Below are 72,089 nucleotides of genomic sequence, written 5' to 3' on the forward strand. Positions count from 1 at the left end.
ATGCGCTCATGGTCTCTTGGTCTTGGTCATCATCATTTTATTAACTACAAAATTAAAAATAAAAATATTACAATGTTTACAATACCATGGTATGTCTACCTCACGGAAAATTATTCAATATTCAATAGATTCATGTCAAAGTCACTAACTTTTTAAATAACTTAATTGAACAAAATAATTGTTGAATTGTACAAATTAATGGATAAGCCATTAGATTTGAGTCATTGAATTTTACAAAGGATGGAGTTGCAACCATTTAAAAGTAAAAAATCAGTGGGTGACTAGTCAAGGAGGAAGGCATCTGTAAAAACACTAATAAGTAAGTCAAACAACCATAAGACTCCTTACATGATTTGGATAATTGGATGGTTGATCTTGACAATAAAATTTATTCGAAGGATAAACTTATCAAATTATCAAAATTAATTGAAAATTATCAAGAAATACTAACAATGCAAATTGAGAACATGATTGATGCAACTTGTGATACAAATGCCCTAATGCAAATGATTGATGTTACTTGTGATTCAAATGATTTAATGAAATGGATTATATAGATACAGCAAGAGATCTTATTGATAATTTCTTGATAGGTTATGAGATGAAATTATTCATTAACAATAAATTCATGAAGGCAACTTTTGTTGAAGAAAAGTCACAAAGCACAAAATGATACCAAAGTGATATAAATGAATGTGAACTTTTTTTTTTAAGTTACAAAAGAAAACATTCATGAATGTATAGAAGAAGATCAACATGTACATAATGGTTTTTTGCAAAATCATTGTCAAATCTTAGGATGAATTGCATTTCAACAAAGATCAACATGGATTGGGATATGAAAAAGGCATCAATGTTCATATTCCTAACTATTCCAATCAAGTTCAGTTTGAGAATTTCTAATGTCAAAAAATCGACATGATATGACTCAAATGTTCAAAAAGTTGATGCAGAAGTTAATAATGTTGATGAGACATTTGATGATAAACATATGGAGAAAATTTGTGTCAACATTGTCATCAAGTTGGCTATATGAATATAGAGTGTTTTGTTCTCCATCATTATTTTTATCATGGGAAAACAATACATATTTTAAAAAAATGTCAAAAGAAAAGGAAAATTAAACAATAAATAGTTCATTGCAGTTGGATCAAATATCTGTAATAACTTTTAGAATTCAAGATTTGGCATATGTCTTACCATTGAGTTCAGAGACATTAAAGACATAGTTGCAGGGGAAAATCACAAAAGAAATTGGCTTTCAACCAATTGTTAAAAATAATTGTTTTGGACATGATTGGGAACCAATTTTAAAAAATTGAAAATTGGATCCATGACTTCAAAATAGTGCTCCCTTGCACTTTAAAAGGGGAGTACATTGATCAAGTCAAAAGGCCTAGTGATCAACCAAAACCATAGGATGTTTGATATTAAATAAAAATGTTTAGTGGTCAACGAAAACTAATAGATACAATGTTGAAAGAGCTATTGAAATCTCAAGCTTGGATCCCTTTGAAATACTTCTCACCTTTAACTAAAAGGGGGAAATAAAGTTTCAACAACTACCATAGAGTTGCAAAGATTCCATAGCTTCTGATAAATTGATGATTGAGATGTTGATTGACATCATTTGTGTGTCATTTTTTTAAGGAAATATTGTGGATAGTTTCACATGAATGGTCATTAGACATTATTATTACTTGGCAATTGATTGGGTTGTCGAATGATTTCAAGGGTTAGACCTACAGTTGATTCATCTCTCAAAATTCACTCTAATCACTCTCATTAGATATTAGAGTTCACATCAATGAAGAACTTATATATATATTAAAACCCACATGTTCAAGCAGTGGGATTTTCTAAATTATATGATTTCCTAGCATCAAGATTTCATGATTTTTCTCCTTAGATATTAGAGTTCACATCAATGAAGAACTTATTTATTTATTTATTTATATATATATATATATATATATATATATATATATATTAAAACCCACATGTTCAAGCAGTGGGATTTTCTAAATTATATGATTTCCTAGCATCAAGATTTCATGATTTTTCAAGCAAATTTCGTTGAAAGGAGACAACTACAACTAATTAACTCAACGTTGTTTCAGGCAACAATTTTGCTATTCTATTACCAGTTGAAAGGAGAGAGGTGCAACTAATTAACTATATGTTCGTTCTGCTGGCAGACGACAGCCCTATCAAATATCTGTCCCGCGTATAGCTAATTGAAATGCGACCCACATTTCCAAATCAAAACATGGACACGACATACAACAATTTTTTTTTTTTCAAAAGAAAAAATCAGAATGTAATTATATTAAGATGATATAATTGATCGAATTACAGTTGTCTCCGTGGAGACATGTTACTGATTGTATGCTATTTCCCTCATAACAGAGAATATCCCGGACAGAGAAAAACATAAATTTGGCTTGCAGTTGCAACATCAATCTAATGAGATATATATATGCCGAATTGAAAACCATATTTGGAAATCACATATGAGCCGAAAGTATAGCAAAATGTAAAAGGAGCCAGCCTGATAAGAAGGAGGAGCTACGCCGAAGAGGGCATAAATCCCGAAATGGAAACCAAGATTGAATGCAGAGGCGTGTTGGAGTTCTGGAATATGCGATGATTTCGCCAAATCCAGATGTGCCAGCATGTTAAGATGAAGAGTGCGCCACAGGAGGGCCGCTGAGAGCTCCACCAAAGGAAGGCGTCCAGAACAGAAGGAAAGGACCGTTGCGTAAAACCATGAGAGAGAGAGAGCTCATACCAAATTGAAGAAGAGACTGCACACTCAAAGAACATGTGGAAGTTTGATTCAAGATGAGCTGTGCAGAGAGAACACCTGCTCGGACCATACCAACCTTTTCTTTGGAGAACCTCCCAGGTGAGGTTCCTGTTGGAGAAAAGGAGCCAAGAGAAGAGGATCGCTTTTAGGGGGCAGGGAGTTTTCCAAAGCTTGATAGGGAAAATAGGGAGAAGAGGCGGGAGGGTAGAAGAAATGAGAGAGTAGATATTTTTGACAGTGAGAGGAAGGGAAGGTTTCAGAAAGGACCAGACCAGCTCATCATTGGTACCCGATTGTGAGATTCCTATGTGTGAGATGCTGTTTATAGCAGATTGCCAGAGGGGATGGAGGGGAGGGGGTAAGGCGAGTTGGTGATGATTTTTCCAGATAGGCTGGTTGGAGTGCCATGAATCTATAAGCTTGCTCCAGGTGAAAAGGCCAATAGAGTGAAAGAAAGCAAGGAGAGCTGGGGGAATAAAAGACTCAAGGCTGTGTTGAGTGGGGTCAAAACATATGAGGACATTCTCACCTGTAGCAATGGACCATCTAAGATTCTGCAGAAAAAAAGATTGTATCTTCCTGAAGTTCAACCAGATAGTGGAGCCATTTTTGATACCAATAGAGGAGCGCCTGTGCCAATATGAGATATTCCGCCCCTTGAGATATTTTTGTCTGATGAAGGAGCTCCAAGGATTGCTGCCATATATGCCTCGGTGAAGGGATTTGCAAAGAAGCGCCTTTCCAAAGGACCTTAAGTGCAGGAGGCCCCAACCGCCTGTTTTCCTTGGCCTGGTGATGGAGTCCATTTTAACCAGGTGGAGCTTGGAATGTAATGAGCGACCGCCCCACAAATAATTTGCAGCAAGAGACTTCATTTTGTTTGTGACTGTTGCAGGCAGAATGAAGAGATGACTCCAAAAGACAGCAAGTTGTGAGAGCACAGATTGTACCAATATGAATCTGCCAGCAAGAGAGAGGAAGCGATGTTCCCATCTTGAAATTTTGTTGTAGAAGCGGTCAATAATCCAGATCCAGTCACAGATACGGTACCCTTTGGGTTTTAACCGGAATCCTAGATAAGTAAAACCATCCTTAAGCAGCGCTAGGTTGATGCCGAAACAGTCAGCAATCCATTGAGCAATATGAAGGTTGGTGTCATTATGATATAGGACGGTCTTGGTTTTATTGATGGCCAGGCCCGTGGCCAAGTGAAACTTCTGAAGAATATCAAAGAGGCATGCCCACGTGGATTTGCAGAGAATGGCAAAGATCAGGATATCATCGACGAATAAATTATGCGAGAGAGTGATATCCTTGCACATCTTGACAGGCTTGCATCTTCCGTCGGAAACCGCTGAGTTTATGCGGATGCTAAGACAGTTCATAACCAGTATGAAAAGAAGGGGGGAGAGGGGGCATCCCTGGCGGAGCCCCCTCTCAGCTTTGAAGAATGGTGAGGGCTCTCCACATACAACATATACATAGAAATACAGAGGCATGGCATCTCTATAATGCATTCAAGAGAAAAAACAAAAACAGAAAGGGGAAAAGTATCAAGTCCCTGCTTAATGTAAAAAGACATTTTTAAAGAGTAAAAACAGAGTGTCCCTCGTAGGAAATACAGCTTCCCTACTAGACATATTTCACGGATTTCATTGGCATGCGTTAAAAAACATTATACTGCAGCTTTCCATATATGATTTCCTAGCATCAAGATTTCATGATTTTTTAAGCAAATTTCGTTGAAAGGAGACAACTACAACTAATTAACTCAACGTTGTTTCAGGCAACAATTTTGCTATTCTATTACCAGTTGAAAGAAGAAACGAGACAGCTGCAACTAATTAACTGTATGTTCGTTCTGCTGGCAGGCGACAGCCTATCAAATATCTGTCCCGACGTATTTCATATAGTTAATTGAAATGCGACACACATTTCCAAATCAAAACATGGATCCGACATACAACATATAAATAGAAATACAAAGGCATGGCATCTCTATAATGCCTTCAAGAGAAAAAACAAAAACAGAAAGGGGAAAAGTATTAAGTCCCTGTTTAATGTAAAAAGACATTTTTAAAGAGTAAAAACAGAGTGTCCCTTATAGGAAATACAGCTTCCCTACTAGACATATTTCACGGATTTCATTCGCATGTGTTAAAAAACATTATACTGCAGCTTTCCATGAAGACAGAGGGGGTGTTTCTGAGTTCAGCCATGTGGTGTTCATGTCACCATATCGATCTCCAAATACACCAGCTGAGGACACCAAATCTTCTACTTCCTTCATCTCCAAGGGTGTGAGCTCAACAGAAAGAGCACCTATGTTTTCTTCTAAGTTCTTCACTTTAGTTGTCCCAGGTATGGGTGCAACATCATTTCCCTGATGTTGCACCCAAGCAAGTGCCAGTTGCGAGGGGGAGCACCCTTTCTTTGAAGATATTTCACGTATTCCCTCGAATATAACCTTATTCTTTTCAAGATTCTCTTTACTAAACCTTGGCATAAACTGCACCAAATCAAAAACAAAAAAAGTAGGTTAAAAATATGCCATAAAATCAAAGATATGTATTCAAGTTGATCCACACCTAGTCATCAGGAAATAGAAGAAAGAAAATGAAGATATGGAAAGGCTAAGCGAGCATGTATGATGCATTTTCAAACAATATCTCTAGTTTGATTCATTCTTACTTCGAATGATTTTAGCTAAAATGTACGAAGTAAGAATAAATGGATCCAAAATACCTTTCTGAAATCACCATCTTCTAAATTGTCAATTAACTTTGCTCCAGCAGACAGGAAACCCCGCCCTAGAGGGCTATATGGCACAATTCCAATACCAAGCTCCCTGCAATGAAATGTTTAATTTTCAGTTTGTAACTTATAATAGTAGGTAAATGGCCACATGGAAAATCTGAACTCCAAAACATCCTGTACCTGCAAGTTGGAATAATCTCTTCCTCTACATCTCTACTCCACAAGGACCACTCTAATTGAACTGCTGTTATAGGATGAACAGCATGAGCTCTTCGAATTGTTGATGCAGAAGCCTCAGAAAGTCCAATGTATTTTATTTTCCCTTCTTCAACTAATTTTTTCAGTTCTCCAATCTGCAATAGATAGATAAAACATGTCAGCAAACAATAGTTAAGCATATAAATTTGGAAATTAAAAAGGCAAAACCAAGAAACACATAAATGAAGAGTTGATATGCAAGGGACCATTAAAGTGACAAACTTGCTCCTGTTGAAATGAATACACATCCAGATCTGATCATGGTTTATGTTTTGATTTTAATAGTTTGTGTATGGACAAGCAGAAAAGAGTTGCCAACACCTTCCATAAAATAAGTTCAACTTTGTCTAGGTCCTAAAAGATTAGGGCTGATGTGCAGATTGAGTATACCACTTAAAAATGAACTTCCGAGACAATAACAGTTTTCTGCATCAATTAAATATATTTCCAATTGTAAATGAAAACTGATAGTTTTCTCAGTTTTGAGCTCAGCATTTTACTAGAAGGAAATGCGGGAACGCCTTATACTTGCCATAAGCTAAGCGAACAAGTTTAACAAGGCATAAGACCTAAGCATTCAACTACTGAAATGGAAGGAGAAAAGGAAGCTCAGTGATCTGTAAACGTTTCAAAATCATAACCACAAAAGAAGCATCAACCTGTATAATGCATTTCTGCTCCAACCACTGCCCATCCCAAATCAAAAATGTGAGATGCCATCTATTACTTTTATCATAATTTTGTCAAACCACATCAAAAGAGTAGGCCAACAGATCAGAGGATAACATTGTATTTGTCTTGTAATCAAGAAACTTAATAAGTCAGCTCACTTTACTCCCCGACAATAAGACCACACAGTATGTAGTATGTCCGGTTGTAAGATTAATAATCTCAATATGTTACAAATGCATGATATCAGTAGTTATCCATAACAATAGGTCATGCTGCAGACTCATGTTGCTGGGAAAAGGGATATATATAGAGAGAGATGTGGGGCCATTTCTCACTGTTCATTGATTCTGTGAATAATTTGACCCTTTGGTCCCACTGCAGAATGATTCTCAACCAAGATTCCAAGAAAAAATATGAAAGAATTTTTTTCCTGACGACCTCCTAATTCTAATTCTGTATGGATCAAACTAGAAAGTTAAAGCAGAATGTCCAATAGATGAAGCCAAAAAGTCTTAATGAATGTATACACTTCTAGGAGTTGAAACTAGCATACTATATAAAGGCTATAGCTTGTCAACCAATTCCATTCATTCTACCAAACTGGGTATATGCTCTAAAATAAACTTACCGTATCAAACTAAAACGTTGATATTTGTGTCCTCCACAAAGTTAATATCAGGGATCACTGTATCAGTAAATGGAACATCAGTCAGGAGTTGATCTCATAAGAGAAATAAGAGCAAAAAAATATTTTGGAAGTTGCTTTGAGAAACATGCAATGAAGTCAAAGGCTGCACCTAATGACCTAGACATTCTTCAGATCCAATGGTAGGTCTAAAGGGTATCTATTTGGCAAAATCACCCAAGACTTGCACCCATCTCATCCCTTTTTCACCATCACATTCAGGTGAGGCAAACCGTAGGGAGAATGGAACCCTGGTGGATGGCATAATTTTCTGTCGACCTCGCTACTGAACCAAGGCCCCAATGGTGAATTAGTGAGAAACTAGAGTATATAGGAGATTATTGTAGTTTTCATACAAATAAATGAGAGTTATTGGGAGATATTTTCCTATTTCATAGAGTGCAACTCTTCATCACGCTTATCTATAGTACAAGTTAGGTTCTAATATAGTTTTAAAGGATGGTAAAAAATAGTAATTTTATGTTGAGTTTTGTAACTTGGCAGGTACTTTTAGTCTTGTGTCTTGATTAGAAGGACCTTGATTTGCCTCTTGAGGAGCTTGCATGCGACATGCAGAGGGTGCAAGTGAGTTGCACACATGCGAATGCGTTACATATGACATGCATGAAATGAGCATGTAAAGCAAGCTAAATTTATGACTTGTACTTTAGTTGTAGTAGAGAAAGCGAAAGATAGGATAGTTAACCAAAGTAATGTCACTTATCTTCAATTAACTTGACAAGCTAATTTTGGTTGTCAATCTTAGCTTAGGAAAGTTATAAATTGAGCCTAAAGTGAAGAGCTAAGACACAACAACAGCACAAGATTGAGAAAGGCTTCTTAGTGAGCGTGTGCTGGGTCTGAGAGAGTGCAGAAAGGTTGGTGATCAGTTTTGTATTTTCTCAGTTGGGCCATTATCCCAAGACGAGAGCCGAAATAAGTTTCGTGATTAATTTATTAATGAAGAACTGTTGATTGAGCAAAAATCTGTTTATGTGTATGTGATTAAGATTGAGTAATTTTGCTTCTGCAAAATATTTTTGTGTTAGGAACTTAGCTATGTATTCATTCAGTTGATAATTGCTAGGAACCGAATATTGGGTGCTGGGTTCGGGAAATTCTAACACGGTATCAGAGCACCAACTTTGAATCGATCTTGGAATTATAGGTGTTGTTGACCACATATTGTCAATAGTCCAGGGAAGTAGAATGCAAGGATACAAAAAAAAAAATTGAAGTTCAAAGTTATCAGCGAGCGCATTGTATCATTGTAAACCCAATTTTTGCAAGTTATATTATAAATGATGATAGTATGACCGTTTAATTATGTAACAACACCTAGGTAAGCCTTTGATTTTGGCGATGGATTTCATCCTAGGAAGATTTTTAACCTCACCAAATTATGTGTGTTTCTAAACACAAATAATCAGCAGAGTTTTTCTTCCAACTTAAACCCCAAAGCTAGGGTGGAATTCATTGACAAGGTCTTAGGTAAGTCCTAGTATTATATCGAGTCTTTGTAAAAGTGTGTTTGGGAATAATTTAAGCACATTTAGCTAAATTATTTTATTACAAACCACTTGGTCTATACTAGATCATATTGAGTCGTAGATTTGGGTAAAGTCGTGAGAGTCTATATGTGAAGGTGTATTCCCCCTTTGAGGGTTGAATTAATTGTAATTTGTAATATCTTGATGTAAAAAATATTTTTGTGCATGGTCCCTCAAGGCTCATACTTAGACACCATGGCTAAAATATTCGAGGGTGGAAAAAATATTAGTCCCCTCTAGTGTCAATTAATTAATTTTTCTAGCTAATTAAATTAAAATCCTAGGGCAGAAAATTAATTAATTTTGAGTCAAAAATAATTATAGAGAAATTTATTTCTCTCCAAGTGGAAAATTCGTAGGTCAAGGGAAAGTCAATTTTTGGAGGTCCCCCACCAAGGGAAAAATGGATATTTTAAGAAAATTTGAACCCTTGGACCTTGGTGGTTAAGTCAAAGTCAATTTTTTGAGGAAATTAATCCAAAATATTAATTTTTGGGTTAATTAAAAGTGGATTTTAAGAAAAATTCGAATTTTCCTCAAAATTAAAAATTCGATGGTGGAGATTAAAAGATGATCAAGTTATTTTCAATGTTCGAGATTATTTTGATGAGGATCAAGCCAATTAGTCGTTATTTTCCACTTGGAGGGATTTTTCTATTGGATATCTTTGGACGAGGTGATTTTTTTTGTACTGGGCTACATCTCTGTTGGGAACATTTTTTTCATAATAGAAAGACTTTGGGGTTCAATTCATGGTGTTCTTCTTCCGCTGATCTGTGGTATGTGTTAGCTATGTGTGATCCTATATTGTGTTGAATAGTTTTAATAAATTATTATTTCATTTATTAGTGATAAGAACATTCTATTGGTACACGCTATCTTAAGGGATCTGATTCACCATATGATCTAACAATTTTATTTTGAGAAAATTATAGAGATTTACAGGTACGCTAGCCTTTGGGCCCCAATTTCACAGACTGTGGGGAAGAGTCGACTATGTTTGGGCTCTAAGATTTTATTTTGGTAAATTATTTTGTAGGAGGGTTTTGGCCTGGTTATCTTATGAAATTATTCATCCATAAATTTTATCTCAAAATTTCTAGAAAAAAAATTATTTGATCTTGGGCTATCAAAGAATTAATTTGCTAATGAGAGCTAATAATATGTTTTGTAAATATTGTAGATATTTGTAAATAATTTTTTAAAACACTTGTATTTTAAAAATTTAAATTTTGTAGCACTTGGGGTTGGGGGTTTGGAAAATTTTCTCTTCATTTGTGCAGGTGAAATCTTTCGAGGATCACAAAAGAAATTGGCATTCGAGACCTCAGAAACCCTATACGTCTAGGGTTTGAGGCTGAATTTCCTGAAGGATGTTAGCCATTTTTGGCTCATTTCTAGAGGGTTGTATTTGTCTGAAGGCTAGATCTGGCCTAATTGGACAGCTGCAGCCCTAAAGAGGCTAGATTAGCATAGCCGCTTCCCTCTTTTGCCCTATTATGCTTAGCCGCAGAGATTTTTAGGAGGTTATCATTGCTATAATTGTTTTACTTTGATCCAACTTTGTTTTTGCAGGCCTAAACGAAATTTCTCTAAGGGTTTTTGGCAACATTTTCTAGTGAAAAGGAAGAGGTTTGAAGCATTTAGGCCAAACGTTGCTATAGGGCCTTGAGGGTTTGGTTCTCTTCCCTAATCATCCATTGCTAATTGATTTCTCCTTTCTTGCAGCTAAAACAACTCACTGTATGACTGTCATAATCCTAGATCAGATCTGAAGTTGATCATATAGTGGTATAATTACATCATAATCATTCTAAAGAGATCCTAAATAACACCAAGACTTATCATAAATGTTTGGTTGTCACCTTACGTAATTTTGATGACTGATTGAGTCTATTGAAAGACTAACATTATCATTGCAGAAGTCCGAAACAAGCTTGCAGCAGTCTGATCTTTCCTTGCAGTGATTGTGCAGTGGCATCTTTACATGGTTTCTAGCGCATATGCTTGGATGTTATGATTGGCTGTATTCCTAGCATCTTGGTGATGCCTTTTGTGCCTTGATTTTCTAACTTGCTTGTGATTCTGGGAGGTCTGATATACTGCTTCTAGGATCTGATATAAGTTCACTCTACAGTGGTGTTCTTAAAATCATAATTCGCAATAATCTCTCCCTTTGCCTTGAGGATAGCCTAGCTTTATCATTTGCATTATTGGGCTTGCATTGCTCGGCTTTCCTTTCAATTTTTGAAGGACTGTTATGTTAAATTAGAAGTCTGATATATGCATCATTAAATCTGATCATTGATATAGCAGTGGTAAAAATTGGCTTCTAGAGTCTCTAAAATTCATAAAGAAATAAATCTAATTCACAGGGACTCTTGTTTGAAGGATTGCAGTGAATTTTGGAGGATTGTTTAGGTCTGATATATCACCTACAGCAGTGATATAAACACCTAACAGGGACATAATAAGCAATCTACAGTCATACCTTCTCATTGGCATATATCTTGCATTGTTGGGTTACTTCACTAATAGGGATTGTATGACATCTCTTGTGATTTGTGGAAGGACTGCCCCCATAGCTTGTTGTAGGGAGACAACTAGAACGGAGAGGGCGGGGATTAGAGTGACAACCCATTAATTTTAGGCAACAATGGTATGTTCTATGCTTTAGAGCAATTTTACTTCAATTTCTGTATTAACCCAGTATCAATATTCAGACTAGTAATCACATCAACATGATAGCAAAATGCAAATAGAACATAAACATAAATAGCAGAAGACAAGCCAAGACAAGACGACACAAGATGTGACACCAGCCAGGGACAAACCCCAATGTGGGAAACCCTTGATCAAATCTTCTTTTAGTCTTCAATAGTTCAGCAAAGAGAGATAGTACAATTTACAAATTTGATCATTTATAACAGCAGCAAAAGTTCCCTAACCAGAAAAGTCAACGTTTGTCAACAGAGCAGATTTGACCCTCAGCAAATCGGTCAACTTTAGTCAACTTCGGCCTCCAAACAGCAAGATAAAACAACCCTCAAAACGGTCAAATTCAGCCCAGTCAAAGTCTGGTCAAACAACCCACCTATGGTCAGCCCTAGCTACAGTCAACGTTGATTCAAACTACCTGGAAATTTGGTCTCCTGAAATTTTGGCCTCCTGAAATTTCGCTCTCTTGAAATTTCGAACATGTGGAGACAGAGATGCCTAGAAATCCATACCCAATCAATGAGGACAGAGAGAGAGGTGTGAAGATGAGTGTGTCCAAATGAGGCTAAGTCACCTTCTATTTATATGCAACGTTGAGGATGAATAGATTTGAATTTTGGGCTTTTGAGCCTACATAAGTTTGTTGCCTGACCTTGACAATTTGACCATAATCAAAATAAATTCATAACTTCATTTGTACAAGTCAAAATTGGATGATCTTTAGATCAATCCTACACCTCTCGGAGAGAGAAATCCAAGAAAAATATCAGCTATCATAAATAAGATGGCCCATGTGGAGTTTGGCCCTAGTTTCCAATTTTAACACTCCCTCTCAACTAGGGAGAACTCCATCTACTAATCCATCTGCCAATTTGTACTATCTCTGCCATCAATGCATTGCTCTGCTCCGTTGAACTATGAAGAAGAAGAAGTGATCGAGAATGTATCATACCATTCTATACTGACCCAAAGTCAGTCCCAATCAAAGGAGAGTGTCTCATACCACTCTTACTGACCCGAAGTTAGTTCCAATCAAAAGAGAGTGTCTCATACCACTCTTACTGACCCAAAGTCAGTTCCAATTGATCCTAGATCAATATCGGTCATCCTAGCATAGGGAGTACGGTAGTACACAATGCATCCATCGGTAGTACTATGGTCCCTATCCTCATTTCCCTACTCATTGGCCAGATGAGAGGTACTTTCCATGAGTCCCAAAATGCATGGGTAGGATGTCTTAGCAGGAGAAGGATGAACCACTCATCCTGCCTACATGTCGCCAAAGGGTATCGCAGGGGAAGGCTGAACCACTCACCCTGTACATAGCAAACCACTAGGGGAAGGTTGAACCACTCACCCTATGGTTGCTCATCGCTCCAAGAAGTACCCCAAGACCCCCGGAGCTACCAGAGCTCAATTCCTATCTCATACAAGACCCTCATAAGAGCATCTTGCCTCGACTCCAAGTCATTCTCAAAAGGCCAAGAACTTGACCTTCCCTAGGGGCTTTGTCAGAATATCGGCAACCTGCTCATCAGTCCCAATGTGATGGAGCCTTATTGCTCCTCGTTGTACCATATCCCTGATAAAGTGGTACCTAATATCTATATGCTTGGGGTGATCATAAAACACATGATTCTCTGATAATCGAATCTCACTCTAGTTGTCGCAGAGGATCACGGTGGTATCCAACATGTCCAAACAACTCACTGAAGAGCTTCCTCAATTAGACAGCTTCACAAGAGGTCATACTAGTAGCTATGTATTCGGCCTCAGCGGTGCTCAAGGCAACCATTTTCTGCTTCCTACTCATCCAGGATATCGAAGCAAAACCCAAAGAAAAACAACATCCATAAGTGCTCTCGCGATCCACCACACTGCCAGCCCAATCAGCATCAAAATAACCATGAAGCCTCACATCTCCGGCAGTGTATCTCAGTCCATGAATGATTGTGCCTGAAGATATCTCAGAAGATTCTTGGCACCAATCCAATGTATATGATGAGGCTCAACCATATATTGGCTCAACCTCTATCGTGTATGTTGAGACTGTCTGTGGAGGGTAAGAATGCATGCCCCGAAGAACAACTAAGTTTCCATCCGACCCTGTAAACTCCATCTCCAACTTCCTCCAATCAGTAGTGACTCGACCAAGAGAATAGAGCCACTAGACACCCATCACCACATTGGTGTCTGGTACATCCACCACAAAGAAATGGTCGTGACTGAATAGTTCCCCATGGTCACTGTCAAAGCGGGAACATATCGCGTACACTGCATGGTCTTGTCCCCAGCACAAGGACTGAGATTCCCTCAAACTTCTTGGTCATGATCCCTCTCCTTTGGACCATCTATGCATCGATGAAGACGTGGGTGGCCCCACTGTCCACCAAAACTTAGACATGTTGTCCCTGCACGGTGCCCCTGATCCTCAACGCCAAAAACTTGGGTACCCCACGTAAGGACGCAAGGACCCCTCCTGCTGGAGCGAAAGGAGCTCCCCCTGGTGGTGATGGTCCACTCTCCACACGTGCCCGTTGTCATCTCCGCCTGCCTCCAACTCTACATAGTCCTCCTGGTCACTGTTAGAGAAGACCTCAATGTAATGGCCCTTGTGTGTTGTGCATCTATGGCCTGGTGCCCAAGGTTCCTGACAGGTGAAGCATAGCTTCCTCCTCTGAAGGTCTCTCCAAGTCTCCTCATCCAACTGTTGGAACCCCTGTCTAGGTGGTATCTATGCTCTGGCCTTGGGTAGAGCACCCTGCAAGTCCTGAGCTCTCCCAACTGCGTCCTGCAAGGTGGTGGGCCTATTGGACCTCACCAATCCCCTCAGTGGCTCTGCTAGCTCCTCTATGAACATGAAAACCCTCCTGGCCTCTGATAGATCGGGCACCATCACTGACAATCTCAGAAACTCGGAGATGTAGACCTCAGCACTCCCTGTCTGCTTGAGCCGTGTCAACTCCCCAAAGTGCTCCTCCGGGTCTCTCCTCTCAAAATGCTCCAACACCCTCCTAGTGAAATCCTTATGGGTTGTAACTCCTGCATGCCCCATCGTGGTTAGCCCATGGAACCACCAGTCATGGGCTTCCCCCTCTAAATGCAATGTGGCAATTTTAATTGCCTCCACCTCTGTCATCTGATTGAGTTGGAAGTAGACATCTAACTTCTCAACCCATGCCCTAGCTGAGCTCTTGGATGAGCCATCAAAAGTTGGGAGGAACAATCTCCCCATGGTGCGCTGCAAATCAGTGCCATGTGCATAGCCTCCTCCACCCTGTCCCTTGCTCCTATTGTTACCCTTCAGCTGGCAGAAGTCCTTAAAGGTAATAGCCTCTCTAAATTCAGGCCCATAGGACTGATAACCCACAAAATAGTCCCCCATGGGCATCTCCTCCTACCCTTGCGTCCCTCTAGCACTGGATGCTAAAAACATGGGGATAGTGGATCTAGGTGGTGTACTAGGAACAAGTGGTACGTTGGGAGCATTAGTTGCGTGGTGCTGCGAAGTCCCAGAGCATTCACCCAATTGAAATTCCCCCTGAATTCCTTTGCCCTTGTTGTTGCTGCAAATCTACTGCCTCATCTCATCAATACCCTTAGACAAATCATGAATGGCCTTGAGAAGGTGTTGGGCAAACTCCTCTTTACTTCTTCTGTCTCCCTCATTATCCCCCGTGTTTGGCCTCCCAACCTCTGGTTCAACTGTCACTGGATCAGGGGTAATTTGCAACTACCTTTCTCTACTCTTGTACCTCTGCCTCTGGTAAGTCAGGTTTTGTTGATCTTTTGGTGTCATAGACTGGTAGCTACTTCCACAAGCTGAGCCAAGACTATGAGCTCTGATACCACTGTAATATTCCTAAGGGAAATTTACAATGATAAACAAAGAAAACATAGCAAAAAAACACACACAAATTTTACACCACATTAAACACCTATACAATGCCAAAATTTGCGCTGAGCTGAGCCATTTTATTAAGATAAATGATGGGGGTACAATATAAGATCAAAATGCATGCACCTAGGCTTGCCCAAGGCAAGCAAACAATTCCTAGGTGATGAAATCCGCTGCTCGAACACAAGTGTGGTTGTCCCCAACAAAACTCTGCATTGGCCCTCAAAAAACTGCACTGCTAGCTGCAAGAAATGGTTGTTAGGACCTCCTCAGGTGCTCAGAAAATTCTGGGAAATTAACCCCGACCTCTCCACCAATAACCCACAAAAACCCAACAAAGGTTTTGCCAAATGTTGACCTTGGAATTTCGGCTCAACTTCTCCTAGCTCCACTAGCTGCTGGGTATTTCGCCCCACCTGTAAATGTCACTGTCGTAGGCCCCCAAAATGGTTGAGATGTTCAGCAAAGCACCTTCCGAAACTCCCCCACAAGTTTCAACCCCAAATTCCTCTTCCTTCCAATGCCCCATGTGCAGCCCAAAGAGGTACTGCGCAGGCCCACACAATCCCTGTTGATGAGTGCTTGGCCCAATCAAATCCTCCCTGAAAGAGGCCCTGAAACTCCCCTAAATCTTCAGCAAGTATTGTCCTTTGATTGTCCCGATGACCCAGCAAATCAATTGTCCAACAACAGCTCCTCCTATGACTGTGTGTTTCCTCTTCTTGCGTCCCACTGCTGAACCAAATCCACACATACGCTAAAATGGTTCTCAGATCAGATTTAAGGTTGATGAAGACTCCCCCCTAGCACTGGCACTTGAGGTCCACCGAACCAAGGGTGAGATTCTCACCTAAAGGATCTTATGCTCAACAGCACATGCAAACTTGGCATCCATCTCAAGCGTGCTAGTCAAGGTGAATATTCAAATGATCAAGATGCCCAAAAATGAGTGCCTCCTCCTATTTTGTCATTGTGCCTCCAATTTGCCCATGTGGGGCCCACCCATCAGTTTCCTCCACCTTTCCCCTCCAAGAGTGCGTATTTCCAAGAGGGTAGTGTATTCCCTCCTTGGTGTGGTCCCCACCATCCACTAACCATTCAATTTTCCCCTTTCTCCTATGTTGGGCCCTTGCCTTAGCTCCAAAACTTCAAGTGGGGTCCTACAACCCACTTTTCCTCAGTGAAAGTCCAAAACATGACAAAATTGGCAAAAATGGATATTTACCCTTAGGAATATTGCTAAGTGGGAATATGACAGGAAGTACGGCAGTACACGATGCATCCATATGTAGTGCAGTGGTCCCTATCCCCTTTTCCCAACTCGTTGGCTAGATAAGAGGTACTTTCCATGAATCCCAGACTACATGGGTAGGATGTATGTTGGGGCATCTGCAGGAGAAGGTGAACCACTCATCCTATGCATATATCATCAATCGTAGGGGAAGGTCAACCACTCACCCTACACACATGTCATCAATCGTAGGGGAAGGTCAACCACTCACCCTATACACAGTGCACCTATAGGGAAAGGTCAACCAATCACCCTATGGTTGCTCATAGCTCCAAGAAGTACCCCACAATGTTGCGAAAATCGTAATCGGGATAATATCGGCGAGGGGAAAAAATCAGAAAATACAAAAATAATAACCGTTGCAGCTCCAGGTATATATTTCTTGGGCCAATACCATTCAATGTTGATGAATCCACCTTTTTACAATATCCCTCAACCACACATAACTGTATTCTCAATGCAAAGGTTTGTATCCAACTTTCAGTGCCCTAATGCTACAACGCTTGTTGGGTGTATTATCTGGGTGTTTCACTAATAGACAAGAGCCAACACTGTTGGGTATTCTCATTCGTTCCATGATTAACAGGAATCAAACAAGCTCCACACAGGTTCAATTTGACACATTAAAACTGATTTCTGGGCGTACAAACAATCAACACAAAGATTGAATTGCAGACAATGCAAAGAATACAAAAATGGCAGTCTAGCATTGATACATTCATTCCACAAGTTCTGGTTGTCACATCATGCCATTGATTTTCAAAAGACACACTAGACTCTTCAAACCAAGTAATGGATTTCAGATTTGTTTGTAATAGTCCACAATTCCTTCCGCGATTTTTTCCCATCGAATTTTTTCAACGATTTTTTCGGCATTTTTTTGGGAAAAAAACTTTCGTAAAAATCACACGATATTATCGGTTAAGTGAAAAAACCGCAATTTTTTTATTTTATCGTACTACCCCAAGCCCCAGGAGCTCCCAAAGCGCAGTTTCCAACTCAAGAAAGACCCTCATGAGAGGGTCCTTCCACGACTCGAAATCTCTCTTGGAAGGCTAAGAATTTGACCTACCCCAAGGGCTTCGTGAGAATGTCGGCAATCTGCTCATCAATCCTGATGTGTTGGAGCCTTATTACTCCCCGTTGTACCATATCCTGGATAAAGAGGTATCTAATATCAATGTGCTTGGAGTGGTCGTGGAACATGGGATTCTCTGAAAGGTGAATCCCACTCTGGTTATCGCAATAGATCACAATGGTATCTAGCACGTGCCCAAATAGTTCACTGAAGAGCTTCCTCAACCATAAAGCTTCACAACAAGCCATACTTGTTGATGTATTCAGCCTCGACGGTGCTTAGAGCAACTCATTTTTGCTTCCTTCTCATCCAAGAAATCGAAGCAGACCCCAATGAGAGGCAACATTCAAACGTGCTCTTTCGATCCACCACACTGCCTGCCTAGTCAACATCAAAATATCCATGAAGCCTCAAATTCCCGACAGTGAATCTCAGCACATAGTTGATTGTGCCACAAAGATATCTCAAGAGATTCTTAGCAGCAATCCAATGTATGTGATGAGGCTCAACCATAAACTGACTCAAAGTATTCACAACGTTGCATATGTCTGGTCAGGAGTTTACCAAGAACATTAGAGCCCCCACAAGTTGTTGATACTCGAAAGGGTTTGCCAATTCGGTTCCAACAACACTTCCACATAGCTTCCTGAAGTTGAGTTCCATCAAAGTAGACACAGACTTGCAATACACCATCCCACATCTCTCGAGCAGCTTCACAATGTATTTTCCTTGAGAAAGGAAAATCTCACCTAGATTTTGCCAAACCTCCAGGCCTAGGAAGTAATGCATCAGTCCTAGGTCCTTCATCTCGAACTTGGAAGTCAACTCCCTCTTGCATTGATAAATGAGAGGGTCAACATCTATCAAAAAGAGGTCATCAACATAAAGGACCAAAATGACAGACATGTCCTTTTCAACCTTGAAGTATAGGTTTGGATCAGCATAACTCCTCGTAAATCCCAACTTCATAAGATAATTGTCAATCCTCTCATACCGGGCCCTAGGGGCGTGCTTCAACCCATAAATGGCTTTCTTCAACTTGCATACAAGTGTCCTTCGATCTTGTACTTCGAACCCCTGAGGTTTTTCCAAGTAGACTTCCTCCTTCAGCGAGCCATGCAAGAAAGCAGTCTTGATGTCCATTTGATGTAGGCTCCGTCCTTTATTGGCAGCGAGAGAAATAATAGATCTAATAGTGGTGTATCGGGCAATCGGTGAAAATATCTCGTCATAGTCCACTCCTTCCTTTTGAGAGAAGCCTCGAGCAATGAATCTAGCCTTATATTTTTCAACACTCCCGTCAGCTCCATGTTTAATTTTGTAAAGCCATTTAGATGTGACCACAGACTTGTCCTTAGGTCTAGGCACCGCGTCCTAGACATCATTCTTCATGATCAATTCATATTCTTCATTCAACGCATCTTTCCATACTTGGTGCTTTACGGCTTCTTCGAACGAGCATGGTTCAGCTTGAACAATAGTACTCATAGCAACCTAGTACCCTTTATACCTGTTCAACTTCTTACTTTCGCGAAATGTCCCTCTTAGAACGGTATGTCTTTCAGTGTCTTCGAGAGTATCTTTGAGCCATAGTGGTCGTTTCCTTAGGGTAGAGGGATCACCAAGAGGTGGATCAATAGGATCCATTGGGCCTTCAACATCGGGCATAGGCTCATACGTCAGAGGTTCATCTTTTTTTTGGCAGCGTCATCATCATCCTTCCTTGGGATAGGGATATCTCTGGCTTTCCCAAGGGCAGTGTCTTCATCAAAGGTAACATCACGGCTTACTTCCACATCTCTTTGACTAGGCACATAGATTCTATATGCCTTTGAATTTTCACTATAGCCAACGAATATGCCTTTCTTCCCAAAACTTATTCCTTTTCTCTTTAGGCACATGAAAATACACAGGCCAACCAAATATTCTAAATTGAGAAACATCAGGTTTCTTACCAATGAAGACCTCCTCAGGTGTCTTAAAATCCAAAACTTGATGCGGGCTCCTATTTTGAACATACATGGCAGTGTAGGCAACTCCTCCCCATACGAATGTCGGTAGAACTTGATCATGGAGCATGGCACAGGTGGCTTCCATGATTGTTCGATTCTTCCTTTCAGTAACTCCATTTTGCTCAGGAGTGTATGGAACAATTGTCTCCCTCTTAATGCTAGCCTCTCTGCAAAAGTCATTAAATTCATTTGATTTATATTTGGTTCCATTGTCGGTCCTCAATATCTTGATCTTCTTCCTTGATTGATTTCCCACCAATGCTTTGAAAGAACATAACCATTTGAACACTTCATCCTTATTCTTCAAGAAATAAATCCATGTTTTGTGTGAAAAGTCATCCAAAAAGATTGCATAATATAAGTATCCTCCCAGTGACGTTACAGGTAACATACCAAATAGGTCAGAATGGACCAATTGAAGAAAATCGGTTGTGTTGCTCTCACTAGAAGAGAATGGTCCCTTTATATGTTTCCTAGTTGCACAACCCTGACAAACACCTTCATGGTTCATGTTAAACTCGGGCATACATGTGACCATCTTCCTTACCCCAGGTAAGGCTAGGTAATGTAAGTGGGCAAATCTCCAGTGCCATAGCTCAGATTGAAGAGAAGTATTGCTTGCCAAAGCTCCCAAAGGACTTCCTCCAACTTGATAGAGACCATCAACCTTAAATCCAAGAGTAAATGCATCTTTATGGTTTCTTTGCCAAATACATACCTTTCCATTAATGAATGCTACCTTGAAGCCTTTATCTTCCATCATAGAAATAGACACCAGGTTCTTCTTCAAATTGGGCACATACAATACTTCTTGAAGATGAATTGTTTGACCTTGATTCAAGAGAAGAGTGATAGTACCTATCCCTTTCACAAGGTAGGTGGAATTATCTCCAAGTATGATCTTCAAATTAGTCTTCTTTTCAACCAAATTTGAGAGGGCCTCCTTGTATCGAGTGAAGTGCCTTGAGGCTCCACTATCAATCAACCAATGATCCAAAGTAACTGGAGGAGAGGCAGTAGATAGAGCGGAAATAAGATAGAACTCATCTTGATTTTCTACAACATTACTTTCATCATACCTGGTATTTCTCATCCTTTTGGGAGGTCAACCATTTCCATTTCGAGCAGCGGCAGCATTTCTCTTTCCTTTGTTGTTGAACCTATTGTTCCTTTGATTTCCATTGCATTTGAAATTATTGTTGTTGTTGTTGTCATCATCCCTTGGAGTATTCCTTTTGTGAGGGCGCTCTCTAGCATAATGGTTGAACCTGTTGTAATTGTAGCACCTTCCTTTTCTTCCTTCTTTGAATCCCTTCTTGGATCTTTGACCCTGTCTTCTCGGACCAACATTATTCTTCCTCTTTGCATGTGCGGAGAAAGCAATAGGTTCATTTCCATTGGAGGGCTTATGTCTCTCCATCATTCTTGTCTCCTCTTGAGTGCATCTAGTCAATAACTCATCAAAACCAGGTATCCTGTCATTGTTGAGAATAGTGGTGACAAATACATCCCAAGGTCTTGAAAGACCTCCAACTGCAATGAGAGTGACTCTATGTCAACAATAACTTCTCTAATAGATAGTAGGTCATTCTTGATTTGAGTTATTCTCATGAAGTAGGATTGGATAGACTCCCCTTTATCCATCTTGAAGTCCTTCAACTTGTTTTTGAGAAAGAGGATTTGATTTGCATTGTTCACTTTGAACATCCCAACCAGCTTATCATACATCTCCTTAGGTGTTTCTAAATCAGAAATATAGGCAACCAAATGCTTTTGAATGGAGTCAATGATAATTTTCTTAGCTTTGACCTCACCTTTCTTATACTTCATCTTAGGAGCAGTCAGTGCATTTGAAGGAGGCTCCACCACTTTTCCCTGCACATAGTCCATTGCATCATGCTCTTCCAAAATCAAGTCAAAAGTCATTTTCCATGCATGATAGTCAGATTTGTCATTGAGCTTGTCCTCGGTCTTGAAGTAGGATGTAGAAGCCACAGAGACTTGTTCAATAGTCTTGTCCAACAGATCTCTTTTAGTGATTGCTTTTCTCTCTCTTGCTTGGGCTTTGTCTTCACCTGGGCTCTGATACCACGTTAATTTTAGTTAACAATGGTATGTTCTATGCTTAGCACAATTACTTCAATGTCCTTTTAGCAACCCAATGACAATTTCCAATTTAGTTTTACAATAATAATCACATTGACAGTAACTATAGATAGAACATGAATAACAAAATGCAAAAGACAAGCCAAGACAGGAGGGCACCACATTTGGTGGATGTTAGGGAAAAACCCCAAGATGGAGAAAACCCTTTGATAAATTCTTCTTATTATTATATCAAATGTTCAATAGAGAGAGTAAAAAAGTCAAAAGTGACTTTCCAAATCAAAGTCAAAATAGCCCTGTCAAATCTGTAGTCAACAACAGTGAAATTTTGCCCTAACCAATAAGTCAACGTTGGTCAACGCATCAGCAAACAGTGCTTTATGCAGCTTGGCCAAACCCAGTCAAACTCGGCCTTCTTTGCTGGTCAAAGTTAGCCCAAAATAGTCATGAAAACAGCGATCAAATTCTGCAGTCAACCCTGCAATTGGTCTGCAGTCAAAGTCAACATAATGCCTCGGTTCCTATGCCAATAAATGCAGCCTCCAAAAATGAAATTCTAACACAAAAATCGTAGTCAAATGTGGTCAAAACACCCCTGGTCAATGTTGGTCAAATCTACAACAAACTCTGAAATTTCGACCCTATAATTCGTCCTTCCGCTGCCACACGTGTGAGAAAAAGAGATGCCGAATAAGTTGTACAAACCAATCAGATGAAGAGAAAGAAGAATGTGTGAGATGAGATGATGCCAAATGAGGTTTGAGATCTCTTATATTTATACAAGTCGTTGAGGGTGAAGTGACATGTCTCTTGGGCTTCATGAGCCTACATGATGATGTGGCCGACCTTGACAATTTGCACATGTGAGGGCATAAATTCAAAAACACATTTCTACTTATCCAAATTTAATGATCTTTAGGTCAATTTTGGTCCTCTCGAAAAGAGGAATTCAATGCAATAATCATCTCCATTAAATGAGTTGTCCAAAGCCGAATTTGCCCCAGTTGCCAATTTTAACAAAAAGTCTCTCTTTCCTTGTATATATTCATGATTTTCCTAATAGAATGCATCATTCGTGGAGTTACCGATGTCTAGCCTAGCATGGTATCAGAGCACAGGTCCCATTTCAAGCATTCTATGCCCTGTGGCAGAAGAGGACGTGGAAAGAAGAATAACAGAGGCAGGGGTGGAAAACATTATCAAGGAGGAAGACCTGATCTTCATTGTATAAGGTGCAACAGAAATGGACATGATGCTTCCACATGCAAGCTCTCTTGCGACAAAATCAGACTAGAAAGGAAAATCACTAGATCCAGGGAAAGGTAAAGCACCTGAATCCACTCATTATATTGTGGATCATTGCAATATTGGAGTAACTAAAGACTTGTTTAATGCTTCACATGCTTCGAGGAAAGATGCATGGTTTCTTGATTCAGGAGTAACCTGCCACATGACCTTTCGAAGAGATTTCTTTGAAGAATTCACTAACAATGTAGATGGAACAATCTAATTTGCAGAAAAATCAAAACTCAAGCCATCTGGACTTTGCACCATCAGACTCAAACTACCTGGTCTCCCTGACTTTCTTCTACATGATGTTCTCTAGCTCCCAAAGTTGTGGAGAAACTTGTTGTCCTTGGTTCACATCCGCCCGCAAGGACACTCTATTCACATGTTTGATGGAAAGGTTGAGGTGAGAAAAGCATCAGACAACTCACTTGTCATGATTGGGATAAAAGAAGAAAGACACTTGAAGTTGTAATGAACCTCTGCTCGTGCACAAAACTTTGCATACTGTTCTTAGTATGTTGAAGGTACACTACCATCCAGTCTCTTATGGCATGCGAGATTTGGACATCTGAACTATGACAATGTTTGTTTATTGAAGAGAAATGGTGTTACTGGTTTTCCCACCATATCTAGGAAACTTAAGCAATGTGATGCTTGTATCTTAAGAAAACATAGCGAACAGTCATTTCATGATTCTCATTCCAAAGTACATAGAAAGCTTGAACTGATTCATTCTGACTTATGTGGCCCTGTGCATGTTCCTTCTACAAATGAAAATAAATACATGATGACTTTTATTGATGACTACACTAGAATGTGTTGGGTATATCTGTTAAAGAACAAATCTAAAGCTTTTGAAACTTTCAAAAACTTTATGCATGGAATGAAAACAATACACAATCTCATATTGGCTTTATTCGTACTAATAATAGAAAAGAATATACTTCAAATGAATTTGAAAACTATCTTCACTAGCATGGGATCCAACATCAAACAATTGTGCCTTATAATCCTCAACATAATGGTGCAGCCAAAAGAATGAACAGGAAAATCTTAAATATGGTACGTTCAATGATGTTTTTCAAAAATGTTAAGTTGATGTTCTGGGCTGACGCTGTTTTATGTGCAATGTATATTAAAAATCAATATCGATCTCATTCTCTCAAAAACAAGACTCCCTATGAAATGTGGTATGGTCACATTCCTTCAGTGACGCATCTCAGGGTTTTTGGTTCCACCTTTTATGCCTTGATACCTAAGGAGTAGAGAAACAAACATGGTGGAAGGAGTCAAAAATGTATCTTCTTGGGATACTCAGATACCTACAAAGCATATCGTCTCTACAATGGAGTAAATAAGAAGTTTATATTGTCTAGAGACGTGATATTTCTTTAATCTTTCCAAAACTGACAATGTTGTTGAGCGGCAACTTGATCGCTTAGACAGATTCGAGCATACAAAATCATTTTAGGAATTTGACAATGAGATTCCACATCTTGAAGGGGGGATCTCTATCCTAGATCAATCTGTGGAATCTCCTTCTGAAGCACTCTCTCCCCCTCATGAAGCTCCAACCACTTATCAAGAAGACACTTTGAGTGATGTGATTGAGGGAATTGGAAAGCTAAATCTTGATTCAGCCCCATCTCAGTCAATTAAACAACTCGGGCCATCTTAGGTCCTCCAAAATGGCTCTTCAAGACGCTTGAAAGTGTTCATCCTAATGAGGTTGGCAAGACAAGAATGAGAAGTTCTACTACACAAAATAGAGTTGATGTAGACGATTCTAATTCAACTGTTGATATGGATGTTTCTTATAATTATTAATTAAATCTGTCTACAGATTTCAAACCAACTTCCTTCAAAGAAGTTGCTTCTCATGATGAATGGAAAAAAGCAATGTAGAAAAATATGATGCTCTGATAAAGAATGGAACCTGGAAGTTGGCAGACCCTCCATTGGGAACCAAATTGATTGGCTTTAAGTGGATCTTGAAGAACAAGTATAAAGCAGATGGCTCACTTGACAAGCATAAAGCTAGGCCCGTGGTGAAAGGTTTTGACATAAGGAAGGGGTCTATTATGAGGATACTTTTGCCCCCACAGCAAAATGGGCTACCATTCAGACTCTCTTTACCCTGGCAACTCAAAATGGATGGAAAGTCCATCAAATGGATGTAAAAACTCCTTTCTTGAATGGAGCTATGAAAGAGAATGTTTTTATGTCTCAACCAGAAGAATTTTTTGTGAAGGGACAGGAGCACAAAGTATGCAAGCTTATCAAATCCTTGTATGGCCTCAAGCAAGCACCGTGAGCCTGGTACGAAAAATTGACTAAGCATCTTTTAAAACTAAATTTCAAACACTATGATCTTTATGATGCAACTTTGTTTGTCAAGAAAATTGGCAAAATTGTTGTATATATTATGGTGTATGTAGATGATCTATTGACGACAGGGAACAATGAAAATTACATTGCATCCATAAAGAAAGAATTGAGGAAAGGTTTTGAGATGACAGATTTGGGATATGTTCACTATTATCAGGGTATTGAAATAACCCAACATCCAAAGTTTGTATTCAACTCTCAAAAGAAGTACATTGGATATTTGTTGAACAAATTTGGCATGGTTGAGTGCAATCCTTTGACCACTCCAATGGAACAAAATTTAAAGCTCACATCTAAAGAAGGAAATGAATTTGAGGATGCAACAAAGTACAGACAGCTCGTAGGAAGTCTCAACTACCTGACTACTACTAGATCAGACATTTCATTTGTTGTTGGAATCCTTTCCAGGTTTATGCAAAAACCTTGTGAGGGTCATAGGTCTGTTGCAAAAAGATTCTAAGGTACTTGAAGGGAACTCAAGACTTTGGACTCAAGTATACATAGGTGGATGACTTCAGCTTGATTGGATACTCTCATATTTTGATGGAGATAAAGAAAATGGAGTATCTACTTCAGGTTATGTTATGAGTCTTGGATCAAGAGTTGTCTCCTAGAGGTCACGCAAACAGTCAGTTCCAACAAATTCCACAACAGAGGTAGAATATGTGGCAGTTGCAAAAGCAACGAAGGAAATTGTGTGGCTCAAGAAAATTCTTGAAGATTTGCAAGAGAAACAAGTGCATTCTACTCCTCTTTTGATTGACAATACTTCTACAATAAAATTGGCCAAGAACCCAAAGTTCCATGATCGAACCAAGCATATCAATACAAAGTATCATTTGATTCAACATCATGTTGAGGCCAAGACTATTCACCTACACCATTGTTCCACAAATGAGCAAATTACAGACATCTTCACCAAAGCACTTGGAAGAGAAAAGTTTGAAAGATTTAGAAAATTGCTTGGACTCACCAACATGCCTTCAGATTAAGGGGGGGAATGTTGACACCTAATCTTTAGAGATTAGAAAAATATTGTAAATAATGTAAATATGAGAATGAGAAGATGAAGAGACATTGGAATATGAATTCCAATAGTCTCCCTCTCCTTGTATATATTCATGATTTTCCTAATAGAATGCATCATTCGTGGAGTTACCAATCTCTGGCCTGACACAAGTGAGGTCATGTTAATTTTAGTATTCGTCCATGCATTAATAAAAACTCTCAAGCTATGCAGAAAAAGATTGCATGGCATGGTGATCTCCAGCCTACGCACCAAGTTATCAATTGGATGTAGGCTATGTGACAAGGTTCGTCGAACTTTAACCTTGAGGTTCAAATTTTGGCGAACTTCAAAAAAATTTTGAGGTTCGAACCTCATAGCCAATGACCAAGTCCATAGATCAAAACTCATGACTTCATGTCACAACTCAAGCTTGTATTTTATCCTTGCAGTTTCCAAGTTTGTGATAGCATATTTTATGTTTATTGATGTTGATTTCTCACTATTTTATCCTATAATTCATTTTAAATTGATATATGTTTATATATATAGATGAACCTAATAGCGAAACTCATAAAAAATTCAAACTCAAACCGAACCCAATCATTGTCGAACCTGAACCATGTGACATTGGATGTAGGAAGGAAGACCAATTATTTTTCATGCAACTTCTTAATAATTCAGACCAAAAATTAGTTTGGCAATTTAGTTTCTCTGGATAAACGAAACTTGACTTGCTGTGCAAGCAATACAAAATATGCTCTTAGAACTTTGACCCTGCATTTAGCAACAAGCTCATGGGAAAAAAACAATGCTATGTCAAATCAATAATCTCTAAGCTAGGTTGGCTAACTAGTTTATTTAGACATGTAAACATGGCCATTATAAAACAAGCCTACACCATCCACTAATGTTCCCATCCTAACTCTTTAAGAGAATCAAAGCATTTTGTAGCCCTGGTCTAATGTGATCCGTGAGAATAGATGTACACCTTTAATAAGGATATTCTTAGCCATAATACTTTTGGCAATCTGAATATGCATAAGCTTACCCTAAAGACTTTTGGCAATATGTTGATCTATATAAAATTCTATGAGGGTTTAAGGGGCAACACCCTTGTCTGGGTCCATGGCCACTACCCATAGTTGTGTGTAAGCACATGCACATGAAATGGTAAGACGTCTATATGAAAAAGAGCTTTAGAATCTGCAAAACATCTCATTCTTTGGTAGTAAAGTCCATCCAAATAACATTTGATATTCCACTAATGGAAACCCTTTGTAACTGGAAAAAAAGGTCTCAATAGATTCTATAAAATTTTGTAGTTGAGATAGCAGGAGTAGACTAGAAAGGCAAGTTAATGGAAGGAAACTTGTAACTAACCCCTTTCAAACAAGTTAGTAGAGGTAAGTAGCTTCAGGATTTCTTCATATTATGATATTTGTTGTATCAAAGATGCATTGCAATTTGGAAGACCATAGTAAATACGAATAAGCAATAATGTTATTATCCTTCGTTGTAAGGTATCTACTATCCCATAATAAAGTCCTCATATATTAAATGTTCCTTCACTTATTTTCTAGATAACCCGAGTGTTTTTACTTTCTCAGAATTTCTGCAAGAGTTTGTATTTAATGAGTGGATTATACGCTCTCAGAATCAAAGACAGCCAACAAGACTTTTGCAACAATGGCTCTTTTTTGTTCAAGGCCACCATACCATCTCAAAATGTCACCACATCACCTCTATGATTCAGTTTTTATAATAACATGGTACAACACTGTAGGTTTTGAAATAGTATACAATTTAAGCAGTCATGACTCAAGCCCACTCAACCACACAAGTCTATCTTATACAAGTGATAAACAAATAGTTTATACTTTTGCAACAATAACAACACTCCAATAGGCCTCTTCCACAACTAGACGACCTCAAAAAACACCTTCCAAACGATAACGAGTACAATCAATGGCTGTGTTGTTCAAAAACACAACACCAAAATTACAAATTGAGAAAGCCTAATAAGTTAAGTTTTTTTCAACTGAAGAAATCATGCCGGGAACAGCTATCAAGCATACATAGTCCTGCCAGGGATTGGACCACAAGACCTGTGGGGACCAAACCTCCCCACCTAACCGTTGGACCACATCCACAGAACTCAATAATAAGTTAAGTTACTAGCCCCAAGAGCAAGTTCTGTTATTTTGGCAGCTCATGGACAAATTCTCTCCTTTGGAAAGCCTTCCTCATCCAAAGAAGACCCTCTTTGCCCTTGGAAGAATTTAATTTGGTCAAGAAAAAATTTATATTTTAATGGAAAACCCACAAGGACACAAAAGTACAGGTCAGCCTAAAGTCATAATTGGGTCTCCAAAGAAGCGTATATATAGTAAATACATATCAAGGCAACCTCATTTGGACATCACATCAACACATCTTCTCTCTCCTCTTGTGATTGGTTCGTACAGATCTGCAATTTGGGAGTCTGAGCTCATATGTGAGAAGGGAAAGAGACTAATTCTGTTTATTGCGTTGACTTTTCTGCTGGGACAGTTTGACTAGCCATTTACCAAGTTTGACTTCATGTTTTTACTTGCTTTGACTTGCAAAAATTTGATTTTTGGAGGCCAGATTTTTCTGTGAAGGAACCGAACTTTTCTGGGCAGTTTGACTTGGGTTGACCACAGGTCTGTTGACTGAAGTTTGACCACAGAGATCTGAAGTTTTCTCTCTTTTGACTGCCTTTTGGAGCTGTTTTGACTGAGGTTTGACCAACAAGGAAGGCCGAATATTTTGACTGTTGACCGAGCTCTTTTGGAGTTGTTTGACCATTGACTTGAGGACTGGTTAGGGAATCTTTGACTGTTGTTGACTACTATTGACTTTGACAGAAATTGCAGATTTAACTTGTTGACCAGATTTGACTTTTGGGCTCATCTCTTAGATATTGGTTAGTGGATTGTTGGATAAGTCAACGAATTGACTTTGACTCTTTCTTGTTGAATTGGAACATTGTAATCTCTCTGTTGAACATTTGATGACAATCTAATAGAAGAAGAATTTGGAAAGGGTTTTCCCCCTTCTGAGGTTTTTCCCTGGTCTTTGACCAAATCTTGTCTCTTATTATTTGCTCTTGGTTGTCTTCCATTCAATATTGAATTTATTGTTCTATCTACAATTGCTCATTGTTAATGGAAGATTAAATTTAATTGAAACTCATTGCTAATTGAAGAAAGAATTGGGCTAAGTGATTGTTCTAGCATAGAACAGTGGTAAATTAACAAGTTCCTCGTTCAATTATGCCTTCGATAGGGGATTGTAGACCCCTAAATGCCTGAGACACGTGCTTCAAATCACAAATCTCTTTAGAAATGGGTAGAATGTGTAAAAATTGCACACCAACAATTTTTAAAAAAGTAATTAAAGGAAGACAATTGACCCTAGAAGCTAGTGCCTTGATAAATAACTAGTGTTCCACGACAATGCTCCCCCAGGATGGGGGGGTGCTCCCCACATTTCCCATGCTCCAGGGATAGGGGGACACCTGGGGAAATGATTCCCCACATTCCCCTTTTGGGGAAACTTAGGGAAATGCAGAGGAAAATGTTTCCCAATGTGGGGGACGTGTTTCCCCAAAAGGGGTGTTTGTGGGCGTTCCACCTCAAAGAGGGATGGGTGTCCAACTTGAATTTTTCCTCAAAACAATAATTTATGAGTGGGGAAGCCAGATATTCAACCTTAGGGCTCTACTAATGTTGTGTAATTAAGGATAATGTTAAATTCTTAAAGTAAAAGGATGAAAATTTTCATCATTTTATTTAAATTTTTAACATTAACATTAATTGTTTTAGGATGTTTGAGAGTGGTTCTAACCTCATTGGATTTCATATGGAGAAAGTAGAATTTTAGATCCCACTCAAAATCCAATAGACTTAACAATTTTCGAGATTTCAAGATCGGATGGGATTGCAATGTTTCCATTGGATTCTATCATGTATGAGGGTATGAAACTAACATTTAATCAAGAGCACCAAGCCCTCTATGTACCTCGATGTTGGTGTCATTGATTGTTGAACTCCTTTGTCATAACCCTAATAAAAATGTACCCATCACTCAAATAAAATCTCGATTTAACATGTTAAGCTTTTCTATCTTATTTTAATGCTCAGAGGGTGATAATGATAATGAGGATCCCAAAATAGATTGTGATTTTGATAATATGTAGGTATTTGTTGTAGCATGATTTTTTTTTACTATAGAGGCCATATAGAGCTTCTTTGTTGATTTATTTTTGGTTCAAAGATGGATTGCACTCATCATAACCCTAGTAAAATGTACCCATCACTCAAATAAAATCTCGATTTAACATGTTAAGTTTTTTCTATCTTATTTTAATGCTCAGAGAGTGATAATGATAATGAGGATCCCAATATAGGTAATGATTTTGATGATACGTAGGTATTTGTTGTAGCATGATTTTTTTTGTTTACTATAGAGGCCATCGAGACCTTCTTTGTTGATGTATTTTTTGTTCAAAGATGGATTGTGAGAAATTTTGCATATTTGTGTATAATGGTTTGAATTCATATGGATGCACATGAATATTTATGTATTTTTTGGCCGACCAGACTTTTGGCCCAGTGCTTTTCTAGTCCCTGGTTTTGGGGTTGATTAGTTTGATGACCAGTCCAATTCCGATAACGTTGGTTCATTGTCCATTGTTCATTTTCAGCTTTAACTTTTGAGTCTTGACTCTAGATACTGATGAACTTAGACTGAGTCTTTGACTCATCACTCTTTACTATTTTTGAGATTGCATAATTTCAATTTGCTATTCTAGCCTTCAGACTTTAGTATCTACTATTTTTTTTTTATTATTAATCAAATTCTAGAATAATGAATGATGAATTTATATCAAAGTAGATTCTAGAATGATGAATAATGAATTTAAATCAATGTATGATGAATTTGAATCAATGTAGATTCCAGAAAAATGAATGATGAATTTGAATCAATGTATACAATATTTTACTATTTCTATTTCATTGAATCATTTATGATGTATGAACCAATGTATTTCATTATTGAATTTGAATTTGAATCATGTTTATAATACACACACACGTCGATGTCCCCCTTGAATTTCCCAAAAATTTGGAGGTGCTCCCACACGTCCCCCTTGTGTGTCTCCCTGTTCCCGCATCCCCCCATCCCAAAAACTTGGTGGAACATTGTAAATGTCAAAATAAAATAAGCAATGATTTACCTAAAGACACTTAAAAAGCTAGGTCAACCTAGACTATATCTAACAAAACACATTTAATATGAGCCCAATTGCACTTACATTAGGCCTAAGGGTAACACTCTTCATAAAAGAATTTGTTGCACCTGGGGAAAAGCTACAAAATCAAAATTATATATATATATTCAATGGTTGAATGGAAATATAGCAATTATATATATATATATAAGAAAGAAAGAAAGAAATTATTTTAACGTCCACGAGGCTAAAGATAGCTTATGGGACAAGTATTCAACCCTTTTTCTGTGAAGTTTCAAAATAAATGCTCTCAGCTTCTCGACAAACTCCTCGCTAAATAGATATCCCAAGAGCTAGCTGCTAGCATATCTGCATAATTTTCCCTATTGTCTTTGAAGGCCTCACATTCTAAAATGAAATGTTTTTCTGTTTCCACTTTTCCGGAAGAACAAAAATAAATACTCTTTCCTCCCACACTTCTTTTGGCATTTTCTAGCGCCTTGTTTCATAATGGAGTTTATGAGAATTAGTCCTTAACTGAGCAATAAGAATTTTGGCTCTCCAAGAGATATTGGTCTCTATGTATGCTTTTGGTTGATGACTATGAGTGGGATTAAACACTTCAATATAGTACTTTTTCTTTCTTCCTAGCTCCTTATCCCAAGTACGCTTGTGGAACTTTTCCATAACAAAAGCTTTTATCTCTTTGTTGTTTATGGGACACGCGTTCAAGCAAATACCCCATTTACTAAACCATTTGTTATTTTGATGCATCCAATTATTTTTTCTCTTGCACAATCTGTCATTAAAGACAACCTTAGGCCATCTACCCTCTTCCATTTGCTCAATTTTTTTAAATGCCTTATGACTTGCACCATAGCAATTGCTTCAATAGGAACAATCCCTGTTTCACTTAACAATATAGCATAATGAACGACACTTTTAATCTTGAATTTGTTTGTAATCAAACACTTTTGAATTTTCTCAATTTGTCTCCACTGCATGTCGGATGTACTTCTGGCGCATAGTTCACAACCATACAGAATCATCAGAATCACTAGAAGCCCAAAAAGAGTTTGAGTGGGTTTCTAGTCCCATAATTCTGCCTCTCTACACCTATTTTGAAAAGCATAAAATGCTTTCCAACCCCCAAAAGTTCTTTTCTTTCTACAACCATTCCAGCTTACATTTTTGTTGAAGTCAATTCCAAGATATTTGTAATCCGCAACTTCTTCCAAAGTGTTGCCTTCAAAGTAGAACTTATGTTGGTTATGTTTTCATTTCTTAGAGAAAACCACTACTTTCGTTTTGTTGATATTGACTTGCATCCCCACACTTTTACAAAAATGCTCAAGGGATAGTAAGTGCTCTTGCAAACCAATGGTTGATATATATTCAATGGTTGATTGGAAATTATCAATTTCTCCATATATGCAATCGCTAATAAGCCATATATATCGAAAATTCATAATTTAATCTAAGACCAAAAAATCACTAGAAACTAGAATTTGAATCCCGACCCCAACAAAAGGAGCCTATCCTTCCTATGTTATTTTCCTTTGGCTCACCCATGCGAAGAAAAGAAGTTGTCTACCAACAAAGTACATTAACCTCGAGACTAGAATCAAGCGATTTTTTCTCTGACAATAAAAATGCTTGAATCTTATTTTTATAGTATTTTTTATTGTGGAAATGAATTCATCCCCATAAAAACAGTCAAAATCTTGAAACTTAACAGATTTCCAAAAAAATTACTAAATTTTTACCAAAATCTCACTTGAAAATCAATTATTTTCAAGGCCAATTTACTCCTTTTTAATACCAGGCTAAAAGAAAATGGTCGTTTCAACAAAGCACGCATCACTGAAAACGTCATAAACAACGCTGACATTATTGCAAACGTCATATTTCAATATAATATTTATTCTGTTGTCAGAGAAGCTTTAAAATATAATATGTACGGACGGATGAACAAGATTGTTGGCACTTTTTGTGCATATTAATATTAAATTATTCAGGGGTGGTCAATTTTTTAGTGGGATAATTTTAAATGAGAATATTTTTTCTAAGTATGGGTGTTTATTATTTATTAAAATTGAGTGAGATAAATTTTAAATGAGATTGTAATTTTTAATTATTTAAAATATGATTTTATTATTTAAATAAATTTTTAATTTAAAAATTATATATATAATGATTTTAATAAATATTTATTTTATTAAAATAATTGAATTAATTATTTTTTTTATTTTGTAATTTTAGTGGATAATTTTAAATGAGCTTGGAACTTTAATTATTTAAAATATGAATTTATTATTTAAATAAATTTTTAATTTTTAAAAAATTATATAATGATTTTAATAAATATTTATTTTATTAAAATAATTGAATTAAATTTTTTTGTTTTATTATAAATTTATAGTTATATTAAAATAATTTTATTTTAAATTTATTGATGATGATGATGATTAACGTTCACTGAGATTAAATTTTGGTCTAACGAATTATTTAGTTTGATTTAAGATTTTATTTTTATGCTCAAAAAGTTTGGAGAAAAATCTCTTGAGCTCACTATAATTTTGACATCGTAAAAGGCTAGGAAGGTCAATGTTGCAACAAAGATTATGAAAGTGAGATTTAATGTGGTTGTACGCGGGGCACTCTAAGAGGAAGTGATTTTCATCCTCGATGCTCATATTCTCACAAAGATAGCAGATCCTTTCCATCCATGGTGTTTTAGGAACTGCCCAACGACCCGTTTCACTATGGAGCTCATGAGAGTTCGTTCTAATCTTGGCTATATTAATTTTCTTCTTTGAGCTAGTCAAAACAGAGTGATACTTTTGATCTTCTAGGGTGGGGTTGATGACCTCCTTATAATATCTTAATTTTATTTTAGCCGCTAAATCTTTCTCAGACCACATTTTTTCTTTGAACTTAGAAGTAACAATATTTTTAATGTTATTAATGTTTTGCAATGCAGCATTCTTGTCGATCTCCCAATGGTTTAACCAAACCCCGGTGTCTTTATACCAACCTCGTTTAAGCCTTAGGTGGTTTCGGCTGGAATTTAAAGCTAGCTTAGGAAGCCTATGGTCTCCTATGTTATTGAGTTTGTGCTTGTACAACAGAAGCCTAGTCACAGCTAGGCTCTCGATAGGGGAAAGACCCACTTCTATAAGCAGAATAGGATAGCGTGTATTTCTTTTAATTTTGAGGTTATATGTTATAAAACACTTCTGGATTTGCTCAATCTTTCTCCGAGATTCTCTAGAGATGTTGCAACCCCAAACCTCACATCCATATAAGATAACATGAGTGACTAAAGTTTCAAAGAGGAACTTCTTTCTATCCCACATTACGAGGTTTGTCGTTCTACAATTATTTTCAAGACCAAAATAAGCTTTCCACCCCCCATTAATCCTTTTCTCAATGCTATAGTTTCAGTTGAGCTTGTGATGAATATCAATCCCTAGGTACTTGTAAGAAGACACTCCCTCCAAGTTACTATTGTCATACATAAAATTAGCGTAAGTGTCCTTCTTGGATTTGATAATCATAACTTTTGTTTTGTCAGTGTTAACAGTGATACCCATGGTAGAGCAGAAATCCTTAAGAATTCTAAGTTGCTTATCAAGATCAAATGGGCACCTTGCAAGAAGAACAATATCGTCAGCATAGAGAAGAAGGATGATGACTATCCCAGCTAAGATCGTGCCAACACAACCTGCTTCCTCTAAACAACCTTCTAGCTTGTCGATGTAAATTCCAAATAGGGTAGGGGAGAGGGGGAAACCTTGTTTAACTTTGATATTACACTTAATATCTTTCGACCACCCCTCATTGCTCTTTAACTTGGCAATTACATTCTTGTATAACCTTATAGTGGCAACTCTCAACTCGAAAGGAACCTTTAACTCTTCTAATCTATTCCATAGGTTGTTTCTAGGAACCGTATCGAAAGCTTTTCTAAAGTCCACAAAGCAACAAAAGAGATTGGATTTATCATTGCGGCATTCCTCCACAATGATCCTAAGCATAACGAGGTGGTCCGTTGTTGAGTACTGCCTTCTAAAACCTGCTTGGCCTTTAGCTCGCTTACCTTCACTTTCAAGCCATATGCTCAACTTATTTTCCAAAATAATACCATATAACTTGGCTAAGAGAGGGTTGATCATAATTGTCCGATAATTAGAGGGGTTATTTGTATCCCCACTTTTAAAAATAGGGACACTGAGGCTCCGAGTCCATAGTTTAGGGAACCCTTGCTTGACTACTTGATTGAAAAGCTTGTGGATGTGGGGGATGAGGACAAGACCTCCAATTTTTAAGATTTCCGCCTAGTAACCTTCAATGTCCTTAACTTTCCCATTTTCTAGGCATTTAACCCCAAAATCAATGTCTTCTAATGAGAAAACTTCTTTCATTGTGTGTAGGGTTTCAAAGTTGTCCATAACATTTGGAGATTCATAAATCTTTTTAAGATAGGAATTCCAGTCGTGTAAAGTAATTTTATTATTTAGTTTTCCTAGTTAGAATCTGCCTCCAGAATTTCTTAGGAGCTACCTTAGAGAGGTGTAAGAGATTCTCTTGTCTTTTATGAATATACTGCATTTTTTTCTTTTTAGTTAGGTCTTTGTATATTTTTATCTTACCAATTTTAAGAGATTCATCAACAACTCCCTTAATTGATGTCCTCACACTTTTATAATCTTTGTCATACCATGGGTTGGTTTTGCTATTTCTTTTATTACTTGAAACTTCAATTGAGAACTTGTTAATAGAATATGAGAGGGTTGTAGTAAAATTATGATAGAGGTTTTTTATGTTGTCTATACTAGATAAAGGAAGCAAATTAGTTTTTAATTCATTTAGAGAGAGAGTTTTTATTTCTATCAAAGATTAAATAGTTATTAAAAATGTATTTTGAAATAATTACATTTTGATTTTTGATTCAATGTTTTGAATTATTTATTGTGGTTCATCCTCAGGACAAGGATGAATCACAATAAATAGTTCAAAACATTGACTCAAAAACCAAGATGTGATTATTTTGAAATACATTATAACGATATAAATCACAAAACTTTGAAATTATATATTAAATTGATTTTGAAATTTTAAAAGATATCATTATTATCAATTATTTTTATATTAATAGGGAGAGCCACATTATTATTCTAAATGATATAATTAATTTTAAAATATTAAAAGATATTATTATTATCCATTATTGGGAGCCATATTATTATTCCAAATTATATTCCACGCTTAATGAATTCAACAATGTTGATTTAATAAAAATGTTACCTATGTTTTTTATTAAAAATAAGCTTTTATTTATATGACAAATAAGAATGGGATTTTTTTTTTTTTTGGTTTTTGTTTTTGTTGTGTGTTTAGTGATATTAAATTTATTTAATGTAATTGTAATTTGATTTATGGAATTTGAAATGAAAATAATTAAATTAAATTTAGAATTTATCATGAGTTTAAATTTACATCAAAATTAGTAATTTTCAAATTTTTTATTTTTCAATTTACTAAATTTATAGAGTTTTGGATTGACGGTGAATGATTGTTATGTTAAGGCAGGTTAATGGTTCAAATCCCTTGTGGGTGAGGTGCTCTACAACCTAGTGTGGGGAAGATGTTTTATGGAAGACATAGAGTTTGGGGTTAAACAACGCACATAAAGGGAAATCTAGGGACATCGAAGGTTACAAAGCTAAAATGTTAAAGATTAAAACGCCTATCCCTTTCATACACAACCTCTTCAACCTAGAAGTCAAGCAAGGTTTTCTTAAACCTAGACTCAAAGCCTCATCAAATCTATCTTTAAAAGTGGTGAAAAAGCAATCCCCCTAATTATAGGACCATTATGATTAGCCATGTTTTAGTGAAGTTATATGGGATTATTTTAGAAAGAGATCAATGTATGGCTAGAATGCCATGGAAGAAGAGTTAAAGGTCACACCAAATTTCAGAGTTATCCTTCAATTGTGGGTCACCTTGTTACCCTTAATATCATTGCAAAGGAGTGTTGAATAATAAAATCAATATTCTATGTTGTTTTATTGAATTTAGAAAAGCTTTTGACACATTGCACAATATTAAGTTTTGGAACAAGTTAGAAGAACTAAAAGTTCCTTTCAAGTTGAGAGTTGTCAAAGTAAGGTTATACCATAACATTATTCCAAAGTTTAGGAACACGAATGACTGGTCAAAAGAAATTGATCACGAATGATTGGTCAAAAGAAATTGATTGTAATATAGGAGTCCAACAAGGTTATCCCGTATGTCCTATCCCTTTTAGCATCTATATTCACAAGTTACGAGATTGTTTGGAACAAGTGGGTTGTGTTAGATCCAGTCTGGTTGGTATATTCATCATCCTTCTTCTTTATCTTGATGATATAGCTCATGCCTTGAGTAGTCTTTTTTGAGCAAGCAACTAGGAATCCTCAAGTAGTTCTATTCTAATACAAGTATGCTTGTTAACACTAACAAAATGAAGGTTATGATAATTAAATCCAAACATGTCACTTACAATAATTCTATGTATAATCCCAATAAATTAGAGGAAGTTCCTTCATGCAAATATCTTGAAAACAATATTCATTAAAAGCTAACTAAAACTATAATTCACAACCTTAAACATTGATTCTCCCTAGTGGCTATTTCATTTTAGTGTGATTTTTTTTTCTTTTTTATCAATTCCTCCTCCCCAACTTTCCCCCTTTATAAATCAATACCATTTTTAATAATCATTATCCATTAATTTAATTTTCTTCATTACATTTTCTTTATCTTTTTAATCTTCCCCTTTCATTTTTTAATTTTCTCTCTTATTATTTCTTTATTCATTGAGTTAGTTAATAAAAAAATATTGTTTTAAAATCATTAACTTACTATTATTTATTTAATGATTGAATTACTTGATAATAAAAAATATTGCTTTAAAATTATAAACTTATTATTATTAGTCAATATTTTAAAATTTAAAATTATATTTTTCAATTTATATGAATTGATCATAATGTGTGTTTTTTCTTCGCATTTTCTTAATTCTATATACTCACTTTTTTCCAATCATTTTTTTGTTAGGGAGCTGTTTCTTTTTGGACTTAGTGCCGGAATTTAGAGGAAATCTTGATTTGTGTTATTTAAACTGGTTTTTTGACTGTATATAAAGATTCAGCGCCCTGAAAAACCATAGAACACTTCGATTGTGCAGGGGTTACCCATCAAACTTGTAATTTCAATAAATCCCTACTGAATTTTAGAAAAATTAGACAAAAAAAACCGCAGCAAAAAACTTCTAAAAAAAACCTATTTTGTTTTCCAAACAGATAAAATATCCACCCGAAAGACACTATACTCAATCTACCTGCACAGTAACGATATCCAAGAAAAGTAATGCCCCTGGAAACGGCATGGCGAATGAGAGATATTATTTCTTCATCGGGCTTTGGAGGGCCATAGAACGCAGGCATGCTCATGCAACCCAACCCAACCCCTGTGCTGATACTTCTAATCCTTGCGACCCCAAGCGCAATCTGCGCACTGTTGATTGTGCTGCTAATTGTGCCATTGCTGTTGTCACTGCACCCCCTGTTCCAAACCACAACAAATGTTGTACGTTCGACGGTGGAGTGTGTGTATTGATGGATTGAACGCAATGAATAGTTAACCACGGTCCTTAACCACAGTCTTAACGACATTTCACCCAATTCGTCGACCCTGACTAAATTCATATAACACGATCACTGTGATCCCCTTTCTACCGACTGCTCAATTAAAGGCGATCAAACACGAGGGTCAGCGTTTCTAGAAAATTATGGTCAACAAACACGAGGGTCAGCGTTTCTAGCAAATGGAAAAATTTACGATAAATGAACGACTCCAGTGAGAGGTCGGGCCTACCTTCTCAACGCAGCCAGTAAGCAATCGACAGTTCAGCATTATAAAAGGGAGTTGTTTTTAGTGCGATTTTTTGGAGATTCCGGTGACAAAATTCTGTAGAAAAAATTGAGGTTAAATCTTGATTTGTATTATTTAAAATGGTTTTTAACTGCATATTTGGATTCAGCACCCTGAAAAACCCTCAAAACACTTTGATTGTGTAGAAATTACCTATCAACCGTGTGATTTCAATAAATTACTGCCGGATTTTAAAGAAATTTGATCAAAAAACCTACCAAAAAAACCTAAAAAAATCTCACTAAAAACAACTGCTTATAAAAATCCATGCATGAAAAAATATGTACTCTATTGGATATGAAAGACCCCAAAACTCAAACTATATACACTGAACCAAACTGATATTTCGAGATATACATTATATATATATATATATATATATATATATATATTACTTATCATTTCCTCGCCCCTCCAAAAGAAATGGTCGTTTCAACAACGCAGGCGTAAGTGAAAACGTCAATAACTTATTGCTAACGTCAAACCTTTATTTTGGTGTCGATGAAGGTTTAAAATATAATATTTATGGATGGATGAATAAGATTGTTGGTGGTTGTTTTTAGCATATTAATATAAGAGTAGTTTTTAGTTTTTAATTATTATTTTTGGGGTGAATTTTTTATAATTAAAGTGTTTAATGAGTTTTTGAGAGTGTGGAATTTATATAGTTAAAAAATTAGTTTAAACTACACAAATTAATATTAAATAATTTGTTTTTTTTTTTTTTCTTTTCTTTTTGTAAATCAATGATCGTAAAGAATTTGAATTGGTGTAATATACCAAGGAATAAAGGATTTGAATTGGTGTCATATGTCAAGAAATGCTTTGTTTTTTTCTTTTTCTTTTTTAAGTCAATGATCATAAAGAATTTGAATTGGTGTAATATACCAAGGAATAAAGGATTTGAATTGGTGTCATATGCCAAGGAATGCTTTGACAATCCATTCAAAACTTCGTGGGCATATTAAATAGTCCAGTTTGTATAATTAGTTTTTAATTTTATGGTTCAACTTAAGTGATTTAATTTTAGATAAGTTTGTAATATTTAATTATTTAAAATATGTTATTAATATATAAATAAAATTTTAGCTTTATAAAAATAATACAATTTAAATATGTGATTTTAATAATATTTATCTAATCAAATAATTGATTAAATTTTTAAATTTTATTATATATTTATATTTATATAAAAACAAATTTATTTATTTATGATGATGATAATGGTGATTAACGTCTATTGAGACCAAACTTTGGTTTCAGTGATTAGTAATTTTGTAATGAAACTTAAGTGATGTAATTTTAGAGAGATAATTTTAAATGAGATGGTAATTTTTAATTATTTAAAATATGTTTTTACTATATAAATATATTTTTAATTTAATAAAAATAATATAAATTGATTTTAATAAATATTTAGCACATTAAAAAAAAATTATTATAAATATATTTTAAATATATTAAATTTATCGCATTGGTCTTAATAGATGTTAATTATCATTATCATTATTAATTATCTTTGAATTGATAGTGGAGCTATATCAATTAATTATCTTTGTATTTGTAAGATGTCAAAAATGTATTGGATCTTTTAAGAGAAAATCAAAGTGAGGCAAAACTCAAAAAATGTTTGTTTAAGAAAGAGTACATCCAATGCCATGAATTTTTATTCCAATTTCAAGGATTCATGTAGTTCCTACGAAACAATGCTCAAAGAATGGGAATGACCACTAATGTAAAATAAAATAAAATAAATCTTGAAAGGCATAAATTCCATAGGAAACTCATATGTCTCTATTCTTCAATTGCTCTTTCCAAATCAACTTATAAAAAGTACCAAGTAATTCCACTAATCAAAGAAAAAAAACTTCCAACTGTTGATGTTTGTAGCTTGGGCAAATACTTATGCACAGGCCTAAGTGTCTAGGCATGCAAAAGTCACCCAAGATCTCCTTAGAACACTTGATCTAGTGTGGGCAAGTTGCTATTGCAACTTAGGCTAAGTTAGACTTAGGAAAAGCATATAATTATTTTGTTGGCTTATTGAGCTAAAATAAACTTAGGAAAAGTATATTATTTACTTTAGTGATTATGGTTTAATCTCAACCCTACATCTCAAGTGAGGCGAGATCTAATCTCAATCGTCAATCACTTTGGAGATTAGGGTTAGGGATTTAGCTTAATGTAAAGTTATGCTAGGGAGGAGAACACATAATATACAACAGCGCAAGATTGAGAGAGGATTCTCAGTGAGTCTGTTGGATCCAAGGAAGGAGCATCAGGAGACCTAGATCAGCCAAGGAGGGTTGATCAGCTCGATCAGATCCATTGTTGTATTTAATTCCTCAACTGGGCCATTTTACCATGAAGGGAACCTATGTAAGTTCAAAGCTTAATGAAGAATTTGGATTAGGCAAGATCTGTGTGTCATTTTGTGATTAAGAATCGAGATTGGTAGATTTGCTTTCACTGAATTTTTTGCATTAGTAACCTAGCGATGCATTTAAATTAGTAGATCATTTTTTTGATAGGAATTTAAGTGTCAGGTGCTAGGCTTGCAAAAATCTAACATCAACATCTAGAAGACACAATTTTCTCAACACTTGTAATTTCACTCCTTGACATTCTATAACCTTTTGAAGCAGTGATAGATGCCTCCAAATTCACTAGCCAATTTTCTTAAGTAGGGATGGAAACCAATGGCATGTCTCTATAAATCTCCCATGCCAAGTTGAAATGTAGCATTTATTATGAGGAATCCATACCCTAGTTCAAGTACTTACCACTATCCCATGCCAAGCAGAGACGTAGCATTTATGATGAGGGATCCATACCCTAGTTCAAGTACACAAAGAAACTATTTTGCATACAAACAACCAAACATTGGAGTTGCTCAACTCCTTTAGGTTAAAATCCAAAAAACATTTCCACTTGAGATAGGCATCTTATTTGCAAGAATTCCACCTCATGATATAACAAGAAAGAAGCCACAAAAAAGTGGCAAGCCTTCTCAACCACTCCCTCACATGTACACTTGTTAGTGTATTAGGCACCCCATGTAATCAAAGTTTGTTAGATATGATTTGTATAGCATATTGTGAGCCATTGGAGTGAATGTCATCCTTCTCAACATTTTGGCTGATCTTAAGATTCATTATGTGCTTAACATTAACAACCTAAAATTATGTTAGTGGATGAATAAAAAGAAGAAGGAAAAATTTATACACCCCCAAGATATTGTTACAAATGCCTAACATATTTTCCGAAAAGACACATCGCTAGATACTACGACAAGGGAAACAAGAATCAAATAGAATAAAACATACTTAAGTGATAGAAAACAAATCCTACCTTTGCAAGCTAAGTGGATCTATTAGGACACACCAAAGAGTAGTTTCCCCCTATACAAAAATATTGAGAACAAATTCGAAAGGAAAGATTCAGAAATAATGAGCACCTTGAGTGCAATGCATTGTATTGTAAATCTTAAGATCATCTTTGGTTGCATACTACATCACATGGTTTAGGTTCAACAATGATTAGGTTTGGTTCAAGTTTGAATTTTTTGATGAAGTTCACCATTATGTTATACACACACACACACACGCTTGGAAAGCTTTGACTTTGGCATGGGGCAATGATTGTTAGTTAAAGGAAGAAACGACAAGGGAGATAATAGGGAGCAAATATGTATATATAGGTCCTTTCTCCTTGGCCGACTGGCACTCTTGATAATTTCTAGTGGTATTCCTTCCTTGCAAAAGCACATCTGAAACATCTCCTCAATCCAATTCAATCTCGAGCTCGTTTTCTCCTCAAGTTGGTTGCCCGCTCAGAGATGTGTCGATCTTCCATCACTAAGTGATTTGCAAGTTGTCACTCCAAAAGCCTTGTTGGATGAACAAATAAGAGTCAAGACAGAGTTACCCCAGATTGCATTCTATGATAAACCTAAGGGCCAACCGAGAGACCAGGTTCGTCGGCTCTTGGATGGGTGCTTTCACCCCTCTTGGCTTCTTTTTCTTGGTTTCCCAACCCACCATGGCCCTATCTATCAATGATTCTTCATATGATGGCATCATTCTCACACTCCAATACTGAGATATACCAACTTCTACCCTCACTCAACTCCCACCTCTCACTAACTTGTTGAGCATGATCTTGATATAGCTTCTAGTTTTTTTTAAAGTCTTATAGTGGAGTTTCCATTTCATATGTATATATATATATATATATATATATATATATATATATATATATATATATATATATATATATATATATATAATTTTAAAATGAAATATAGTATAAAATAACAAGAAATCAACATCAATAAACATAAAAAATGCTATCATGGACTTGGAAACTACAAGGATAGATTGCAAGCTTGAGTTGTGACATGAGGATATGAGCTTGAGCTATGGACTTGGTCAAATGGCCATGAGGTTCGATGAGGTTTGCCAAACCTCAAAAAAAAATTAGGTTCGCCGAATTTCGAATCTCAAGGTTGAAGTTCAACAAACCTTGTGACATAGGTTGCATATGTCATAAAGAGTTTTCATTGCTAAATTTTGTGATTAGCAGAATTTGACAATCTCAACACCTTTGAACTCCTACATCTAGGTAACTTATAGTTTGTAACACTTGAGATTTCGTATAGGTTAATGAAAGGTGTCACTCATCTATGGGTAACCTACTTCTACAAACATATTCCATTTTTCCAAGCAATTTCACATATCTTTTCCAGTATAATACAAGCCCGAGGTGAATGAAAACACTACCTTATCTTTTCATGAGCAAGTTCTTCATTTGCTTTGGCTTGGCACTTTAGGATTCGTGCTTCAGATTTCTTCATTATGCTCCATATCTGGCCCATAAAACCAATCAATTCTAACCGAAAACTATTTCCTTAACATTTTACCCTATAATACATGTATCAAATCCTACAAAAGACTTTGAATTCCCCCTGCAAATAGATTGTAGACTGTAGTTGTGGAAAAATCACCTCTAAATGTGTGTGTGTGTGAGAGAGAATGTTAGAGAATGATTACTTTACCATTATGGGTTCACTGAGCTTTCAGATCATATTCAATAAAGGTTTCCTATACTTACATATTCATGGCAAGTTTGACTGAGTTTGAGAGGGCGGGTATATTTTGCTTGATTCTGTTGTGCGCCATTTGACTCAGTGACTACTAGTCATATTATAATGGCATTTTACCAAAAATGATTCAGTCAAATGATCTGTCTTAGTATTTGAGAAAATTGGTTTAAGAGATTATGGGCACATTGTTTTTGTGGTTTAAGTGTTTGGTATTTCACGGTGGTTTTCTTTACCTTCTTTAAGAAAGTCCTTAAGAGATCCCTTTAAGCTTGAACATTGAGCAAATGATAAAGCAAGAAAATGGGGTGCTCATTACAATTGACAGGGATATTGCAGCATTGCAATCCCAAGGTTTTGCATGGCTAAAAATCCCCCATTCCCATAAATGATAAAATGGACCTTGACGGCACCCAAGACCTAAACCTTGGGTAAGCATTATGCACTCTGTAGTGAGGTACAATGTGGTGTGGTATGCACATCAGTAGGTATGCCATTGGACATCATAGAGACAAATACATATACTAAAGTGTGCATCACTGCAAAAAGGTATTGCTCACCCAATACTTGTAATATTGGTCAAGAGCATCAACAATTCCGACCATTTAAGATGACAACAACTTCAAGATGAGCTTAAAAAAACCCACAAATGATGACACCAAAGCAACAAAGAGGATGCTTTCACATCGACCCCTGACTGAAAAGAAAGGACATAAAGAAACTTTTAGAAGAGTCAATAGATGATATGCATACATATCGTGACTTCAATGGGGACTGTAATGTCTATTTGATGTTGGTAATAAATATATCAAATATCTTTAAGCTTGTCTCGCAGGCGGCACAAACATATGCAGGATCACCTCGAATCTCCTGTTTTCCATCTGCATATTTAATTCCAAACTTTGAGGCTAATTGGACTTTTTCTCTTATCCCATTAATGGCCTGCAATTGCAAAAGAAGTTAAGATCCATAGAACTTCTATCATTTTACCAAGTTATATAGCATTCATTGGTGAATGAATGAATGAAGGAATTTTAATGAAGTCCAAGAGACCCCGCGATCTAAGGGACCTAGACTCTAAACCAAACAAGACATCATAATCTCAGGTTTCCCTCTAAAACAACCTTTTTGCCATGAATCTTGATCAAGAAATTCGCAATTTTATGAAGCCTTGCTTCCTCAAACAATTTTCTCAAATTTTTCACCTTTAAATTACTTTCAAATTGATTACGAATGTCCTCATAAGCCGCACATTCCACGATGAAGTTCCATTTGGTTTCTATCGCTCCTACCCTGCAAAAGATACAAGTTCTTTCTTCCCACTCTCCTTGGGGGTTGCCCATCTACCTATTTCGCACCTAAGATGGTGAGATCTAATCCTCAATTGCTAGCAAAATTTTAGCCTTTCCCTTGATAGCGGCACTGAAATAAGTATTTTCATCATGTGAGTGAGATGGGTTAAATTTTTTGACATATAGCGCTAACTTTTCTGCCAACCTGTTTTTCCCACATGGCAGTTCTAAATTTTCAAGCACCCGTTTTTTCCTCTTTGGAATTAGGACAATCTTGCCAATTAATTCCCCATTTGCTCATCCACTTGTCATTTTACTTCCTCCAAGTTTTCTTCTTACGCTTTAGCTCCTCTACAACAATCAACTTGGGCCAATAATGTGCATCCATGCTTTCCACCTTTTTTAAATAACTTAACAAATGAATGATTGTTGAAGCCTCCATCGGGAACATTCCAGCCTCAACTAGTAGGATCTCATATGGGACCATTGATTTGACTTTGAGGTTACTAATGATTAAGTGCTTTTGAACTCTTTTTAGTTGTCTCCACTTGTGAATTGACATGCTTCTCCCCCAAACTTCACATCCATAGAGGACAATCAGGGTAACCAACACTCCAAAAAGAGATTTATTGCTTTTTCAGTCCCATAATTATGCTTTCCTACATCTGTTCTGAAGAAGGTAAGAAGCTCTTTAACCCCCTTTGATCCTTTTAGTTATGCACGTCTCCCAGTTGAGCTTGTTGTGAAAAATAATTCCTAGGTACTTGTACTCTTCCACTATCTCCAAGGATTTTTCCTCAAATATAAAGCTAAACTGCTACTTTTTCTGCTTCAAAGAGAAGATCATGACTTTGGTTTTGCTACTGTTTGCTTGCATCCTGACCTCTTGAAAAAAGAGCTCTAAGGCCTTCAAATGCTCTCTCAAACCATGAGAATATTTTGTAATTAGGATAAGATCATCAGCATACAAAGGTAGCTTCACCACATAACCTGCCAGTGGAATACCCTCTCCACTAGTGTTGTTTAGCCATTCTTCTAACTTATTAATATATAGACCAAATAGAGTGGGGGAAAGGGGGCACCCCTGCTTGACCCCAATGTCACTACCAAAGCATTCCAAAAAGCCATCTTTAGTTCTGATTTTTGCACTAACTTTCTCAAAAACTTTATGGACAACAACTCTATATTCATTTGAGATTCCAAGCTCTTCCATTCTTCTCCACATATTATCCCCAGGAACAGTGTCAAAAGCTTTTTTGAAGTCAACAAAGCAACAAAAGGCTTCCCCATCCTGAATGTCCCATATTTGTTCGATGAAGTGCCTAAGAGTGATGCACTGATCAATTGTAGAGTGCTTTGGCCTAAAACCAGCCTTTCCTTTTGCTCTTTTACCCTCCTTTTTTGCCCAACTATTGATTCTATGCTCCATCATGCCCCCAAACAATTTTCCAAGAAGAGGATTGACCATAATAGTGTGATAATTAGAGGGATTATTGATGTCTCCACTTTTGTAAGGAGGGATAGCATCACTTGTTGTCCATTCATTTGGAAAATTATCTTGTGTAATCTTGTTGAAGATCCTTTTGATGATTCGGGCCAAGATCTCAACACCCCATTTTAAAAATTCTTCCTGTAACCCATTAAAGTCTTGGGCTTTACCACTTTCTAAATTATTTATATCACGCTTGTCATCGTGTACTGAAAATAACATGGTTGTAGTGCTGATTATGGGGGTGATATGTTTCTATTGTTTTCTCTCATAGAGGAGCTTTTCATATTCCAACCAATGTGTATCTAATAAATTATTATCTATTTGCTTTCTCTTTTGTTGTAGTTCCTGCCAAAATCCTTTGGGGTTGTGCTTTCCCAAAGAGATTAATTCATTCCTTCTTGAAGTCACATAAATTTATTTTTTTGTTTTTATCAGATTTTTATACTTTTTCTTACTTTCTATGTTTGTCTCCTTCTCCTCACGGGAACTTTTAGCAGCCTTGTACTCTTCATCATACCAAGGATTAGTTGGAAAAGTGTTTGATACCCTCTTCTTAGGTCAAGATCTTTTGCACGCCTTTAAGGCTTTGTAGATCAGAGGGATCAACATATTGTTTCCAATGCATTCTATTTTTGCATTGTCTCCCTTGTTTTTTGTGTTGTTTTTTCCCACTGAAAGTGTTGTTCTAGGGTAGCAACAAAGAGGTCTTGGTTTTCTTGATTTATGAGGATTATTCCATTTTCATGCCCTTTCTTATGACACTGTTGGGCCTGCCCTTCTTGTACCCCACATGTGTGTATGCCCAACTTAATATAGAGAGGCATATGGTCAGAATTCATCTCAATAGGACAAGCCTCAATATTGAACTCTAAAAAATTGAAAATAGAGCTATGAGAGCATATTACATAGTCCACCACACTTTGACCATTGTATGTTTTACACGTGATGCCACCGGATGTTGGCCAAGCTTTCATGCCATTGCAAATTACCATGTCATAGAGGCTACATAAGCCTAACAACTTAGCGCCAAAGTGTGACACACTCCCATTCCCATCTTGAGAAGTCCTTTTCCACATGTGCTCTTCATTCTCCTCTAACCAAAGAGGATTGCTATCCAATTTCCCATCACTTCCAAACTGAATACACTGATTGTTTCTTGTCCCAGAATTAAAGTCACTGATTAGAACTATATCTCCTAAACTCCTGAAGGCAACAATATCTCTTTTTAAAGTAGCATAAGGGTCTTCTTTATCTAAATTTGTCTTCTTGTAGAACTTTGAGTTTTTTGGGGCAAAGTAACATGCAACCAGCCTGAATGTTACTTTGTTGTATATTATATTTAGCCATATAAATTGCTTATTTGGATCCTCTTTTTCCACTTTCACTATTCCACTCCACATTTCTCTTATTAGAACGGTGATCCCTCCATGACCTTTCCCTGTACTAGTCTCTTCATTCCACACTAAAATTTTACTATATCCTTCGAATTATGGAACCCTACAACCATCATGCTCATGGGTTTCCGTAAGGATAATGGTGTCGTTCCCTTTTGCTATGGGCACCAATCCCAGTCCTCTCCTCCACGAGTAACCTCTACAATTCCAACTCACCATGTTTAGATACCCTCGGGGAGCCCCGAATCCCTACTTTTTATTTGTTAATCGCTCACTGACTTGGGCTTTCCCATTTTTCAGCAACACCCATTTTCCTGCATCTCTTGCTGATTTCACTTTCTCCCATTCCTTCTTTCGCTTGTCTTGTTGTTCTAGTCTCAAGTATGTCTATCTCTTCCATTTTTTTCCTTCCAACCAATCCTATTTGCTTGTTGAATATAACATGTCCAATTCAACATGTCCTTGAGAAAATCCCTTGATAACATATATGTTCTTTCTTTTTCTCCATAGTCTTTCAAGCCCTTGATGATGACATTTGTGGCCTTGTCTTGCCTAGCTTTCTCTTCTCTTATTTGCCTCTTTATTTGTCTCTCATGGTTTATTTTTGCTCCGCCAATGCTTCCTTTACCACTTGAACCCAAGATTTAGCTTCTTCTATTTGTTGCTTTAGTTTTTTTTCCCTCATTTCCATGTTTGCAATTTTTGATTGAAAATATCTTCCATCTTATTTTCTCTACTATTTTTCCTTATCCCTCTGTCTTTCTTTTTCTACTGACTTCGTTTGCTCTAACTCTTGTTTCAGCATGATCAACTCTTGCTGCCCTCTTTCCATATTGTTTTGTAATCTTATTACCTGCTCTTTGAGAACCTTGTTTTCCCTTTCAAATTTCTCACTAGCCTCCAAAATTTATTTTAATTTGAGATCTTCATGAAGGAAACTAACACACATAACATAAACTCAATTAAATAAACACTTAGAAATATAGAAGCCAGACATGGCGGAAAAGGCCTCAGCCTTATAGCATTCCTCACATTCTCATTATTAATCAATCCAATATACAAAGAATGATAATAGTACAAATAAATACATGAGGAAGTTGGTCTCAAGATAGTACGTCTATCTTGGACAAACTTGGTTGAGATATTTTCTCAACAAAACACTAATCTAGGAGAACTAGTTGGAGAGAATCTCTCATCCTAACTAAACTCCCTAGTTTGAGGAACTAACTCTTAATTCTCAAGATTTGATTTATTTAATTATGATTTTTGGATTTATAATTGTTTTATTATGAGAGTGAGGCTAACACTTCATGTTGCCCTTTTAACTCAATATACTCAATTCTTTTTCTCATGCTCACGATTTCGCTTACATAGAGCTCTGACGACCACAACAATAGAGTGGTTGTGGCGTTGTATGTGTCCTTACTGCTCTCTTCTCTATTTGTTGGAGTAGCTTCACTTTCATTTTGCTTTGGCCTAGGTTCCTCTTGTTTTGATAAGGTCTTTTTATTTTTGTTAATATCCCCATCTTGCTCTGCCTGCTCTTCTACTAACATATGCATTTTGGCATTAACAATTGTGTTGTTTTTAATTGTTTTTGGTAAGATCCAGGTGAGTTTTTTTCTCTGTGACTGTCTTAGCTTTTTGGCTTGTATGTGTCGTAAAATCCCCTTGTACTGCTTTGCATTCACAAAGATCAATCTCTCATTTATGCCAAATACATTGGCTTGAGAAAACTCTGGGAGAAAGGGATTCTAGTTCCCACTTGTATTCTCTGCAATAATGTTGGGATAGGGCTCCATATATCCTCCTGAGATTTGGAGATTGGGATTCCAAGATGGGCACCAGCCTTCCTCCAAAAGCATCCTTAGTACTGAACTCAATATTTGCATTTGATAATCTCCTGCTACATCGCGCTTGTTTGAGGTATTTTTTCTTAACTCTATGTTTCGTGGGTATTTAGTTTCCACCAAAACAAGCTTTTCTTCTGCATTGGGCCCCCTTGTCCCCATGCTAGGTTATCTTACCACTTTAATTGTCAATCACAAGAGGCTTAACCGAGTTTAAGGGGACCCAAGTTTGAACTGTTCTGGTTTTTGTTTGCCCATTTGAACTGTTCTGGTTTTTTATGCCAGTATGAAACACAAGCAATGAGCAAAAGCAAATAGTCTAAAAAGGAGAGAGGTGGGCCCGACCTGTGTTTCCTGCTAGGAACCAAACCTCGACTTGAGCGTTGTGTCTGACTGCTGCCTGGAACTTCGAGAACATTGTCTACAACACCGCTTGATCGTTGCCTGAAACTATCGCTGCCTCCTTAGAGCTGTCGTTGTCTCCCCTAACTACTATCATAAACTATCGTTGTCTCCCCTGCACCAATTGCTATTCTCAAGACCGCCTATCGTTGGTCTCACTGGTCCAAAGGAAAACAGAAAACCCATAAGGAGGCCTATCGTCCCACCTTTCCAACGAGGACTTCGTTGGTAAAGGGGCCATAAATGTACGAAGTATCGAGAAAAGTAATGCCTTTAGGTACATCATGGCGAATGAGAGATATCATTTCTTTGTCGGGCTTTGGAGTGCCATAGAAGGCAAACATGCCCATGCAACCCAATCCTTCTGCTGATACTTCTAATCCTTGTGACCCCAAATGTAATCTACAAATTTTTGTTGTTGCTGCTAATTGTGCCATTGTTGTTGTTATATAGTCACTTTATCCCCTTTTTCAAAATCACGGCAAATGTTGTTCCTTTGATTGTGGAGTGTGTGTATTTATAAATTGAACGCACATAACAGTTAACCACATTCTAAATGACAATTCACCTAATTCGCCGATCCTGGCCAAATTCATGTAACACGATCACTTTGATTCCCTATCCACCGAATGGTCAATGAATGCGATCAAATATTTATAGGAGATAGAAATAAATTATAATTATGAATGAATGACGTCCATGAGACTAAAAATAGTCTATGAGACCACCAATGTCCTGTTTTCACCTTTTGCAATTCAATCCTTTTCTTATTCAAACTAATGATGAGCTGGCCCAAACTTCTAACAGTCCCCTTGCTGAAAAGACAATGCCAAGGAACCGATGCTAACATATTGTCATAACTATCCCTAATTTTTCTAAAAGCATCACATTCCAAAATGATTTTTTTTTCCAATTCCACTACCCCAGAAATGCAAAAAGTACACACCCAATCTTCCCAAGCTTCTTTAGGTCTTTTCCGCCGCATTGTTTCACACCGAAGTTGATGCGAGTTAGCTCTTAATTGAGCAATAAGAAGCTTTTCTCTCCACGAAATTCTAGCTCCAATGTACTATTTTTGTTGGAGATCACAAGTGGGGTTGAATTCCTCAACATAGTACTTCTTCTTTCTACCCAAATATTTTCCCCATATACGCTTACAAAACTTCTCCATAACAAAATTCTTTAACTCATTGCTATTTGAGGGACGGGCATTGAGGTAGATATCCCATTTTTGCATCCATTCGTTGTTTTGTCTCCTCCATGTTTTCTTTCTTTCACTCATGCCTTCATTGAATATAACTTTAGGCCATCTACCTACTCTCATTTGCTCAGTTCTTTTTAGATATTGTATAAGACACACCATATCAATTGCTTTGATGGGAGTTGCTCCTGTTTCACTCAACATTATCTCATAAGGAACTGAACTTTTTATTTTGTACTAGCTCATGATCAAGCGTTTTTGGATTTTCTCAATTTGTTTCCATTTTGAGATAGGGGTACTCCTAGCCCATAATTCCCACCCATATAGTATCACTGAAAAAACTAGGAGTCCAAAAAGCAATTTAATCATTTTCCATTCCCATAACTCTGCCTCTCTACATTTGTTTTGAAGAGCATATAATTCTTTCCACCCTCCTAAAATTCTCTTCTTTTTGTAGTCCTCCCAATTAAGCTTGTTGTTGAAATTAATCCCAAGGTACTTGTACTCATTTACTTCTTCAAGAATGTTACCCTCAAGGAAGAACATATGTTGGCTCTGCTTCCTTTTATTAGAGAAAATCATTATTTTGGTCTTGCTGGTATTGACTTGCATCCCTGTTTCTCTGCAAAAATGCTCAAGGGCATATAGGTGCAATTGCAATCCATGTGTCGATTTTGCAATCAACACAAAGTCATAAATATACAAAAGAAGCTTTATCACAAACTCCCCCAATCAAACACCATCTCCACCTTGCAGATTTAGCCACTCTTCCAATTTATTAATATATAAATAAAAAAGAGTAGGGAATAAAAGGCGGCCTTGCTTGAATGCAATGTCACTTCTAAATCTTTTCAAAATTCCTACTGAAGTTCTAATTTTGACTTTCACCTCTTCATAGAGCCTATGAACAACAACTCTATAATGCAAAGGAATTTCAAGTTCTTCCATTCTACGTCACAACTGATCTCTAGGGACCGTGTCAAATGCCTTTCTGAAGTCAACAAAGCAGCAAAATACTTCTTCTTTGCCCCCCCAAGCCTTTTCAATAATGTGTCTCAATGTGATACCATGATCCACTATAGAATGCTTTGGCCTAAATCCTACTTGCCCTTTTTCCCTCTTTCCTTTTACCTCTGCCCACTTAGTGATTCTATTTTCTACGGCGTTGTCGAAGAGCTTTGCAAACAAAGGATTGATCATAATGGTTCTATAGTTGGAAGGATTATTAATGTCTCCACTTTTAAAAAAAGGATATTGCTAGACTACTTGTCCAGTCCCTTGGGAATCCTTACCGGATGACATTGTTGAATATTCCCATGATGTGTGGTGCAAGAATGTTCATTCCCCACTTATGGTCAACCAACAAGCGGCCCAACATTTCTAGAAAAAGGAAAAAATTACATTAAACGACACCAACGAGAGGGCGGGTCTACTTTCCCAGTGCGAGCAGTAAGCAATTGGCAGCGTAGCTTTATAAGAGTCAATGCGTGAAGAGATATATACTTATCGGATGTGAAAGCACCCCAAACTATGCACATTTGACCATGTTGATTTGTCCATATATATATATATATATATATATATATATATATATATATATATATATATATATTTCAATGGTTGATGGGAACTAGTAACCTACACAGATATATGGAATAGAGTAGACACAATTTTGTCAAGAAAATAGTGGAAATTCTAACAAGATTTTGACAAAATTCGGCAGAAATGCATAAATTTTTGGAAATCTAGGTTACATCTGTCAAGCTTCAGGATTTTGGGTGCTACAGGGGTTTTTTATGGTGTTGAATCCATTTCCACCATAACCAAAAAAAAAAAAAAAACCACTCCAATAGTCATATTTTTTGAAAAATTTATCACCGGATTTCAGCAAAAAAAATTGTGGTTAAGGCGCAATTGTCGCCTCAGTAGACAACGCCTATGCAACAACTAGTAAGCCACATATATCAGAAACTCATAGTTCAGCTTAAGATCGAGAGATCACCATAAACTAGAACTAGAGCTCAAATCTTGGACTCCAACAAGACGCATATCCTTCCAACATTATTTATCATTTGTTCACCCCACAAAGTAAATGGCCCTTTCAACAACACTATCATCAATGAAAACATCATAAACAAATCTTGCATCAATGAAAACGTCATAAACAAATCTTGCATCAGTGAAAACATCATAAACAAAGCTCACATTATTGAAAATGTCATATTTCAATATAATATTTATTATGGTGTCGAAGAAGGTTTCAAATATAATATCTATTGATGGATGAACAAGATTAGGAATTTTGTGCATATTAATGATGATGATGATTACTATCCACAAAGACCAATTAGGTCAAATTTTTCTAAATTTGTTTTCATTATTTTATCGAAATTTCTTGAAATAAGTTTAAATAAGATTGTAATTTTTAATTATTTAAAATATTTTTTACTATATAAATAAAAGTTAATTTAAAAAAAATACAATTTAAATATATGATTTTAACATAGTAAAAGATATCATTATTATCAATTATGTTTATATTGATAGGGAGTTGTCTTTGGTATGACTTTTTGGAAGCTTTTCCGGTGGGGTTTTCGGTCTAATTTCTCTAAAATCCGGCAAGAATATATTGAAATCACAAGTTTGATGGGTAATCCTGCACAATCGAAGTGCCCTAGGGATTTTTAGGGTGTTGAATCCATACATATAGTAAAAAAACTAGTTTAAATAACACAAATCAAGATTTCACCTCAAATTTTTGCGTCGGATTCCAACACCAGAAAATCCAAAAAATCGCCCTAAAAACAACTCCTATTAACAGTAGGGGCCATATCAATGTTCTCGATTATATTCAACATTCAATGAATTTAACCATGATTGATTTTAATAAAACTGATATGTATGTTTTTTTTATTAAAAATAGTTTTTTATTTGTAATGATTACATTCAACATTCAATGAATTCAACCATGTATGACTTTAATAAAAATGCTAGGTATGTTTTTTATAAAAAATAGTTTTTTATTTATATGACAAATAAGAATGGGAAGTTTGTTTAGTAATGTTAAATTTATTTAATCTAATTATAATTAGGTTCATGAAATTTGAAATGAAGATAATTAAATTAAATTTAGAATTTATTATGAATTAAAATTCATATTAAAATTAGTAATTTTTAAGTTTTTATTTTTTCAATTTTATTAAGTTTATAGGTTTTTGATTCATATGAATGGATGTTTTATTAAGGTACTTTGTGTGAAAAAGTCACTTGTTCAAATCCCAGGGGTTGTTCACCCTATTATTATATATATATATATATATATATATATATATATATATATATATATGTTTTTGTTATCATTAATATTTATTAATAATGGTTTTATAATGATGATATGTACTAGTTCACTTTATTTTTAACATTAACAAATACATTTTATTTAAGAGTATTAAAGAAGCAATCTTTTTCTAATAAAACTAGAGAAAATAATATGATTCCTTTTAGGGTTTGGAATTCTTACCTTGAAATTCTTTAAGAATGTGGGTGGACAACATTTCAAACATCTCTATAAAGTAAAAACTTATTTGCACCTAGAGTAGCTAGGTGCTCTACAACCCAGTATGGGAAGATGTTTTATAAAAGACATAAAGTTTGGGGTTAAACAACACAAATAAAGGAAAAGCTATGGCATCGAAAGCTACCAAGCTAAAATCATAAAGATCAAATGGCCTATCCTTTGCATACACAAGCTCTTCAAGCTGGAAGTCAAGCAAGGTTTCCTTAAACCCTAGACTGAGAGCCTCATCAAACCTATATTTAAAAGTGGCGAAAAAGCAATCCCCCTAAATATAGGACCAATATGATTAGCCCTATTTTAGTGGAGTTATATGGAATTATTTTGGAAAGAGATCATTGTCTGGCTAGAATGCCATGGAAAAAGAGTTAAAGGCCACGTCAAATTTAGGATCTATCATTCAATTGTGGGTCATCTTGTTACGCTTAATATCCTTGCAAATGAGTGTTGAATAATAAAATCAATCTCCTATGTTGTTTTATTGAATTTAGAAGAGCTTTTGACACATTGCACAAGACTAAGCTTAGGAACGAGTTAGAAATGCTAAGAGTTCCTTTCAAGTTGAGAGTTGTCAAAGTAAGGTTATACCATAACATTATTGCAAATTTTAGGAACATCAAGGACTGGTCAAAAGAAATTGATTGTAATTAGAAGTCAAGCAAGGTTATCTACAATGTCTTATCCCTTTTAGTATTGATATTCACAAGTTACAAGATTGTTTGGAACAAGCAGGTTGTGTTAGCTCGACTATTGTTGGTATAGTCATCATCCTTCTTCTTTATGTTGATGATATTGCTCGTGTAGTGAGGAGTCTTTGTAATCTCGACAAGCAACTAAGAATCCTCAAGTAGTTCTATTCTAATATGAGTATGCTTGTTAACACTAACAAAATGAAAGTTATGATAATCAAATTCAAACATATCACTTACAATAATTCTATGTATGACACCAATAGAATAGAGGAAGTTCCTTCATACAAATAGCTTGAAATCAGTGTTCATTAAAAACGTAACTAGAACTATAATTCACAACCTTTTCCCCTTTAGTCTTTATTTAATTTTTGTGTGGTCTCCTTTTTCTTTCTTTTATCAATTCCTTCTCTCACTTCCCCCTTTTATTAATTAATATTATTTTTAATAATTATTGGCGCTATTTTTTTTGTAAGCTTGGTAGGACTACATCTTCATCATGTCCAACTTCTCACCCCTATCAGGGGATAGCACAAGATTTGAACCCAAGACTTCCGGTTTAGTGAGACTTCATTTCCATGACCTTTACCAATTGAGCACCCAAAGCGGACAATTATTGACGTTATTTTTAAAAATGATTATTGTTAGCTTAATTTCCTTCATTTCCTTTTATTTATCTTTTTAACCTCCTCTTTTTATTAATGTTCCCCTTTTTATTTTTAATTTTTCCCTCTCATTATTTCTTTATTCAGTGAGTTAATTAATAAAAATTTCTTGTTTTAAAATCATTAACTTTTTATATTTATTAACTTATTATTATTTCTTTAGTTATTGAGTTAGTTAATAAAAAATATAATCGAATAAATTATTATTAGTCAATATTTTAAAATTTCAAATTATATTTTTCAATTTATATAAATTTATATACGGTTCTCTTTCTCGACATCTTTATAATCTTATATGCTCACTCTTTTCTAATCACTTTTTCATTAGTCCTTCAATATGGGTGGAGTGTCCACCCAAAATGTTGGGCATTATCTGGGCATTGTCCTCAATCTACATACACAGTAACAATACCCAAAAATAATACCATTACTATTATTATGGAGTGTGGAAGCATGCATTCTCTTATTAGAACTATAGTGTTAAGAAAAAGATAATTGAGTCAAGGGTAGGTCGAGTGGTTAAAACGGGATGGATGTTAACTCCCTTGCCACCCAGTTCAATTCCTCGAAAATGACATGTTAATCTTGTTGTGATGAGGCTAGAGGAATATACAACCTCAAGGAGCATCTCGGTTCTAACTAAGTGATATATTCCTGGTATATTTGTCTTATAGGCAAATCAGACAGATCAGATATGTGATTGGTGTCTCCGTTCTTACTAAGTGATATATTCTTGGTATATTTGTCTTACAGGAAGATCAGATATACTCTTGGTGGTACAGTAGCAGCTAGAAGGTTTGATCTTGGACCTAGCCCAGATCACTCCAACAAGTTACCCATCCACCATGGTAAAAAAAGAAAGAAAAAGATAAATGGAAGGTAGAAAGCTTATAATGGACAAAAACTATTGTAAATCAATGAACCTTTGGTTTGGGGATAAGAAAAAAATTCTCCTTGAGACTCTTGTCTCTCCATCTTATATGGTTGTGAAGTTTAAGAATGCATGTAATAGAGCCAATCCCTAAGGCCACTTATGGAGGTGGGGTACAATTATTATTTTGTTTGTGGATCATTTCAAATTTTCTTTCTAAGGTCACTATTAAGCTTTTCAGCAATATAAAATTTACTTGTAGATACAAAATTATTGTGCTCAAAAAATTTACCACTTTATGCCATATCAACATTTGTAAAATTGATGTATGGCTGACATATGACAATACTATAAGCAACTACCAACCATAAAATAAAAAAATACCAAAAAATGTAAGAAATTGCAATTACTCCCACACGCCAGAGTTGGCTAAATTTAAGAGAGTCAATTAAGTTATATTTTGGGAAAAGTCAAATTTAGAGTGTCTCTGCATGTTGAGTTATTTTAGGCAGGGTGCAATAGCCAGGTCAAAAAGCGTAAATACCCCTCACATTATTCATTATAAAAATCAAATTTTGTGTGATCAATTGAAAAACAACAACTAATATATTTTACCTCATTTATCTTTCCAAAAATCCCAACAAACATGACACCCAAAATCCAAAAAAAACATGACACAAGACAACGGAGAGGATACTTTGACAGCGACCCAAGGACCGAAAAAGACAAAATATTTTTTTATATCAATGGATGATATGCATACATACCGTGGCTTCAATGGCGACTTTAGTGTCTACCCGATGTTGGTAATAAAGATCAATGCAGTCGATATCAAGTCTCTTCAAGCTCGCCTCACAGGCCGCACGAACATATTCAGGATCTCCTCGGACATCCCATTTTCCATCTGCATACACCCCTCCAAACTTTGTGGCTAATTGGACTTTGTCTCTTATCCCTTTAATGGCCTGCAAGTGCAACCAAAAGCTTAAGTTAAGTTCCAGAAGAACAGGGCTAAGCTATATGGCATTCACTGTTAATGGTAATTGTAAGGAAGACAGAAAAGAAAAGACAGGAGGGGGGCCATCCAACCTTTCCAATGAGGATTTCGTTGGTTAAAGGGCCGTAAATGTCTGAAGTGTCCAGAAAAGTGATGCCCCTGGAGACAGCATGGCGGATGAGAGATATCATTTCGTCGTCGGGTTTTGCAGCGCCATAGAAAGCAGACATGCCCATGCAACCCAACCCCTGTGCTGATACTTGTAGTCCTTGCGACCCCAAACTCAAACTACGCACTGCTAATTGTGCCATTGCTGTGTTGTTATGCACTCACTGTACCCCCTTTTCCAAATCACAGCAAATGTTGTACCTTCGACTGTGGAGTGTACGTATTTATGGATTGGACGCAATGAATAGTTAACCACAGTCTTAACGAGATTTCACCCAATTCGCCGATCAGTAAGAGAGCGGCCCTACTTTCTCAGCGCGAGCAGTAAGCAATCGGCAGCTCAGCATTATAAAAGTCCGTGCGTGAGGAGATATGTACTATGAAGGAGACCAAAGCTCAAACTATGTACACCAAACTTCGGCAGTTCCTATTTCCAATCCTATAGAAACATAAATGAGCGCTAAGTACCTGTGACAGGACATTCGTGACTCCTAAGGCATGCTACATATCCATGAAAGCCATACATATCCATGCATATTCCGGCAACTCGATCACCCTACCTCCGGCAAGCTCTAGCATTCAATGTATCTGCGACCACTGCCAGACCTGTCACGTCTCCTCCTGCAACCTCCGTTGGCTTCCTCATCTACCAACGTTTTCCAAATTCCGTTTTATTTTGAATTTATTAAAGGCGCTAAAGGAAATCAAATTTGAATTTTGAATTTGTAATTTCGTTCAGTCCATATTTTATTTTGTTAGAAGGCAGCTTTTTGGCTCCTGGTTCATGTTTGTTTTTTTTAAGGGGAGCCGCTGAACACATTATTTCTTGGCACCGAAAAGCTCTGGGAGCTACTTCGTATTCGGAACCTCATTATCTCATCACGGATTGGGCATGGACGCTAGTGAAAGAAGGCAGAACCAGTGAAATAATAGACGAGAGAATCCGGCAAAGCGGGGCGGAGAGCATGATGAAGAGAGTTGTTTCAATCGGTATTCTGTGCGCACATGTTATGGTGGCATCCAGACCTCGAATGGTGGACGTTGTGAGGATGCTGGAGGGTGAGGGTGACATTCCTGAAATTCCAGACATGCCTTTGCCGCTTATGTTACATGGTCCGTCTCTGTTAGACCAATTAAACGATTCTTCCCTTTTTCCTTGTATCATTTCTGGGCCTGCCTTCAGCGGATGTAGGTAACTGCATTTCTTCCATTAGAGCACTACCCGAAGTGTGGGCGGTAATTGCAAAACATTTGATAGTAGACAGTTAAGTTCTGTGAAGTAATTTGTATTATAATGTCCAGGAAATTAGTTTGAATATAAGTGTTTAGTTGTCATGTAAACTCGTCGAACTTGTACCAATCTGTGGTGCTTTCGGTGAACCTGTTGTTAATATATATAGTTGCCCTTCTTGGAAAATTAATGTCAATCCAATCTATGGTTGCCCATTCTTCCATGTCCCTAATACATTGATGAAATATTTTGTTGTGGCCGATATTGCTGTGGAATTAGCGGTGGATCGAATCTGAGCATTAAATCCTTCTTTACGGGATAACAGATGGCTTACATTTCCAATTGGGTTGAAGGCCTCCATGCTCATGCTTACCACTCACGATTAGTGCGATGAGTTTCATAATTTCTACTTTAAATTTCTCACATTTTTGAAGTGGGGATATGGCCTACATGTTCATCCTTACCGTTTACACTTAGTACGTGGAGTTTCATATTTTACAATTAAATGCCTCATTTTTCAAGGAGTAGGATTATGGCATCCATGTTCATGCTTTCCATTTGGTACCCTTCATCATTCGCGTTTTAAAGGTGCTTTTTTTAATGCTGATTTTTTCCCTTCACTAAATTATTAGGTGGATAAATTACACTAATGCTAAGCATTTTTTTAATGAACCATTAATAAATAGAAAAGTTTAGTTTTTCACTTTTCAGGTTATTGAGATCAAGATTTTTATAGTCCATGGAATAAAGTGTGGCTTATCGTGATAATTTTTATTTAATATTCAATATTCACTAATTAAGAATTTACATTCTCTCTTTAGTGGACATGTTTGACATTTATTATAAATATTTAACAAAATAAAAGTATAATAAAAAATAAAATTATAAAAAATTGATTGTTTTTTGAAAGAATATATATTTTTGAAAATTTTATATGTAATTTTTAAGAGTAAAATAAATATGTGCATAGACATGTTTATTTTGGAATATCTCTATGAAATATTCTAGTATGAAATTTTATCTTTAAAGTAGTTGTCATTTTTTGTTTTAATTAGATTGATTAATTAAAAATATCATATAAATAAGTGTCATATCAAGTGAGTTATGGTTTTTTTGAGCATGTGTTATTGATAAGCCATGGTATTAGCTCATGATATTGTAACAAAGTCTATTTACATATTATGAAGGTACATGGAAACATGAATGCAAACCTCTGTTGTTAAAAATTCATGTTCCAAGTTTTATTTCAAATGTATTAAATTTTGACATACTTACTGTTTTTATAATAAATAAAAAAATTATTTAAAATATAGTTATCATTTAATTAGTTTTTATCATTTTATTTTTATTTTAATACTCTGAAATGTATAATGTAATTATAGTAGTTGGGAAAATAGTTTATTTTCAAACCTATATAAAATAGAGGGATATGTTGATCCCTTGTTATATATATTTCAGATTTGTTTGGATTAATATCAAAATTAGCACTTAATTTATAAATAATTTTCCAAAAATAATATAAAATAAAAATGTAAATACTATATTATTTAATTATTTAAAGGATTAATATTATTATTATTTATTATATAATTTTTATTCCACGGTATTTTTTAATTATTGAAATTGTATTTTTAAATATATTAAAATTATGTTTTTAAATAAATAAATAAATTTAATATTTTTCACTATTAAGTATAAGAGTGAAATTGAGTAAAAATATTAATAAAATACATAATTAAATATGAAGGTGGAGGGAAAGAAAGATATTGAGAAAAAAAATTATAATAATATGTTTTTGACCAATATTTACATCCACCCTTACTCTTATCCTTACCATTATATAGAATGTTTTGCTCAATATTGCCCCTAACCTTGCCCCTAACCTTAACTCTGGCTCCTAGAATGTTTTGCCCATATCTCTCCCAATGTCAACTCCCACCTCAATATATTTTAGAGTGGGGTTGGGAGAAATATTGGAAAAAATGTACTTGTGGGTAGGGATTGAGGAAAATATTGGGCAAAAACTATGTTTGGGGATGATGATGGGGAAATAAAATGCCAAATATTTTCCCCAAACCACACTATAACTTTCAAATATATTTTGAAAATAAAATGCCAAATATTCCCCACCCACATATTTTAGCCAATATTTCCACTAGCATTCTCATTTATATTTTGCCCAATATTTTCCTCCACCCAAATCTTTTAATATTTGATATTGAAAATTGTGGTAAAAAAAATATTGAGCAGAACATATCATACTAATATGTCACTCTTATATATTCTACAATTCTTTAAACTTTACACTATGAGACTCTGAGTAGGGATGAAATGAATATTCAAAAAAAAAAAACATTATTATAATATTTGTTTTTCAATATTTTTCTCAACCCTATTTATATCTTCATATATTTTATAATTTTTTTTAAATTTAGAAAAAATTAAAAAAAATAAATTTTATATCATAATTAGTGAAATTAAGATAGAAAAAAATTAAGCCTAATATAAAAAATTATATTATAATTAGTGAATATAATAAATCATATCATAATTAGTGAAAGTAAGATGGAAAAAAAATTTGAGCCCAGTAAGGATGAAAGTAAATATTGGAAAAACCATATTATTATAATATCAAAAAATTGAACCTAGTATATTATAGTAAGGGTAAAAATAAATATTCAAAAAACATATTATTATAATATCAAAAAATTTAACCCAATATATTATAATAAAGATGAAAGTAAATATTAAAAAAAAAAACATATTATTAGAATATCTTTTACTCAATAAATCACTTCTCTCACTTGCATAAATTTTATAATAATAAAAAATTCTTTAATAATCAAATTTAAATTTAAAACATATATAAACAATATCAATACGCCTCTTCTCTCACTTTCATAATATGTCTCTTCTTTCACTTTCATAAATTCTATAATTTAATTTAAATTTAAAATATACATAAACAATAACAACAAGCAAATATATAAATTATAAATAATCCAACTAATTAAAGTATAAAATATAAATAAACCAACTAGACGAAATATATAGTATAAAATATAAGACAACCGGCCAAAATCTAAATTATAGATAACACAACTAACTGACATATTAAAAAAATATAATTAAGATATTGGAATTTATATAAAAATATATAACCTAATTTACTTAAAAAGGAATAAAATGGAAGGGTATAGTTGTCGATTCTTTTCGTATTCCATGTTCTACCGAGAATATGTACAAATGATACTATTAAAATTAGTAAAGTTAGATGCTAAGGATCATGAATGTCATTCATTTATTTTATTTTAATGCTAAAATGGGTCATAAATGCTTTTATACTTTTGGAAACTTTTGGGCAATAATGGTGATACATGCTTACTCTATGTTTAAATAAGTAAAGTTAGATGCAAGGCCGGTGGATGTAGTTCATTTACTAAAAAATGATAACAAAGTCTCTATAAATGTTTTTTATAAATTTTATTTAAAAAGTTGATACTAATTTGAATAACAATTATATCAAACAATATGTTTTTTGGGAAATTAGAAATGGGAAATAATTTTGTTCTGGTTAGACTTATAGTATTAGAGAAAAAAAATGTTTGGGAGACAAGATTTGAGTGACTTATTTTTGTACATAACTAGCAGGAACTTCTACACGGTGGATCATTATTAGAAAGATGCCCTGACTAATGATGGTTGGAGGAAATGGAAGGAACGTCAGGATTGACCTCAACCCCCTGAGTCAGTTCAATGGAAGCAACTGGACAGAGAGTTAGAATCCAGGAAGCTTACAGTCCAAAATGGACCAGACATTCTTCGATGGGGATATACTACAAAGGGAATATTTACCATCAAAGAGGCTTACCATTTAAAGGCAAGATGGGAGCAGGGGCATCACCATCCAATTTGGAAGAAGCTTTGAAAAGGTGGGTGGTGGTCGAGAGTTGCATACATTCTCTCGTTGGCATATAGGGGTAGAATCCTCACTTGGGATCAACTACAAAAAAGGGGTATCTATGGACCCTTGTATTGTATCATGTGTGGTCAACATAATGAGGATCTCAAACACCTATTAAATCCATGTCCTTTTGTAGTTCAAAAGTGGCACCAAGTGGAAGATCTCTTTGGAAGGATGGATAGAGACCATCAAAGCATTAGAGAAACCATCCTTATATGGTGGACATGCCTCTTCTCAAGCCTGGTCTTAATCGCGCTTGGGGACTATCTCTAGACTCCACACTTTGGGCTATATGAAAAGAGAGGAACTGTAGGACCTTTTAGAATAGCCAACAATCTTAGGAAGCAGTATGGGAGGGAACCATCCAGAATATCCGGGAAACAATCTTGGCTAAGAAATGGCAACCAAATGACTAGCAAGTTATGAAAGATATATATTAATATTCTCCATATTATATTAATATTAGTTTAAATATCTCATAGTATACTTTATATGTATCATGTTATCACCTTCTATGTGCAAATTTTCTAGCAACATAATCCCTATTTTCAATGGCAAGGACTATGCTTCCGTGTAACACTTGTGTAAGGTTGTATTTTTGATAATAAAGAATCATACCTCCATTAAATCAATTTTTGAACCTTAATGCCTAAAAAAAACATGTAGGTAATTTTCATAGCATTAATTTTTTGTTAATAAGAAATCATACTTTGGTTCAATTAGTTTTAGTCCCTAGTGCATCTTCATATTGAGTAGGGATAGATAATTCATTAAGTCGGTCATCCTTCTGCAATTTTGTGAGTGTTCTATATTTTATTAGAAGCAATTCCCATTTATTTCTCCCTAGTCTTAAATCATCCAACTTTGTAAAGTTTGTTATACATTTGTAATTCTGTCTGCATTCCTTTTGCTTTCTTCTAGCTTAATATATACCATTTATTGTTCCTCAAGAGTCCCATTCGAGTTCCATTCTAGTCCCTTAAGGATGAATGCATTCAATTTACATTTAAGTATTAGGAATTTTGTAGAGTACTTTACACACCTGCTCTATTTGAACTTAAAGTTTGTAATGTCTTTTTGACTCTTATAGAGAGCTATTTCCAAGAGCGCATGGAATTTGTGGTTTCGTATACTTTTAATTAAGCATTGAAATCTCATGAATGTTCTCCTATGATTGTTTATGATATTGAATGAAATCATTTTAGAGCTCTTTAAAATATTTGGACTATTTCTTTATTTTTTGTCTATGTATTTGTTTCAAATGTGTCTTCCTCATGATATGTGAATGGATATGTGCCATGGAATGACTTAATTAGATAGTATCTACTTCTTTTTGTTTTTATTTATTTTCTTTAAAATCACATGGTCCACTCAAAGGTGAATATGTTGAATGTTTAATTCCACATTTTTGAGTTAATCAGAAAATGTGAGTGTGTGAAAGAGGAGTATCACCTCTATAAAAACACCATAGAATATATAAAAGTCCCTAGGATGTTGACTTTTATCGTTGACGGGAAACGAGATCAACAACATTGTGTCTTTTGATATGAGGCTTATAGGTATTTTTCAAACAAGTTTTCATAATTTTGTGAAAGAGCCAAATCCTAGTGAGTTGCCCAATAAGTCTATGATCAACAAGGGCCAAGATTTTGTATCTTCACATGGTAGGATATGTGGGCATATACGGAATGTGGGCATATACGGAAGATGTAGGCATATACGGAAACTGGGCATATACGGAAGATGTGTGCATATACGGAAACTGGGCATATAGGGAAGATGTGCGCATATACGGAAGATGTAGGCATATACGGAAACTGGGCATATACGGAAGATGTGCGCATATACGGAAAATGTGGGCATATACGGAAACTGGGCATATACGGAAGATGTGCGCATATGCCCAAACTGGGCATATACGGAAGATGTGCGCATATACGGAAGATGTGGGCATATACGGAAACTTGGCATATACGGAAGATGTAGGCATATACGGAAACTGGGCATATACGGAAGATGTGCGCATATACGGAAGATGTGGGCATATACGGAAACTGGGCATATACGGAAGATGTGGGCATATACGGAAACTAGGCATATACGGAAGATGTAGGCATATACAGAAACTGGGCATATACGGAAGATGTGGGCATATACGGAAGATGTAGGCATATACGAAAACTGGGCATATACGGAAGATGTGGGCATATATGGAAACTGGGCATATACGGAAGATGTGCGCATATACGGAAGATGTAGGCATATACGGAAACTGGGCATATACGGAAGATGTGCGCATATGCGGAAGATGTGGGCATATACGGAAACTGGCCATATACGGAAGATGTGGGCATATACGGAAACTGGGCATATACGGAAGATGTAGGCATATACGGAAACTGGGCATATACTGAAGATGTGCGCATATACGGAAGATGTGGGCATATACGGAAACCAGGCATATACGGAAGATGTGGGCATATACGGAAACTGGGCATATACGGAAGATGTGCGCATATACGGAAGATGTGGGCATATACGGAAACTGGGCATATACGGAAGATGTAGGCATATACGGAAACTGGCATATACGGAAGATGTGGGCATATACGGAAGATGTAGGCATATACGGAAACTGGGCATATACGGAAGATGTGTGCATATACGGAAACTGGGCATATAGGGAAGATGTGCGCATATACGGAAGATGTAGGCATATACGGAAACTGGGCATATACGGAAGATGTGCGCATATACGGAAAATGTGGGCATATACGGAAACTGGGCATATACGGAAGATGTGCGCATATGCCCAAACTGGGCATATACGGAAGATGTGGGCATATACGGAAACTGGGCATATACGGAAGATGTGGGCATATACGGAAACTGGGCATATACGGAAGATGTGCGCATATACGGAAGATGTGGGCATATACAGAAACTGGGCATATACGGAAGATGTGGGCATATACGGAAACTAGGCATATACGGAAGATGTAGGCATATACGGAAACTGGGCATATACGGAAGATGTGGGCATATACGGAAGATGTAGGCATATACGGAAACTGGGCATATACGGAAGATGTGTGCATATACGGAAACTGGGCATATAGGGAAGATGTGCGCATATACGGAAGATGTAGGCATATACGGAAACTGGGCATATACGGAAGATGTGCGCATATGCGGAAGATGTGGGCATATACGGAAACTGGGCATATACGGAAGATGTGGGCATATACGGAAACTGGGCATATACGGAAGATGTGGGCATATACGGAAACTGGGCATATACGGAAGATGTAGGCATATACGGAAACTGGGCATATACGGAAGATGTGCGCATATACGGAAGATGTGCGCATATACGGAAGATGTGGGCATATACGGAAACTGGGCATATACGGAAGATGTGGGCATATACGGAAACTGGGCATATACGGAAGATGTGCGCATATACGGAAGATGTGGGCATATACGGAAACTGGGCATATACGGAAGATGTAGGCATATACGGAAACTGGGCATATACGGAAGATGTGGGCATATACGGAAGATGTAGGCATATACGGAAACTGGGCATATACGGAAGATGTGTGCATATACGGAAACTGGGCATATAGGGAAGATGTGCGCATATACGGAAGATGTAGGCATATACGGAAACTGGGCATATACGGAAGATGTGCGCATATACGGAAAATGTGGGCATATACGGAAACTGGGCATATACGGAAACTGGGCATATACGGAAGATGTGCGCATATGCCCAAACTGGGCATATACGGAAGATGTGCGCATATACGGAAGATGTGCGCATATACGGAAGATGTGGGCATATACGGAATCTTAGCATATACGGAAGATGTGGGCATATACGGAAACTGGGCATATACGGAAGATGTAGGCATATACGGAAACTGGGCATATACGGAAGATGTGCGTATATACGGAAGATGTGGGCATATACGGAAACTGGGCATATACGGAAGATGTGGGCATATACGGAAACTGGGCATATACGGAAGATGTAGGCATATACGGAAGATGTGGGCATATACGGAAGATGTAGGCATATACGGAAACTAGGCATATACGGAAGATGTGTGCATATACGGAAACTGGGCATATAGGGAAGATGTGCGCATATACGGAAGATGTAGGCATATACGGAAACTGGGCATATACGGAAGATGTGCGCATATGCGGAAGATGTGGGCATATACGGAAACTGGGCATATACGGAAGATGTGGGCATATACGGAAACTGGGCATATACGGAAGATGTGCGCATATACGGAAGATGTGGGCATATACGGAAACTGGGCATATACGGAAGATGTGGGCATATACGGAAACTGGGCATATACGGAAGATGTAGGCATATACGGAAACTGGGCATATACGGAAGATGTGTGCATATACGGAAACTGGGCATATAGGGAAGATGTGCGCATATACGGAAGATGTAGGCATATACGGAAACTGGGCATATACGGAAGATGTGCGCATATACGGAAAATGTGGGCATATACGGAAACTGGGCATATACGGAAGATGTGCGCATATGCCCAAACTGGGCATATACGGAAGATGTGCGCATATACGGAAGATGTGGGCATATACGGAAACTGGGCATATACGGAAGATGTGGGCATATACGGAAACTGCGCATATACGGAAGATGTAGGCATATACGGAAACTGGGCATATACGGAAGATGTGCGCATATACGGAAGATGTGGGCATATACGGAAACTGGGCATATACGGAAGATGTGGGCATATACGGAAACTGGGCATATACGGAAGATGTAGGCATATACGGAAACTGGGCATATTCGGAAGATGTGGGCATATACGAAAGATGTAGGCATATACGGAAACTGGGCATATACGGAAGATCTGTGCATATACGGAAACTGGGCATATAGGGAAGATGTGCGCATATACGGAAGATGTAGGCATATACGGAAACTGGGCATATACGGAAGATGTGCGCATATGCGGAAGATGTGGGCATATACGGAAACTGGGCATATACGGAAGATGTGGGCATATACGGAAACTGGGCATATACGGAAGATGTAGGCATATACGGAAACTGGGCATATACGGAAGATGTGCGCATATACGGAAGATGTGGGCATATACGGAAACTGGGCATATACGGAAGATGTGCGCATATACGGAAGATGTGGGCATATACGGAAACTGGGCATATACGGAAGATGTGGGCATATACGGAAGATGTAGGCATATACGGAAACTGGGCATATACGGAAGATGTGGGCATATACGGAAGATGTAGGCATATACGGAAACTGGGCATATACGGAAGATGTGTGCATATACGGAAACTGGGCATATAGGGAAGATGTGCGCATATACGGAAGATGTAGGCATATACGGAAACTTGGCATATACGGAAGATGTGGGCATATACGGAAACTGGGCATATACGGAAGATGTGCGCATATGCCCAAACTGGGCATATACGGAAGATGTGCGCATATACGGAAGATGTGGGCATATACGGAAACTGGGCATATACGGAAGATGTGGGCATATACGGAAACTGGGCATATACGGAACATGTAGGCATATACGGAAACTGGGCATATACGGAAGATGTGCGCATATACGGAAGATGTGGGCATATACGGAAACTGGGCATATACGGAAGATGTGGGCATATACGGAAACTGGGCATATACGGAAGATGTAGGCATATACGGAAACTGGGCATATATGGAAGATGTGGGCATATACGGAAGATGTAGGCATATACGGAAACTGGGCATATACGGAAGATGTGTGCATATACGGAAACTGGGCATATAGGGAAGATGTGCGCATATACGGAAGATGTAGGCATATACGGAAACTGGGCATATACGGAAGATGTGCGCATATGCGGAAGATGTGGGCATATACGGAAACTGGGCATATACGGAAGATGTAGGCATATACGGAAACTGGGCATATACGGAAGATGTGCGCATATACGGAAGATGTGGGCATATACGGAAACTTGGCATATACGGAAGATGTAGGCATATACGGAAACTGGGCATATACGGAAGATGTGCGCATATACGGAAGATGTGGGCATATACGGAAACTGGGCATATACGGAAGATGTGGGCATATACGGAAACTGGGCATATACGGAAGATGTAGGCATATTAGAAAACACCCAAGTAGCAGCTTTGTATGAGGAATTTGATAGATAGATATATCACAGAATGTAGATCTGGTCATTTGTTTTAAGCAGAGGAAAAGCAATCATAGTGATTCTTTAAAGGAACCGAAATAGGTTCCTATTGCCATAGGGTCTTCTGCTAATGGTGTCGAGATTTCTAGAGGTTGCAAAAGTCGAGATCGGTTGTCATGGGAAGGAAGCATTTTTCTAGGTATGGTTACCTTTGGGACAATAAATCTAGAAGAAAAAATGTTTACTGCACACCCTCTATATTAAAGGATTAGAAATCGTTGCCAGAGGAGGGGGAAAGGTGTTTGAATAGCATGAAGGATGTTAATCTTCATGGCAACGGTCAAAACAAAGAGATGGAGACTTTCCTCATTTGGAGACTCAGTTCTATGAGTTGTTTTGGCCATGAATCTTTCCAACGAGTTGGAGCTGTTATAGTTGGGAAAAACGACGAACATTTTAGATCCTATCTTGACTTAGCATGTTGAAGACTTGATGTGGAAGCAACAGGAGGTGATAAGGGCAACCCTCGACATGGCCAAGGAGATGGGCGTGAAATAAGGTGAGCTCGGGGCTACATCGAAGAAACAAGAGAGGAAAAATATTTCTAAATGCACACACAGTTTGAACAAAGGTCACGAGGGCCACACTTGAATTAACAAAGTAAGCTCTACACAGCGGTGGTGTCAAAGAAAACTTAAAACATAGAATCTTTGCACATTGTACTCTGGTTAGGATTCAATCGAAGGTTTGGTAGGTTTGGTTGCTATGCAAATATGCTCCGATATGAAGCTGAAGTCTCGTCTTACGGTTTTGGGCCCGGGTTATAACTGTAATGCATGTAATTGTATTGTGATAAATGTAAGAGACCATGCTCATGTGTTATATTGCAAAAGAAAGAGGATATGTGCATGTGGATTAATTAATTGATGAACCATGTACCTAAAAAGAACACCTAGATAACTGGCGGTTACAGTGGTTGTTGACCCATGTAATCTGGTAGATGGGTTCTTTTTATATGGAAATTGATGTCATATGTACAAAGACATCAACAAGGTAAAACAAAATATTATGGAGTCAATTTTTGTTACATGTAAATGGGCATACTGCTGTAAGTCCTGGTATGGCATGCGTACCCCCCAATAATCACTGGTAAAGTCAGTTAGACCTAGGTGATAAGGGGGATGCCAGGTTAACTGGTATGGTATGCATACCCCT

At 36.5% G+C, this 72,089-nt stretch overlaps 1 protein-coding gene and 1 pseudogene across 1 annotated transcript; both read right to left on the reverse strand.

Annotated features, from left to right (window-relative positions):
• Window positions 1-4,586: 4,586 nt before the first annotated feature.
• LOC149202562 (putative aldo-keto reductase 2) lies at window positions 4,587-59,773 on the reverse strand. Its single transcript, XM_089403189.1, has 5 exons — window positions 59,382-59,773; window positions 59,060-59,257; window positions 5,747-5,919; window positions 5,555-5,657; window positions 4,587-5,318 (listed from the first exon to the last, which is right to left on the reverse strand). The coding sequence occupies exons 1-5, from the start codon at window positions 59,598-59,600 to the stop codon at window positions 4,977-4,979; spliced, it is 1,035 nt and encodes a 344-aa protein (XP_089259315.1). The 5' UTR covers window positions 59,601-59,773; the 3' UTR covers window positions 4,587-4,976.
• LOC149202563 (IN2-2 protein pseudogene) lies at window positions 45,596-51,729 on the reverse strand (annotated as a pseudogene).
• Window positions 59,774-72,089: the final 12,316 nt, after the last annotated feature.

Source organism: Pinus tabuliformis, chromosome 2_1, assembly GCF_031772625.1.
Source record: "Pinus tabuliformis cultivar Carrire ecotype Pingquan chromosome 2_1, CPIR1, whole genome shotgun sequence".
Taxonomy (NCBI): Eukaryota; Viridiplantae; Streptophyta; class Pinopsida; order Pinales; family Pinaceae; genus Pinus; species Pinus tabuliformis.

Coding starts and splice junctions, on each gene's coding strand:
- LOC149202562 (XM_089403189.1), bottom strand. CDS start 59,600: ATGGCACAATTAGCAGTGCGTAGTTTGAGTTTGGGGTCGCAAGGACTA. Junction 59,258..59,381: donor ACGAAATCCTCATTGGAAAG/GTTGGATGGCCC, acceptor TTGCACTTGCAG/GCCATTAAAGGGATAAGAGA. Junction 5,319..5,554: donor AAGATGGTGATTTCAGAAAG/GTATTTTGGATC, acceptor GATTTGGTGCAG/TTTATGCCAAGGTTTAGTAA.